The sequence below is a fragment of the Myodes glareolus genome, chromosome X (assembly GCF_982192425.1).
Source record: "Myodes glareolus chromosome X, mMyoGla1.1, whole genome shotgun sequence".
In the NCBI taxonomy this organism is placed as follows: Eukaryota; Metazoa; Chordata; class Mammalia; order Rodentia; family Cricetidae; genus Myodes; species Myodes glareolus.
The window spans coordinates 2665572-2737660 of record NC_142053.1 but is presented as its reverse complement, the minus strand read 5'-3'; the positions used below and the strand labels follow the sequence as shown (position 1 = coordinate 2737660).

The 72089-nt window shown below is 42.9% G+C and overlaps 1 protein-coding gene and 1 pseudogene across 5 annotated transcripts; one reads left to right on the top strand and one right to left on the bottom strand.

The window, feature by feature from the left end:
• The first annotated feature begins 14333 nt into the window (after positions 1-14333).
• Positions 14334-30702, top strand: Znf275 (zinc finger protein 275). Of its 5 annotated transcripts, none has more exons than XM_048457570.2 (6): positions 14334-14491; positions 16537-16613; positions 22682-22773; positions 23219-23333; positions 24393-24494; positions 24880-30702. In XM_048457570.2, exons 2-6 carry the CDS (start codon positions 16586-16588, stop codon positions 26040-26042), a joined length of 1500 nt encoding a protein of 499 aa, XP_048313527.1. In that variant the 5' UTR covers positions 14334-14491; positions 16537-16585; the 3' UTR covers positions 26043-30702. The 5 variants fall into 5 exon arrangements, with proteins under 5 accessions (XP_048313527.1, XP_048313530.1, XP_048313529.1 ...); XM_048457573.2 differs by having other exon boundaries at positions 14334-14543; XM_048457572.3 differs by having other exon boundaries at positions 14486-14612.
• LOC125415514 (U2 spliceosomal RNA) lies at positions 23745-23850 on the bottom strand (annotated as a pseudogene).
• Positions 30703-72089: the final 41387 nt, after the last annotated feature.

The following is a 72089-nucleotide window of genomic DNA, read 5'->3' as shown; positions in this document are numbered from 1 at the left end:
CTCATGGCATGTACTGTACTTTCTTGTATGGAAATCCTGTAAATTAATCTATCATACCCTTTTGATAAAGTCCAATTTTCACATTCAATGGTTTTAATCCTCTCAGCTAATGTTTCAGCATTTACAGTCACGGACTGGAGGTTACGAGTCATTTTGGTTGTCCCCTCCTTGAGAGTTCCAAACTCTGATCTAGTCTCTTCCTTGAAAACTCCAAACTCTTTTTTGAGGAGGTTGGTGTCAGTCTGAATTGTCCTTAAGGTTTTAATCTCTGCCCTCAGCATAGTAGATTCAATCTGTAATGACTGAATCATCCTTATAAAATATCCAAACACCAGAAAAGTGACAAGTCCCAGAAATAACCAAGTAAGAGGAATATCAGAAACCTCATGGAGGATATCTTCCATGGCGCAACTAAAAAGGCCATTGAATTTTTGGATAGTAATATTTTCTGGCATGTTCAATCAAAAGAAATTGTATTTATTTATTTGTTTTCAACTGAAAAGAAAAATCTTACCTGTAATGACCCTTGCCTGCCAGTAAGTGGCGGGGGCGCACCTGAATCCATGTGGCAATGACACCGACCTGGAAAGATTCTGAAATATATATAAACTCAAATCCAGAGGTTACTTTCAGCCTAGCAGCGCAAGCCAAACTCAGCCGGGGCTGCAGAAAATACACTGCCCAAGTGGGGGTAGAGCTGCCGCTTGCCCGAGTTCCGCGGCTTTTGCAGAAGCCGGAAAGTCCCCGGCCCGACTCTATTGAATGGAGCTGGGATCCAGTGCAGGCTTTACTGTAAAGGCCTCCAGATGCTGTGTGCGCTCAGGCTGCTAGGCCCGCGCCATGAGGTGAGAAAAAGGGCCCACATTCGGGCGCCAAAATGTAGCCGCAGGGCGATTGGTAATGAAAAGTCCCCAGACTATCTTGATACAAAATATACAGCTTTAATAAACAGAAGTAAGACTTACAACTGCTTACACCAGAATCCAAACGATCCATCTGGACGCAGGAGCCAGGCAAAAAAGAGAGCTAGCGGAGCACGCTTGCTAGGTTTATAGGCAGGCTTTTGCCTGAGAGCAGCACACCCCAAAAACAGAATATGATTGGCTGAACTCCCCTATCACTTTAGAGTAAGTTATGATGCTTGCCAATAGCAGAGAGTTTAGGAGTTGGGAAGAATTCAGAGAATGGATAAGTAGAAAGTAGAACCCTGACTTTGTACAGCACACTCTGTATATCTGTAGAGGTACGGCTTGGCAAAGCTTTTAGGACTGCAAACACAGGCCAGGTCTCTTTGTACACTCACCCTCACTGCCCTGAGAGTCTCACTGTTTTATGGCTAGAGCTGTAAATTGCCATATATGGTTATCTGAGTAACCTGCTCGTTCACAAGGCAAAGGACTGTGGATTCGTGCTTGTTTTAATTTTCTCAGAGCCAGACACTACCTGGCATACAACAGGAGCTCATACAAAAATGCTTGTGGATAAGCAAAAGTTGAACAGACTACACCACCCATTAGTCTTGCATGTACCACAGTGCTGAGCACCAGAATAAGTATTCAGTAAGTAAAGAGTGGAGTGGTGGAATTGAACTTGTTAACTTGCTTATATTTCAACTTGACATCAATGCAAACAATTCCAGAAGTCAAGTCTGGTAAGAAAAATATTGATTATATAACCATGCACCACTCAGCATCCTGGGAGCCCCATTGACCATTCCTGGTCACAATTCCATGCTTTCCAGAGCTTATGGGAGATTTCACAGTGCCACTCAGCCAGAGGTAGGCCATATAGGGTGGATGACAGTAGATCTTCCCACTGCTGCTTCCCATAGTGGCATTATTCACTACAGATGATAGTGTAGAGGAGAAGTGAGAATGATGCCCAGTCCCAAAGGACGTTCTTGGGCCACATGAACATCCATCCTAGCAGTTACGAAAAGGAAGGAGGGGAGGACAGGAGAACAGCCTCTGTAAACACTAGGCATTTGCTGGACTCATTTTTGTTCCCCACTGGACTCTCTCTCTCTCTCTCTCTCTCTCTCTCTCTCTCTCTCTCTCTGTGTGTGTGTGTGTGTGTGTGTGTGTGTGTGTGTGTGTTCATGTGTTTAAGTACAGGAGCTCACAGGCATGTGTGTAGAAGTGAGAACACTATCTCAAGTATCAGTCATTGCCTTCAACCCTTCAACCTTGTTTGAGACAGGGTCTCTTATCTGCCATTTTGTTCTGTCCATAAACTTCCAGAGGTTTTCCTGTCCCCTGCCTCCCATCTTGCTGTGAGGTCACTAGTGTTACAGATGCATGCGAACAAGTCTGGTTTTATACATGTTCTAGGAATCTAAACTCCCAGTTTTCGTGCTTGCACAGCAAGTGCCCTAACTGCCCCTAGGAGTACAATCTATAATCTCTATCCTCCAGCCCCTAGTAATCCTCTAGCCCCTAGGAGTACAATCTATAATCTCTATCCTCCAGAGGAAACTGAGGAAAGGAGGACAAGGGGTTCACTGAGATAAAGTGCACAATAACACAAAAGCAAGCACAGACAGTGGTAAGGGGTAACTGAGGTTCTCAATTTCATATCGATAGTTGTCTTGTGGGGATCAAAGGCAATGTTTCCTAATGTAACCGGGTGGTGGGGGGTAACACAAACATCCATGTGGAAGACAAGCCTGAGTACTTGACACACACTGCCCAACCTACCGTCCATACATACCCACCACATGTCATGGTCATTTCATAGACTGTGAAAATGAGATGTTAAAAAGGCTAACTAGAGAGCATTGGTCAGGGTTATAAGTCTATTAAGGTGGGCTAGGAAGGTTGAGCTTAGAATCAAGGCCCACCAAGTCATGTAGTCTTGGTGATCTGCAGCAACTCTAACGCTTTCCTGCATAGCAGAACAACTTGAAGAGACTCTACATTTCTGAAAGGTCAAGGGCAATCTTGAGGTTGCTGTTCCCACCTCTGTAACTCCTCTCTGGTCAGATTATCAACACCAACTCAGCAGGGCTGTGCTGTTGAAGGTCTTCCCTTTTCTGTATATTTTAGGATATCCATTTTCCTTATCTGTAATGCCCTTTTCCCTAATCACCCAAGGGACACCCTCCACATATCCTCACACAAGATAATCTCCCCATGATCTATCCTCCCTGGCAACCTTGACATTCTGTTACTACTATAGTGACAATAATCTCCATTTTTTGTGAATACTTAGTTTTGTTTTTATCTTTCTCTGTGCTGGATTCTTACATTTCCATGGGAAGTGACCTTGTTCTATTTATTGTTTTATGCCCAATAACAAATAGAAGCTTTGTAGAAATGCTTAATAAATACCATATTCCTCCACACCCATGAACTAATTACTGCTTAACTATGAGCCTTCGCCATTATGATGTCTCACACATGCTCCTCCCTGTTGTTCACAAATCAGCAGCATCACACAGGACATATAGGGTAGTGAGCATCCACAAATGTAAACTGCGCAGTTACTGCTAAGAGTTACAGGGGACAGTTCAATATGCACAAAACCTAGGGGAATGGAATAACACTGCACTTCTTAGGGGATTTGGGAGAGTCCTGCACAGCCTTGTGCCCTTTTGAGGGAGGGTCCTGAATATCAATTATCTCCTCATAGTGAGACTAAGATTGTTTGCCTTTGCTTTCTTCTTCTTTCTCAAGAGTATGAAAGAATGTTCTGAAGGTTATCCAATGTGATATCATGGTAGTCTGAAGTCAGAAATCGCAATGAAAATTCAACTATCTTCTCAGACATCGAAAGGAAACACAAGAAATATAAAAGGAGAGCTAGGGAGATGGCTCAACTGGTAAAGTGCTTGCCAGAGAGCTCTGGGTAGAGCTGAGAGAATGTGCCTCAGTAAATAAGGTGAAGAGGGATCAACGAAGACTCCAAATATCAACTATGGGCTTCAACAGGCACCTTCTACACATATGTCCATATACATGTGAACACACACATATGTACACTAAACATATATATGCATGCAAAAAATGAAAAAGAATTATACTGTGGGAGTACCCATCTTCAAAAAGTCAAAAACCTTGGAAATCCAGATGCCTAAAAAATAACTATCCAAAAGAAAACACCAACAAAAAATATGCAGGGAAAAATTTTATATATATACCTCACTATAATAAAATTTGGGACTCACTTAAAAATTAAAGCTGGCTTTGAAGTTGAACAATGGCTATCCTTTTCTAAATCCAAATATGTTGTTAAAAAATTCAAAGTTTCTGTCTCATATCAGAGACAAAAAAAATTTTTAAAAAATTTACTTCTCTCCACACATGTTTTTGTCTCTATCATACCTTTCATTAAATATATGTCTATATAAATAAACTTTAAGTTTTCCGCAATAAACAATGAATTTTCCTGCAGTAATCTTTGAAATTCCCAGGAAGAAGATGGGGGGCCCCACAACAACTCCACCTGGTTGATAAGATGCCATGATGCTGATAACACTACTATACAACCTGTTTGGGGTACCAGCTGCTCAAGATGTTTTCAGCTTGGTTAGCTGAAATGGTGCACTTTTTTACAACGTTCTGGACAGACCTCCAAATAGGAAGCTCAGAAAAAACCTACTGAATACTCAGAGACTATATGCAGTTATATCAGACAGTAATCTTAAAATTATGTAGGCTCAGAGATCTCTTTTGGGAAAAAAGAAAATTGGATGGGATAATAGAGCTCATAAAGGAAAAAGGAGAGAATTATGGGCTTTAATGGAGGAAGCTAATTTCACACTTCCATCATGAAGAACCAAGGGCGATTCCCAGAGGAAAACCTTACAAATGCATGCTGTGCTGTTTGTCAAGTAGATGCATAAGAGTATTCTGAGACCCAGGTCATGGTCTGTAACTCTTTGGTTAGCTTAAGGCTGGCTGAATAGAGTGTGCTGTGCTGAGCAGGAACTTCATGTTCTTTGAAGATAGCCCTGCTCACAGGACATGGGATACAGAGAACAATGTAGGCCTGAAAATTTTAAAACCAGTCAAACATCTTTGCCAGAGATTTAGAAATCGTATGAAAGAAGATGAAAGGGGGGTTCCAACACTTTTAAATCTTCTTTAACTCTATTTCAGTGACAAGAAATGTTGCTGTGGAAAAATGAATTTGGTTTGTAAATTTAGAAAGCAAAAACATGTAACGAAAAACAAAGCAAGACAGAAAACACTGCTAGAGTTGCATTGCTGCAACCATCCTAGAGAGTTCAGCAAGGAACCCAGATAGATTTTATAACTCATGGCCTTGGCAGTAATGGAAAAAATCACATGCATTGGAAGAGGCCTCGCTTTTAAAGGAACATTATGTCACCTACCTCATCCAGCCTTGCACAAGCAATCACTATAGACTTTGAAGGTTAGCACAGCAAGCACCTGGTTATTAATTCCCACTTGCCTCAAGTCAAGAGGGCAAGACTGGCTTAAATGGTTCCTTGAGTTCTGAGCTCACAAAGCTACAGTCAGGGTATTGCTGGCTGGACTCTGATATGAAGGCCTTGCAGGGAATCTGCGGTCCCCACTTCTTTGCCAACTGTTGCCTTCATTTCACGGAAAGTGCCACACTTTCCATGGGTCTCTTCCCATTCCCAGTCAGCAATTGGGAGCTGAGTCTTCTCCCACTATGGTGTCCTCTCCCCCCCCCCACCTACTTTGTAGCAGGAAACCCAAGATCATCTCCATACTTTAAGGATAGCTGATAACCTCCATTACATCTGCCCAATCCACTTTGCCATGCATGGCTATTACATCAGGCAATGCTGTCTCTGGAAAGTCCGTATCTGGAGACTGCATATTTCATCCAGCTTATGATTGCAGTGGTTCCCTTAGCAACAGCTGGAGCTAGTGACCTCTTTTCTGATGCAGACCACTCTAGCGTATTTTTCCACTGAATGTGCTTCCACAGTATATTTAAAGACAGCCCCTCGCCTGTCTTGGAACACCTTTCACTCTTGTTTGCCTGTGTACATTTCCAGCCCGGTGCCTCATTGCACCCCACTTCTGTTTCCTCTCCTGATCCACACTTTCAGGTTGGCTGAATCTCTGTTTTGGCCAACCTCAAAGCAGTATTCTCAATGACCCTTTGAATCCTCTAAACTGAGTTTTGTGCCATTAATGTGACTCTCGATCTGGTCCAGTGCCCCTCCCCACCTGTGATGGTTAATTTTTTTATCAACTTGAAACGAGCTAAAGTCATCTGGGAAGAAGGAACATGAATTGCAAAATGTCACCATCAAATTGACCTGTAGGCAAGTCTGTGGGGGCAATTTATTAATGTTTGATGTGGGAGGGCCCAGTCCACTGTGAGACGTGCCACACTGAGCAGATGGTCCTGGGTTGTATTTAAAAATCAAGCTGAATGAATCATAAAGAGTTAGCCAGTAAGCAGCACTCTTCCATGGCCTCTGCTTTAGTTCCTGTCTCCAGGTTCTTTCATTTAGTTTTCCTACCCTGACTTTCCTTCGTGATAGACCACAACCTATAAGCCAAATAAATCCTTTCCTCCCCAAGTGTGTTTTATCACAGCTACAGAAACCAAACTAATACACTGGCCCAGGCCTAGTCCATGCACTCTAAAGTACCTAATACCTGCCCCACCAAAGGGAAAAGGAAGCACTAATGTGCACAGAGGGAAGAGTCAGCAGGCAATGAAAGCTAAGCAAGGGTCATAGGACAGCTATTCAAATCCTAAAGCCCCTCAAGGGAGAGAGCCTGGACTGCAGAGCCTCGGTGGGAGCTATAAAGCTAGAGCTTCAGGAAAGGGAGGAGCCATAGGAGGAGCATAAGCATATGCTAGGGGCAGACACCCAAAAAAGGGTGAAGGCCTTCAGAAGCAGGGAAAGGTTGACGTTGGGCCCAGGAATCACCATCCTTGGAACACCAAGTGAAGCTGATGAAAGGGCTCCATATAGCAGAGCAGATAGTTGCTATTGGCTCAAGGTGGGTAGTGGAACACCACGGCCTGATAGGGTCACATGGGCATGAAAGTCACCTGGAGAGGATGTTCTGCTACTGTGTGGGACATTTCCCATATACGTGCCCAAAAGAGAATACTGAGAACTCTGGGTGGATATGGTCAGATCCATACTGGGCCGAGGTCGGACTCCACTGACCCTTCATGGGGCAGGAATGTTTTTGCTTTCTTGTGCAGCTTCATCTCACCTCTTCTCTCCACATCCTGGTCCCTCTTACTGACTATAAAACTGTGTGAGGCCTCCTCTGGCTTCTTCCTCAGACTCCACTGAAAAGCTGGGCTCAAAGGGAATGAGTCTCTATGATACAGAATGCAGGCTAAGGATATCATAAGGTGCCCCATGGCCAGTTATATAGAGATTAGTACCTTCTGAATTGTGGGATTTCAGGAACAGGAATCAAGACAGCTGAGCCGAACAGATTTGATCTCCACCTCTCTTTTTATCTCCATTTTCAGCAGAAGCTGGACATCTTAATTATCATTTAGTGTTAAAGGGGATCCATGAGCAGATGTAAGGTAAGAACAGTAAATAGGTTATGTGAGCTGGGCCACAGAAACACAACCTCCCATGGATGCTTAGGGCATTGCAGATATGGCAGCAAAATGATGTGGTATTTCCCTTTGTATGCTGTGATTACCATTGATAAATAAAGGAACTGGCTTGTTCTGATAGGATAGAACAGAGCTAGGCAGGGAAAACTGAACTTAATGCTTGGAGAAAGAAGGGTGGAGTTAGAGAGAAGCCATGGAGCTACTGCCAGAGACAGACACACTGAGACCTTGGTGGTAGGCCACGAGCCTTGTGGTAAAATATAAAATAATGGAGATGGGTTAATTCTAGATTTAAGAGCTAGTAAGCAATACACTTAGATAGTTGGTCAAGCAGTGATTTAATTAATACAGTTTCTGTGTGGCTATTTCTTGAGTCTGAGCAGCCAGGAAACAAAAAAGTGGCATCCTACAACACTTCTGCTTCTTTCTATCTGCTAGTACCTATTTATTCTTTTAATTTTAGTTGTTATATACTTAATAAACATATTTATTAAAAACTGAAAGTATGCTAATTGGAGATCATTCTCTAGACCACAGAAGACAGCCAGGCTAACTAGTTCACAAGCTTCCAGAAATTCTCCAGCTTCCCATCTTCCCCCTAGATATGCTGAGATTACATATGTTCATGCTACTAGGTAAGCTTTTATGTAAGTACTGAATCATGAACTCAAGTCTCACACTTGGATAGTGTATTAGTCAGAGTTCTCTAGAGGAGCAGGACTTAGAGAATAAATCTGCTAGAATGGCTTACAGGCTGTGGTCTAGCTAGCCCAACAATGGCTATCTACCAACGGAAGGTCCAAGAATCCAGCAGTTGTTCAGTTCATGAGACTGGATAAGATGATCTTCAGTGTGTGCTGGAATCCTGAATAAGTAGGTTCCAATCCAGTGAAGGAATGAATGTGCTAGCAAGGTGATGGCAAGCAGGCAAAGAGCAAAAGCTTCTTTCTTTTCTGGCCTTTATATAGGCTGCCAGCAGGTGTGTCATTAATTAAAGGTGGATATTCCCACCTCAATGATAAGGATTAGAAGTGGCTCTTTCCACTTCAAATGATTTAATTAAGAAAAAAATCACAATCAGTAGCCGTCCTATATACAAATAATAAAGGAGCAGAGAGGGAAATCAGAGAAACACCACCCTTCACGATAGCCACAAATAGCATAAAATATCTTGGGTTAACTCTAACCAAGGAAGTGAAAGACCCGTTCGACAAGAACTTTAAGTCTTTGAAGAAAGAAATTGAAGAAGATATCAAAAATGGAAAAATCTCCCATGCTATTGGATAGATAGGATCAGCATAATAAAAATGGCAATCCTACCAAAGCAATCTACATAAAAACAGACAGGTTGACCAATGGAATCAAATCCAAGACCCAGATATTAATCCACACACCTATGAACGCCTGATTTTTAACAAAAAAGCTAAAATTATACAATGGGGAAAAAAAAGAAAGCATCTTCAGCAAATGGTACTGGCATAGCTGGATATCAACCTGTAGAAAAAATGCAAATAGATCCATATCTATCCCCATTCAGAAACTCAAGTCCAAAGGGATTAAAGACTTCAAATCCGGCCACACTGAACCTGATAGAAGAGAAAGTGGGAAGTAGCCTTCAATACATGGCCGCTTCCTAAACAGTAACACAGACACTGAGAACAACAATAAATAAATGGGACCTCATGAAACTGAGAAGCTTCTGTAAAGCAAAGGATACAATCAAGAAGACAAAAAGGCAGCCTATTGAATGGGAAAAGATCTTCACCAACCCCACATCAGACAAAGGACTGATCTCCAAAATATGTAAAGAACTCAAGAAATTAGACATCAAAATAACAAATAATCCAATTAAAAAGTGGGGTACAGAACTAAACAGATAATTATCAATAGAATAATCTCAAATGGCTGAAAGACATTTAAGGAAATATTCAAAATCCTTACCCATCAGGGAAATGTCAATCAAAATGACTCTAAGATACCCTTACACCAGTCAGAATGGCTAAGATCAAAAACACCAATGACAGCTTATGCTGAAGTGGATGCAGAGTAAGGGGAAGACTCCTCTATTTCTGGTGGGAATGCAAACTTGTACAACCACTTTGGAAAACAGTATGGCGGTTTCTCAGAAAATTAGGAATCAACCTACCTCAAAACCCAGCAATACCACTCTTGGGCATATACCCAAAGGATGCTCAACCAAGGACATTTGTTCAACTATGTTCATAGCAACATTATTTGTAACAGCCAGAACTTGGAAACAATCTAGATACCCCTCCACCAAAAAAATGGATAAAGAAAATGCGGTACATTTACACAGTGGAGTACTACTCAGCTGTAAAAAAACAATGACATCTTGAAATTTGCATGCAAATGGATGGAACAATAAAAAATTATCCTGAATGAGGTAATCCAGACCCAGAAAGACAAGCATGGTATGTAACTCACTCATAAGTGGTACTAGCTGTAAAGCAAAGGGCAGTGAGCCTATAGTTCACAACCCCAGAGAAGCTAAGTAACAAGGAGAACCCTAAGAGAAACATACATAGGTCCCCCTGGGAAGGAGAAATGGACAAGATCTCTTGAGAAAATTGGGAGTGGGAGGGAGGCAGAAGCGGAGGAGGAGGGGAAAGAGAGAGGGGGAGAACTTGAGGGAATGGGGTGGTTGAGATGGGGGAGGACAGAGACAAAGAGAAAGGAGGGATCTTGATTGAGGGAGCCATTTCGGAGGTAGCAAGAAACCTGGCTCTAGAGAAATTCCCAAGAATCTACAAGAATGACCCCAGCTAAGATCCTAAGCAATAGTGGAGAGGGAGCCTGAACTGGCCTTGCCCTGTAGGTTGATGACTATCTTAAATGTCACCATAGAACCTTTGTCTAGCAACTGATGGAAGCAGATGCAGATATCCACAATGGAACACTGGGCTGAGCTCCCTAAGTCCAGACGAGCAATGAGGTAAAGACCATGATTGGGATACCCACTGAAACAGCTTACCTGAACTAATGGGAGTCCACCAACTCTGGCCTGACAGCAAGAGAACCAGAATAGGACCAAACCAGGCCCTCTGGATGTGGGTGACAGTTGTATGGCTGGGGCAGACTGTGGGGCCTGTTAAGTATTTTCTGGCTGACAAACATCTCCGCCTATGAAAATAATCCCAATCAGACCAAATTAAAAGACTCCCAGGTTTAATAAATAGCAATACTCCCGGGTGGCCCTGGGAAAACATGGAGAGGGAAAGAGAAAAAGGGGAGACCACGGAAAACTGGGAGACCATGTGTTCATTCTCGGGGGGGGGGGCAGTTTAAATAGCCTGAGGAAGTGGTCTTGACCTAACCTGGGGAGGGATTTCCGCTTGGTGGGCTTTCTCCAAGGTGGAGTTTGGACCTAAGGCAACTCCCAGGGGAGGGAGCTTGGAATGGAGTTTCCTGCCCAGCATTTTAAAAATGGATGCCAGGCGACTGGGGTGAAGCCCCCAGCTAAATATTCCAGACTTTGTGTTTAAAGGGGTGTTAGGGAGCTGAGGTGATGCTTTTGACCAAACATTTCTGACTTTTTGGATAAAGGGGTGCCAGCCAGCTGAGGTGAAGCCCCTCAACCAAACAGGACCACTGGCAGTGAGACCAGGACTTATCCCTACTACTTGTTCTGGCTTTTTGCAATTCATTCTCTTTGGAGGGATACCTTGCTCAGCCTAGATATAGGTGGGATGCCCTTGGTCCTGCCTCAAAGCAATATGCTAGACTTCATTGACTCCCCGTGGGAAGCGTTACCCTCTGAGGAGTGAATAGGGGGTAGGATGGGGAGGAAGTTGGAGGCAGCAGGAGGAGGGGTGAGAGTGGGAACGGGGATTGATATGTAAAATGAGAAAATTTATTTTTAAAAAGTAAATTAATTTTAAAAAAGAAAAGAAAACCCCTCTCCAGCACTCAAGAGGCAGAAACAGGTGAATCTCTATGAGTTCAAGGCCAGTCTGGTTCCAGGACAACCAAGGCTACATGGAGAAACCCTGTCTTGAAAAACCAAGAAGAAGAAGAAGGGGGAGGAGGAGGAGGAAAGGAAAGGAAGAGAAAGAAAGAAAGAAAGAAAGAAAGAAAGAAAGAAAGAAAGAAAGAAAGAAGAAAAGGAAAGGAAAGGAAAGGAAAGGAAAGGAAAGAAAAGAAAAGAAAAGAAAAGAAAAGAAAAGAAAAGAAAAGAAAAGAAAAGAAAAGAAAACTCCATCACAGGTGCACCCAGTCACTTGAGTTTTAGTTAATTCTAAATGTAGTTGTTTTGGAATATTATTTTAAGATGGGTTAAATTTGTTTATGCTATGGAACATTTGTTTAATGATTCAAAGATGTGTTGCATTCTTTTATATTGCATTTATTTAGCTCTGTGAAGCTATGTTGCTTTGCCTGTCTAAAACACCTGATTGGTCTAATAAAGAGCTGAATGGCCAAGAAATGAATGCCTATTCTTACACCTTCTGTTAAACATTTTATTGGAGACAATATCAAGAAAAAGTAGCAAGAAACAAACATCTTTGACTCATGTATCACTTCTTAAAGGTCTCATTTATATTTTTTATATTTATATTTATTTATTGATTTGATTTGATTTGATTTTTCAAGACAGGGTTTCTCTATGAAGCTATGGCTGTCCTGGGACTCACTCACAGAAATCCACCTGCCTCTGCCTCCCTAGTACTGAGATTAAAGGTGTGTGCCACCATGCCTGGCTAGAAGATGTCATTTTTTAATATGATCAGATTGATAATTCTTGGACTTTGAAGGTGTACATTTAAACCATAACACCTAGCCTAGATTATTTTATTGTAGAAGTACAACAGACTATGAATATCACAAATTGTTGCACCAAACAGAAATCATATACTCTTCTAGGAAATACAAACATCTTTGGGAATAGTAAGCAAATCATTGACTACCTGGCCATAAGAAAGGAGGGAAAAGAGATTACCAGGGTCTGATAGAACTTTCAAGGTGATAGATATGCTGTTGCCTTCATTTTGGTGAAGACTTCATAGTTGCTTGTATATTTATGAAACCTTATCTAAGTGTAGTGCTTAAATCAAAGTTTAATTACCACACTTTAAACATGTAATTTACTGCACGTCAAATTCTAACACATGTGGTTTTATTTTTAAAAACACATAGAAAAACACAGCTGTGTAGAGTTTTGCAATTGATTTGAGACACAATAGAAAGGAAGGTACAGAAATGAGCACTTCAAACATAAAAACATATTTAATGTAATTAGTCATCAAGGAAATGATCCCAGAAATCACTTCACACCCACTTGAATGGATAAAAATAAAGGTTGGCATAAAAATGAACGTTGATGAGATGAGAAAGAAAGTGAACTCACACTTTTCTGTAGGAGTCTCAGTTGCTTAAAAACATCCTGGCAGTTGCTAATAACACGTACAACTACCCTATGACGTGGCAAATTCCCCTCCCAGGATTTTACTCAAGAAAAATTAAAGCACATGGTCACACAAAAACATGCACAACTATTTATATAGTGAATAACAACCCAAATTGGAAGCAGCTCACATCATGAAGTGATGACTGAATCAACCAGCTGTACAATGGTATGTGACTCAGCAATGAAAGGAAGGGAAACATATTTCAACAATATAGAGGAATCTCAAAAATATCATAGTAAAGGAAAGAATTCAAACACAAAATGGTATAAAATAGTATATACGTTCTGATTCCATTCTCATGGAATAGTGGTTTCCCCTGTGGAATCATGCTAGAAATGGGCTGGAATAGGATGCATGGAAAATTTCCAAACTCCTCGTAATGTTTTTTATCGAGATAGGGGCTTAGGAAAAGAGTTTGTACTATTGCAAGACAAGCACTCTTCAGGCTGAGTTAATTCTCAGGCACCTGACTTTCCTTTCTTATGCTGGATATGCCAAGATTATCTGGATGACAGGGTGTTTACCTTTGATATTGATTTTGTCAGCAAATGCTGCAGTTTCACAAAAGCATGCACACATTTCCTTCCTGACTACTTCAAACCTCACCTGGATGGATGTTGAATGAGCTTCTCATCTCTCTTCGGAGGGTTTTATATTGATCTTTGTTTATTAGTGACTTACCCTGGAAACCACTTTTTAAAAGCAGTTACTTGTGTCACCAAAGATGCACAAAGGAAAGCAATGAAATTGACTTTCTAAGTCATCTTGAACTGGCAACTGCTTGCAGCACCTTTAAACCAAGACACTTGTTTTGGGATTCATGATATAACCTATTATTTTGAAATTCGGGTTACTGTTTATTTATTGGTCTGTGCCCCCTACTATACATCCAATACTCTCAAAGGAGCTCTGAGGTGCCTGGTGTGTGGCTTTTAAGATAGGCATAAGAGTCTAATTTTGTTCACGATTGTATTCTCGGTGTATGGCACAATGAAGGCTCATACATGACTTTATGAGGGATTCTGACTCCTGCACTCTTTTCTTGAGTGCCTTCCCCCAGCCCTCCCATCATTCTGAAAGTCCTAGCCTTGTCAGTTTCTTTATTGTCTCCACTACTAATCAATTTATTTTGATCATTTATTCATTCACCATTCGTTTTTACATTCTTTCCGTGCTTTTTATCTCATCACCCAGGATCCATGCATTTTGCTCTCCCATTCTCACCTACCCCACCTCCTTTCCTCACCCCGCCCCAGACACGCCCCCATCCGTCCCACTCCATTTCATGCCAATGGTAGCCGACAGGCCGGGCGGGACTGAGGCCGGGGCGGGGCTTCACTCTCAGTACCCCAGGCGGCCCCCCACCCTCCACCCCCCAACACCCGGGCTCCGGAAATGCGCCACCGAACTGCAAGGCTCCACCAGGCGCTGGAGGCTTCTTGGCGCTTCCTGCCACGCCGGGCCTGCTTGTACAGCGCCAGCTCCGCTTCTGCGAGGGCCCAGAGTCAGGCGCTGCGGGCCGGGTGAGCGTGCGGACCCCGAGAGGGACGTGCAACTCGAGTGATCGTGAGAGATGTGCGCGATCAAGGATGTGCGGCCCAAAAGAGCTTGCGGGGCGGCGGGAGGATGTGCTTGGGGGCCTGAGTGAGTGCGTGAACCGCGGGAGAATATGCGGGGGAGGGAGCGTCTCGCAGAGAGGGGAGGTGCTCCGCCTTGGGACAAGCCAGGGGCCAAGGGGTCTGGTGGTGTGTGAGCATGGAAAGGCCCTGAGGCCTTCTGGTGCAGAGTTGGGGGTAGCGGTCAAAGGCTGGTATTGCGGATGTGTTGAGGTCTGTGCTGCTCTTTGGAGGATGCTAAGAATTGGGAACCGGTCAGGAGCTAGGGGTGGACGCCCCCACCAACCCCCATCGACGTGGAGGCCGCAGGGATTGATGCAGTGGGGGAATGGCTGCAGAGACTTTTTCCCAGAATTGGGGAGGGGGCTGCACTTCTGGGGCCCAGAAGAACGTTCTGGCTTGGGGATACCTACCTTTCCATTTGAGTGGGGGTTGCGTGAGAATAATGGGAGCAGGTATGTTGCCTATGGCAGAGAGCTGAGGGTGCAGAAGGGACTGCTTGCTGGATGAAGAGAGCTTCTACTGTGGCCTTTCTGGGAGCCACATTTTCTGGCGCCACTCCATCGCCCCCTTCTCCTAAATTCCTTTGCTGGTTCCTACAGTCTGTATTTGGTGATTAATTACATGTCATATTACACACGCGAGTACTCCTGCTTGCCTGCTGCCCAAAGCCCATAGTCCTTTTCAGCGCCCCCCTCATTCCTGGCCCACTTCCCAGAGGGCTCACCCTGTACCAGCTGACTCTCTAGCCAGCCTTGGACTCAGAGGCAAGCAGCCCCTCCAGTCTCCTTAGTCAGTAGAACATTTCCTTCTAAACCTCAGCCTCTACACTTTGCTTTAGGAGACAATTTCTTATAGGACCAGTTAAATAGCACATCTCCCAGGTAGGACCACTTGCCTTCTCCCTTCTCCCATTGGGCCTTGTTATAGAAACAGCATTCAGTGTTTGACATCGTCTGGTCCATTGCCCCAAAGTGGTCCTGGACCTGGATTTAGAATTCCATGGCACAGTGATTTCTAGCCTTCTGTCAGAAAATCTGCTAAAAAGTGAGTTCTCTTGCCTGAGGTCTGACCACCAGCACATCTTCAGAAGGAAGCTCCTGGATGGGAAAAACAGTCTGATGAGACATGAGGGAACCTCCAAATTCTAGACAACCCCAATGTCTACATGTTGAAAGATGCCAATTCCATGACACCCACCCAGACCTACTCCTCTACCACTAGACTTTTCAAATGATCCAGCCCTTCCAAAACTGTTTGGGTTCTTTGGATGACCTGGGCAAGCTGAATAGCCGTTCACCATATCCCCAGTTTGGAATCTTTTATATCTGGACAGTGTAACATCAGTGATTCTATACTTACAATTTATTTTGATTTTTAGAAAGATGTCAGTGCGTATTCTTGGAGAAATGGGAACATAAACCTTTCCTCAATTAAACACAACAAACATTACAAAATCCCCTTATGGTCTACCTTCTGGCTTTTTATAGAATGAAATAAAGAGGGAAACCTAAACAGAAAGACAGGTGCCCAGGCAATGTGAGAGAGAAAACAGATGCCTTCCCACCCACACATACAGACAAAAGATAACACACGCACAAATAGCCCAAGAGAAACAGACTTTCCTGGTAAGACAGTTATCACTTTTGGCCTTTTAGGAATCTCTACTTTTGAGTAGCAGCCAAATTTCACAATACAAGATGGACCTATGAGCCACTTGCGTACCTCCTGGCCTGCCAGGTTCATTTGGGAACATAAGGTGCACTTGTAGCCCCGGGGCCCACTCAGTAGGACTTGCACCCTGGACTCACCGAGGCACATCCAGGCCTTGGCTGTGCCGATTCAGTTACACAGCTTGTCCTGCCCTTGAGCACTCATTACCAAAGGACAGGTTCCTGGAAGGTGCACACATGAGCCTGCTTCTGTTCACCTGAGTTCTTTCAATCCAACAGGTGAGACCGTCCTTACTGGACTAATCTCTTGGAACTGGTCTAAAACGAGATGAGTCATCCCTGTGTGTCTCTTTTGGGTAAGTCTAGATGTTTGCAGAATGTGTCTGCTGTGCTGCAGCAAGGCCCATGGGTAGCGGTACAAGACAGTGAAGACGTGTTTGGGTTCCGGAAGCTCATATATGCTAGTCTTGATGAGCTACTTAGCCAGAAACAATGCCAGGCAGAGAGGTTGCCTGGCAAGGAAAATAGGGAGCCCAGAGAATCGCTGTGTGGGAGAGGGAGCTGAAAGCACCCATTAGAACCAGATCTCTTTCGAGTGTTCACAACCTTGAAACACATTTTCCCTGGCCCTAAAGGGAACTGACCAGTTAAATTATGTGCTCTCTTGTAGCTTGGTTTTCTGGTGGTGTGATAAAACACCTGACCAAAAGCAACTAAGAGAGAAAAGGATTTATTGGGCTTGTATATCCTTGAGGGAAGCCAAGCCAGAAAGCGTGGTGGAGCGCTACTGACCTGCTCCTGGTTCACTACTTAGCTAGGCTTTTTATACAGATCGGGCTCTGCTGCCAACATCAACTATCAACCAAGAAAGTCTCTCTTTAACATGGCCACAGTACATTTTGATTGATGGGGTTTAGTTGAGTGACTTTGCTGCTTCTTTCTGCCCTGCTGCCACAGAAAGATAATGCCTGTCCAGGAAAGTATAAAAGACACCAAATTAATCACCAGTGTTTATGATATAAGTTGTTTTATCTCTGTGTTGAATTCAACTCTCAATTTCTGTTCTTTCAGGTAAAATTACAGTGATTATTTTGGGTACCTTAACATTTGTAATTCCATGCAATAAATTCAAATAATTTGCTTAGGTAAAACTTAATTTTGTGGCTGAATAACACTTTATTGTATCTTATACCATATTTTATTTATCTGTTGTTGGATACTCAGGCTAATTCTATGGATTATACTGCAGTAAACACATACGTGAAAGTATCAATGACTGTACATTATCACATTTTTTAAAAAATGTACATATTGTTCTGAAGCAAGATTTGCTCAGTACGTGAGGCCTGCTATTCTAGAATTCACTGTTGGCCAGCCCCGCAATGAACACTGACACTGTTTGCATGCGTGGTTTCTTGCAGCAGATGGTTATTAAACAGCTGCAGCAGCCATGGACTTGGCTAGACCCAACATGAAGTTTGCAGTTGACCTTGACAAAGCCTTTGTGCTCTGGCCTTTGTGTCCCATGGAAAGAAAGACAGTCTTGTTTGCCTGGAAAGTTGGTTTGTTTTCCTGCCGTGATTCCCCGAGCTTCCTTTCCCACTTACTAGTATGCCATAGAAAATTCTTTAGAATTCAGGGTATGCTTTTCTATCCTGAATAAAAGTGTCTTATGTTCAAGGTTAGCGTTGCCCTCCACGCCCATTGAGTGCGCTCCAATGACTTTCATGTTCTATATGGAATTGCTTGGACCTTGATCGCCAAAGATCCATGTCAGAAGGCAATGGACACCTGTGCTTGTCACTGTTGTCACAGCATCCAGCTCTTTTCTAGATTATATTCCACCATTTTAAAGTGGAATAGTTGTACAACACAGAGACTAAGTGATCCAGTTCTCTTCAGGATCGATGGTTGTTTTAATTTTAAACACAGTAGGGATTCATGTCTATTATCATTTTTAAGTGATTTTCCTATACCTAGGATAAGCCCTTTTTCTGCTACAGCTAGCTAATTGCATAGAGTTTTACATACCTTTGTGAAAGCAGGGCCCACCTTTTCCCTCTTATTTTCATGTGTACCTTTTAAATTATCTCTGTGTGGTCAGGGGCTCTGTTATTGTGGGTGGCAGTCACATTGCCACCAGGAGCTAACGTGCTCTCAAGCCAAATCCCTAGGGTGAACTAGTACAGGAAGGACTGCTTCTATTGCTATATAGGAAGAATAATTAACAGTTCTTTTTAGAGTTGTAGCTCCATGGCTTTAACAATTAATCATGCCAATTAAGAAAAAACACCTCAGTGGGATTTGTTCCATTAAAGGTGTGTATGTGTGTGTAACAGGAAAAGCATAATGTATTTATGCAGTGAGGCTCTGCAATGGCATATTGATAGTATGGTTTAAAGGTAACTGTGAAACATATTCCTACATCATGCCATGTCCTACATGGTGCCAGGAGCTGCTACAGACACTGGGAATTTAGGGGTAGCCAATGGAGAGAAGGTACTGTCCTGTTGGATCAGATTTTCCTTTTCTGAGAAAAACCAGCAACTTCAAAGGAGAATTTTTCATTAGTGAAAATGTTTGGAGGAAACTGCTGGGGCTGGAGAATAAAGAGGTTTTAAGGAAGTGGCATTTGCATTAAGGCCTGAATTATTAGAAGGAACCTCCTACGATAAGAGATGGTATTCTTAGCAGCTTCACAGGCTTTGAGGGCCACAACCTTGGCATTCGTATATCTGCGTGAAGGTCAGTGTGTCTGAATTGGTTGATTTTGAAGGGGGGGGGCAGGATATGCATTTGTGCTGTAGACCAAAGCTTATTACTGGCTTAAGACAAGAAAAGGTTTATAGTAGACCATCTTTTGACAGAGGTACATACATGATGTGATGTCCCATTTCATATGAAATGAGTTGTTTTAAAAACAAAATCATGTAATAAATTTATGATCAGTTCATTGTGTTTGTTTAAGAAGCCCAAATTACAAGAATCTATTAAGGCAGAGGATCACTGCTTTGGTGACACTGGGACAAAGAGAGGGTTTGTCCACTGAATATCTCGGCATGAACTCACACATTTGGATAAACACTTTTGCTAAGCAGTTAGCTAAAAATGGGTAGGAGGGCTTGCAAGGACTTTTGGGTGACATTGGATCTTCTGCCCATATCTTTCTATAAAGCTGATAGCTTAAGGAGATGGTTCCAAGAAGGCTGTGCCTAGACTTTCTGGTCACTCCCCCTTCATAGATTGCTGACAGATTTCCACTAGTTCTTCTCTTTGTTTCACTGCACATGGGTATTCTGAAAAATACTGATCTTTTTATATGACCTCAAGGGCCATTCTTCTGCTGTCTTCTTGGTCTCAGCCTTGTTCCCTAGCATGCTGAACATCTGTCTTATCCCACATTTACCTGCCAAAGGCTATCTAAAATTGGTCCTTTTTGATATCAATAAAATTCAGCTTGATGTCTAAAAAGCCACACATTAAAGAAACTGAAAAATGTGTCTTTCCAGACCTTGTCTCTTTTCCTTTGTAGCTACACAAACACTGAATCAATGTGCTTATTCTAGCTCCAGGTCAGACTCGGTGTTTTCCTTTTTTCTATGAAAATGTGACTATGTGTGATTTGTTTTCTCTGCTTTCTTTCTCCTCTTTGGGTTTTCAGTCAAATGTTATCCCTACCTGTATCTTTACATGTTTGTAATCTGCTGCATGTTATCCTGGTCTGGTCACCTGTTGATTTTTTTTTAATATTTATTTATTTACTTATTAGGTATACAATATTCTGTCTGCAGACCAGAAGAGGGCACCAGACCTCATTACAGATGATTGTAAGCCACCATGTGGTTGCTGGGAATTGAACTCAAGACGTTTGGAAGAGCAGGCAATTCTCTTAACTGCTGAGCCTTCTCTCCAACCCCCACCTGTTGATTTTTATACTGAAACCTTTCAAGTTTTCTTCTTGCCCTGAGTTCTAGGACCTTTCAGTAGAATTTTCAGAACTCTGAGCCAGCCTGGTCATTCACCTTCTCCCCACATACTTTTTTTTGGATATTGAGATTAGACTCTTCCTATTGGTTACAGTATACTATTTTCTGTGCTTTTGCTTTTTAACATGTCTGTGTCCTTAACACTTTTTTAGACAGTATGCACTCTTCTTCTTTAATACATTCTAACAATCTGTACCTTCTCATTGAAGTATGTAGTCTATCATTTAGATTAATGATTTGTGTTTAAGTTTGCTGCCCTGCTGTTTATTTCCATTAGTCCCATCTCTTCTCTTCCTTTTACTTTTCTTATATGTTTAGCAACTGCGTTTTCTTGAAATGATCAGTTAAATTTCAAAGATTTTGAAATGCAGAAGGTGAAAGTCTTGTTTCCCTATGCCTTTACATTCTTTGTGTATTTCTAAATCTGGTTCCATTGTCTTCCACCTGAATGTTTTCTTTTAGTATATTCCATGGTACAGAGCTGCTAATGACAAATTGTCTCAATGTTGGCTTTTGTATAAAATATTCATCCTTCATTTTTGATTAATATTAATATTTTTTCTGACTATAAAATTTTATAAGACTTAATTGCTTCCTTTCTTTTGCATCATTTCTTTCCTCCAGCTATTTTCAAGCGTTTTCTCTTACCATTTTTAGAAATTGAATTATGATGGTAGCTGTCTCTCTCTGACTTTATTTAGATAGCAGTTGTTGTCATGTCTTCATGTTTTCCACTGTTTCATATAGTATCAAATCTACTAATGACATCCAGTGAAATTTTTAATTTTATATACATTTATCTGCAAAAATTTCATTTGGTTCTTTTTATTTTATATCTTCTGTTTCTCCCCATGTCCTTGTTTTTCTTTCAGTGCTGGGGCATAGTTAAATTATCATTTTTTTTATCTATTAGTTCTGTTCATTTCTGGATGCTTCTATTGACTGATTATTCTCTTTACTGTTGGTGACATATTTTGTGTTTCTCGGCAGTTCAATTTTTATTGGGAATTACACGTTGTAATGATTAGTTTGTTGAGTGTCTAATTATTTGTGGGTCAGTTTGATGTCATTGGGGCCAATATTAAGTTTTTGTAAGGCAGATCTTTTGTAGTTTGGACTTTAAGGATAGACAAATCTTACCGTTACATCATGGTCCCTCCGTATTGGCCTCTGAATGTCCCTGGAATTCATAAAGACTCTGTGGGTTGGTAAGATCTTGAACACCTTTGTGTGTCTTGGGAACTGTTCACCTTATAGTCCTTGGGAGTTTCATTTAGTACTTGTAGTCAGAAAAGATTCAAGGGAAGCCTTATATATACCTTTTCACTTCTTTTTCCTACATAGCACAGTGCTTTCTGAACTCTGCTCTGCAACTTCCCTCTTCCCCTACCACCCTGAATGCTAGCCTTGAAGCTTCTGCTGAGGTTGCTAAGCTCTGTTCATTTGATTTCACCCCTCCTACACTCTCATTCTGTACATTGCCACCAGGCAGGGCACTAAACTGATGACAGGACTTGCCTTATTGGTTTCTCTGGCAGTCTTGATCCTGGGCTTCCTACTACCCTAGTATTAAAAACTGTTGTTGAACACAGGTTTGTAACTTGTTACTCTACCATGGCCATGTGTATGGCCATTTTCGTTTACCCTTTCGAAGATACCATAGTTAAGTCTTTCCGAGTACCCGGGGTTTTGTTGTCCTTCAGTTAATGCTAAAATGCTTCCTTTTCACTTAATTATGAGTTGTATTGAGTTGACATCAGAATATGGAGGAAAAGGTCACACACACACATACACACATGATGTTTTCTTTATCAATGTAGTGTTTGAAGAACTTTTCTTAGAGGTGCTTTTCTCCAGGTATTTTTTCAACTTCCCATTTTGTTGAATAACATAAAGAGGATTCTTCATGGTTTTCTCCCAATGACTTATTATACTAGGGTGCACTTTTAAAGGCCCCACTGCTCTTTGTCATCTCTCTTCTTTTCTATGGCCTCATCAGTTTCAAGTGTCCATGAAAGGACCCCTTATCTCTGAGTTAGTTCTTCTGGTACTCTCTTTCGTGTGCTTCCTCCCTTTATAGTATGAGTATTGACCTCACCCGGGCTTACTTTAGGGAAAGTCTGTAGTCAGCCAGTCTCTGGCAGCTAATCTTCCTGCCAACAGCTCTTTGTAGCTATCTCTGACTCTGCCTAGGCTAGCATGTGTTTGCCTTATCTCGCCCCCTCTTGCCTACCTATATTAATTCTTTCCCAGCCTACTTTCCTGCTGTTTCATATATGTTTTCTTTGGCATACTCATGCTCTGCCTTGTCATTTTGCCCCGCCTGAGAGAGAAGACTCTGTAAGATTTAAAACTACGAAATAGGAAGTCACTAATGCCATCCCAGGGGACCAAGTAACAGGGCTGTTGTTACTCACAGCTTTTTTCACTTTCCTTAGCTCCACCTGCTCCCCAAGGTCTTGCCCTTCCCCAAGATGGAGCCCCAGGAAACCAGGTCCTGGCAGTCCCTCTTGAGATGCCGGAGGCCCAGGTGAGCTGTGCTTCCCTCTTGCCTTGCTTGAGATTTTGTCGCTGCTCCCTGATTTTGGCCTCAGCCTTTGCTTCTTGCCCAGCATGACTTGCAGCAAAGTGTGAGCCCTGGCTACTGCCTTCTTTCCTGTCCTCTGCTTCTCTCCCACAGGTTGCCAAGGAATGGATGCCCAGTGTGCTTATGATGCCCATTGTATATGTGAGAGAGCTAAGTCTGTGTCCTTTGGGAAGACAATGGGAGTCCTAGGCTAGACGGCCCAGGTCTCATTGTGCTTGATCATGTTTTCTTTCTAGGACTCCTTGGAATTGTGGTTAGATCTCCACATTAGTAACATACACTGATGTGAATATTTCAAGCTCTATCTTCTTGCCCCCAACATCACTGGTGCCACCCTTCCTTATTCCAGATTAGGTTAAAAGACTGACTATCAATGGATTTATTTCAGGATTTGGTGTCATTTGATGTTGTACCGTGGTACCTCACAGAACAGGACTGGCTGAGTCTGAGTCTGAACCCGGAGCATCAGGCACTGGTATATTCCAGGACTGTGACCTCCATTGGTAAGGATGTTCCCAGAGCTTCTCAGACTCACCATCTACTGAAAGTGGAACTGAGGATACATGGCCACCCACACACAATTTCACTTTGCTCTTCTTTATTGAGAACACTCAACAACAGCTCCCCCAACTCCTCCTGGCATGGAAAAATCTCTCCATTCCCATCTTTCACTTGAAGGAAATTAGAACAGTAGTCACTGAAATGGCTGAGCAGGTAAAAGTTCTTGCCACAGAAGCCTGCTGACCTCAGTTCCATCCCAAGAATCCATAAAGTAGGAGGAGACAATCAATTTGTGCAAGTTGTCTTCTGACTTCCACAAGCGCACCATGGTATGAACATTCCCACATCGTCAGACACACACACACACTAAAGAAACAAATGTAAAAATAAAAATGAGACAAACCTGTCATAATTTAGAGTACTTTTAAAATGTAATACGTTGTCTTCAATTAAAAAACATATCAAACGTTAAATTGATCAGAACAATACTAGATCTTAACCATAAGGCTGAGATGACAAATTATACCATTTATACCAATATATACAAATAAATGCAATATATATTGTATATATAGTACATATGCAAAATATATATATATATATATAAATGTAGTATATTATACATACACATAAATTATACCAATCATATAGCCAGTTGATTGAAGGTCATTGTTGAGAGCTCTTGTTTATTCGTTAGGTATTTTTATGGGGTGGGGGATTTTTGAAGAAGGAACAGTTAAGAGTTTGGTTTAAGTGTTGTAGAGGTCTGGGAGGAGCATGACATTCATCGGTGGGGTATTGGGGTGGCTCAGTGGGCAAGGGACTAAGTTCATGTGGCCAAGATGCTAGCTACTGTTTTTCTGGGGCCTTTGCTGAGGGCCCAGAGCCTGCCTCCTTAAGTCCCCAGAAGGAGCTGGTACTTGGGAAGTGCATTTGAACTGCCTGTGTGACTTATATAATAAAGTCATAGACTGCCCAGGAGATTTGGAAGGGATCTCCTTTGACAGCTCTTCCTCTGTTCCTTCATGCTGATATCATCAGCTGCCTTCTTCCATTAACAGGAGTTCCCGTTGTGAGTCCTGCTTTGGTATCTCACCTGTCACAAGGACAAGTTCTGTTGGTATCAAATCTATCCCTCAACACAGATCACACTAAGCACCCTGGTGAGCATAAAGGGAACATGAAGAAGCATGAGGGAATTTGGGAGAGGGGTACAGATTTGGGCTGCACGGGGCTGCTGAGCTTTTAGGTTGAAGTTTCCAACTCAGGAAGACCAGCTAAGATTGTGGAGTCTACGATTAGTGTTAAGAGGTCCCCTGAAGCTCTGGTAATGCGGTGTGACTGTACCCTTGCTAAAAGCAAAGGCATCTTCACAGCTCCTTTGATAAGCAATGTCCACAATGAGGACTCCCCCACATTTCCCTCTGGTGCTTGCTTCTGCTAGCTTACAGGCCCTTGCTTGTTCTCAGCAGTTGGTTTTATCAACAAATGAAAGCAACCTTTTTTCTGGGCCCTCTGTAAACTGTTGTGTGTCATTTATCATTGTAGAAAGCTCCTACGTGACCTCCCACCAGAAGATGGCTGAAGAAGCCCAGGTGCAAGAGATGGCGTCCACGAGCTCCCCGAGGGCCAATGACCCCAGCGCTGAGGTCAAACAGAATGGGGACTCTGGGGGAAGGGGAGGGAGCCCACAAAGTCTGCCCATAGAACACCATTTTGCATGTAAAGAGTGCGGGGACACCTTCCGCCTTAAAGTGCTCCTTGTTCAGCACCAGAGGGTTCACAGTGAGGAGAAGGGCTGGGAGTGTGGCGATTGCGGGAAGGTCTTCAGGGGGGTATCAGAATTTAATGAGCACAGGAAGAGCCACGCAGCTGTGGCCACTCAGCCCCGGCCTGGCCCCAGTCAGGCTCTGGAAGATGCCTTGGAAAAGAGGGAGCAAATGGAGAGGGAGGCGAAGCCCTTTGAGTGTGAGGAGTGCGGGAAAAGGTTTAAGAAGAACGCAGGCCTTAGTCAGCACCTGAGGGTGCACAGCAGAGAGAAGCCCTTTGATTGTGAGGAGTGTGGGCAGTCCTTCAAAGCCAACACCAACCTCTTTCGACATCAGAAGCTCCACAGTTCGGAAAAGCCCTTTGCGTGCAAGGCGTGCAGCAGGGATTTCCTGGACCGCCAGGAACTTCTCAAGCACCAGAGGATGCACACGGGCCACCTGCCCTTCGACTGCGACGACTGCGGCAAGTCCTTCCGTGGTGTCAACGGCCTGGCAGAGCACCAGCGTATCCACAGCGGCGCCAAACCCTACGGCTGTCCTCACTGCGGCAAGCTGTTCCGGAGGAGCTCAGAGCTCACCAAGCACCGGAGGATCCACACGGGTGAGAAGCCCTATGAGTGCAGCCAGTGCGGCAAGGCCTTCCGCCAGAGCTCCAGCCTGCTGGAGCACACTCGCATCCACAGTGATGAGCGGCCTTATGCATGTGGCGAGTGCGACAAGGCATTCAGGGGGCCTTCTGACCTCATCAAGCACCGGCGCATCCACAGCGGACTGAAACCCTATGAGTGCGACAAGTGTGGCAAGGCATTCCGGAGGAGCTCAGGCCTGAGTCGCCACAGGCGGATCCACAGTGCGGCCAGGTGCTGTGAGTGCAGTGAGTGTGGTCGTGTGTTCAAGAGGCACTCAGCACTGCAGAAGCACCAGCCCTCCCATCACCAGTAGACACTGCCCTGGGACCTGTAGCAGGGGTCCACAGGGGCCGGGGTCCACAGAGGCCGGGGTCCACAGAGGCCGTAGCCCAGGCAAAGGAGATGAACAGTTTTGTAGTGCTTCTATTTTGTTGTGTGAGAGGTTGAAATGATTTGTACTGCCACCAGCAATTTATAAATGTTCATATTTCCCACTATACCTAGTGAGGGTGACGTTTACCATTTTAACATAGCTTGCCTACTTTTCCTTGCAGAAAATACCATCAAGGTATTTTAATCTTCATATCTAGAATGAGAAGAAAAAAATCTGCATATGGGGGTCAAGTAGGGAGCTGGGGGGTCCTTGCTAAGCTCTACCCCTGAGGGAAATTCAATGTCATCAGTATGATGATGCACCTTTCTTGAAAGGAAAATTGCTCCGAGGTTTTGGCCTACTTGAATTTATAAACTTTTAGGGATTGTAAATAGATCAAATACCATATTTAATTTATTAATTTAGTTATACATACAAATTTTAAATCACATTATATGGACTAATATATTAATTTAGAGAATACTCTTTTTCACCATATTCCATTTGTTTCTAACTCTTGATGTACATTTTTGATCACATCAATATGGGAACCTGTTTGAGTCATCAGCCACCTCTATTTGCGGTGTGGTAGCACTGTGACAATCCCTGCATGAGGCTCTCACCAGAAGTTTCCTCCAAGCCATAAGAACATATTTATATAACATTAGAACCATTACTTTGTGTTTTTAAATTAGTACTGTACCTACAACATAGCCACATAAAGTGGTGCTTTCCCAAACGGCCTTTTAAAGGGACTTTTTTTTGGGGCGGAGGAGTCACACTCCTAGTAAAACTTACTGAGCTAGAAATAAACCTTTTTTGGTATCTCATTTAGCTATGCCAATTTAATCCAGTGACCCCTATAACCATCAAAAACAAACATCACTTAAGGTTTATACTCACATGGTATCATCTTGTTCAACATAAAGTGAGAGAGCACCCCCAAATGAGAAGGTCATCTTCAGGACTTAAAGGTAAAGTGACATCTCCTTGGAAGAGCCTCATGTCATATCAGGCATAAATGATACTTCTTCAGCCTTCTGCTTGCAGCTGTGAAGTGGGGAGCAGTCACAGTCCCTACCTCCTAAGGTTCTCAAGGAGTGTGCCTTGCCTGCAAGAACATTGCCCGGCAAGGAGGTCTGCTCAGTGAAGGTCACTTGCTGACATCCTGCAGCTCATTAGTATCAGAGACAAGGATGGACCCCTCAGGCCTCCTGACTACTAGTCTCATCTTTCATGCAATGATTTCAACACTATTTTTGTTTTCTTGCATGCAAATTATCCGTTCATCTCCTTTGACTAGTTACCAAGTTACCTTTGGATATATTGATTTAGTACTTCTTTCTATATCAATTGGGGTGTTATTTTCCAATTTTTATTCCTTTTCTTTTTTAGTACTTTTATTACATTTTTGTTGTATAGGCTTTGGATTATTTTTACATATCCTTGAATTCTTTTTTGTCCGTTAACTCATGACTTTCATTGCTTCAGTACTTAGATGTGATGATATTTTCTTCGAGAATTTACTTACAAAAGAAAAGTTGAATCCGCTGCCCACTGAGAAAGTGAACATACGAAGTGGGCAGGCTGGATGGGAGTGGGCCAGAGAAGCATGCCCATGCCTCAGCCAAAATGTAGACTCTGTATATGTCTGTGGACAGCACTTGACCATACAACCTGGCCACTGAGGCACCCTAGAGACATGTCCATCACACATTGCTCAGAGCACTCTGTGACTGCTCCTCAGTATAGCCCCAGCCACCAGCAGCAGGGCTCAGCTTCACCTAGACCAACAAAATATGACCTGGCAGCAGCCAGCCATCCTTCCAGTTGTCAGAAGCCTTGACTATTTTGGATTTAGTGACTGAGCAGCAGCTCCACTTAAGAAATATCTGAGACAGAAGACTCACCTGACTGGTGATGTTATGTGACCTCCATCCTCCTCTCAGCAAATGACTCTGGAATAAAAGAGATCAGTTTTGTGGCTTCTGCTTTGGGCAACTAGGATGAGAAATTTGCCCATGTGTGTGGCATCACTCCCTGCAACCGCATCTAAGAGGCCTGGAGAGAAACAGCTGTGTTCCTCCAGTAGCCTGTAAGCCATGCCACAGAAGCTGAGTACCAGGTCTAGTCCAGGACTTGGAATAGCCATGCCCAAGAGGGGCAATAAAACAAAACCAGAGGGCAAGAAGCCATTCTGACAGTTTATGTAGCACAGAAATCAAAACTGATCCCCCTGCAGTTAGGCAGTTGCTGCGAGCCCCTTTCAGGAGAAACAGCAGGTGAGGAAGATAGCCACACCAAGGTTGAGCCTGAGTTTCTGGTTGTGCCCTGAGGGGTGTTGGAGGGCCAGAAAATGCACCCTTATGGCAGCCTAGTGAGGGAGATTGTGTTCTCCAAGGGGCATAGCCTGGAAGGGCTCCCAGACCCATCCTGGGAAGCAAGGTCTGACTGACAATGACCTCCATGATCTTGGCCAGGAGGGCTTCTCTAATGCCCCCAGGCCACCACAGTGGCCCTTTGAGTCTTCTCCAGACTGAAGGCTCAGTTCTGGTGGTTTCTTGTGAATTGTTCTGGACTCACTTCTTTTTCCGATTACTTTTCTCATAGTGAGCTGTTGGGAAGTGTTTTGTACAGCTATCCTTGGGTAAGGAATGTTGACATCTAGAAGAGGGCAAATCTGGCACCTTGAAGGAATGCCGTTTCTTGCTCATTCGCTGATCATTTGTCAAGGTTGGCAAAAGATCTTTTTGAAGTCTAGAGTAGCACTAACTCAGAAGGTAGCAGAGTGGTCATTGCCCAGGGCATGTCATAGGGCATGGCATCTCTTCACATCCCTTTCTGCCGTCTTATACTCTTTTCTGGTTTGGGTTCTGTGATTTTTTTTCTCAAATCCTTTTTTTTAGATTCAAAACTAAAAACCAGTGTCTTTTCTGTGACTATTATTGGATTACGTTTTAAATGATGTTGGCAGTGAGATCCTCACTCTCTCTCTCCAAACACGATCAATGTGTGGCTTTAACATGTGGCCACACACATAGTTGCATCCTTTGCCTTGGGTAATGTAGATCCTCTAGGTGTACTGTTTTGTCCCATGCAAACGTGAGCAAGCTTCTTGCATTGTGTGTTTGTCTATGCATCCATGTATCTACCTCATTGCACTTTTCTTTCTAACCACACGTATTCTTGAAAGGGGATAGAGGGCAGCTAGAATCCTGGCTCCCAATAGAGAGATGGTGCCATCTCTTTGCCATATTAAGAAAGAAACCCTCTGTGGCTTTTATTAGTTTTAAATACTTGCTGAAATTTTTTAAAAAGCAAATGTTTACCATTTTGCTGCTTATGATTAACTATATCAATTAGTTGTATCATACCCACTCTTGGATTTATAGAGTAATCCCCACCAGATCACAGTGTGGACATCTTTCTCCCATGATATTGCATTCTCTGTGCTTGATTTGTGTGCTTGAAGTGGCATGACACCTGACCTGCCTGCAGTCCTGGGCTGTGGCCCTGTTGTGGGTCACATGACTTGCCACCCCACTTAATTAAACCAACCCCAGACACCTGACCCAAAAGCAGCAACCTTAGCAGTCAGACCTAATTGGAGAAGATAGATTTCGCCTTTTAGTACTGTAAGATGCAAAAAAGGAAATTCAAGTCTCTGGTTGGTATTGGACCATGGAGGGAGGCACAAGGTACTTCAAGGAGTTGCCCCTGTGAGTAGAACTGTAGTGGAGAGCTACATGTTCCTGCTATCCTTCTCAGAGCTACTTGGGTCCCACCCTAAGGGAGGCCTAGCTCTAGGTTCTTCATTACTCCTCGCCTTCAGCCAGCTTGAGTGGGTCTGTGCTTTTTGAAATTAGACAAGAGCCAATTGCACTTGACAATTGGGCTGCTTCCTGAGAAGACTTGCATTGCTGACTTTCCTCACATTCTACCCATCCAGCATTCCTGGCCTAAATCCCAGTTGATTGACATGAACACCTGCTTAAATGTGGTACTGTTCTCTGTTTACTAAGATGGGTGGAGCACTATGCCTTTTAGTCAGTCTCTGGGTTTAACCCATGATCTTCTGTATTAGTATAGTTACTTTTCTGAACAGCATTTGGCTCATAAGATGAGCTCATTGGAGCCTGTTCTACTCTATTTTGGAAGTGTTTTACTATTTCCAGCAAACCCGCTAGATTAGGGGATTGATGACACCTCTATTCCTGGTGTACTTACATTCTGTAGTTGGTATTATGTTGATTTGGATACTTAATTTCAAAAATAGAAATGATATCTTTGAACTTGATCCTCAATGCTACTTGTGTATCTCTGAGAATAGTAGTGTGTCCCTCCAGTTTGTATTCAGTTTTTGGCATTCTTGTTCCTCCCCAGTCTTATTATCTTGTCTGTTTTATGGCACTGTCTATAATCAGCCTTGCACTAGAGCTATTTGAGGACTTAGCTTTTCATCCCCTTTTCTCAGCCTTCCCCACACTATTAGATTGTGAGCTCTTAGAAGACAGGGGTGGTCCTTCATGTCGAATCCCCTACCAAATCTAGCACAGTGCCTTTCGTCTGGTAGATTTCAATAAATCTATGTTAAATGGCATAGGTCTTCCTTGACTCACTTTGTCCAGCGGTTTCCATTGTCTTCACCATGAGATAGTTCGCATGGAGAATCACCCTCCTAGTACCCAGCTCAGCTGCCAGCTTGCTCTCTGCTGGGTTTGGTGATCTTGGCTCTTACTGAACACCTGGAGGGTACAGGCAGTACTATGGTAGGGGAGGGAGGTTTGCTTGTAGCCATGAGTTGGCTCTTGACAGAAACATCATTTTCTCCATCTCAGTGTAGACTTCCCGGCTCTGAATCTGAGATGAATGAAAGTGCCAGATAAGTCCAGACTTTGTCTTGCTCAACTGGAGACTGAGAATGAGATGGCAAATGGGTTCTGTTACTTGCAAGTATACCCGCCTCTCAAGGCTGAGAAAGGACAGTCGTGGAAGGTCAGTCGTTTTGGCTGGCTCTCTCTCTGGTGAACATGGCTTCAGAAAAGAGATCAGGCCTCCAAGCTTCCTGACTCCTTCAGATCTGCAAGCAATTGCCTGGTTTGGGGAAGACCAACTCCAGGATGGGGGATCCAGTGGAAAGCAACATTTTAGAGCAAAACCAAGGGCATCAGAGGAAACAAGGATGTGGGCTTTTTGGCTCTCTTTAGTGGAACATTCAAATATCCAAATATCATGGAAATAACATATGAAGCCTCCTAAGCAGTTCCCCCTTGCCATTCCATGGGCTGGTATAGACATTCTATTCCAGATTTCCATCACATCATCTGCCTTGGCCCACTCAGAGCTGGAGGCCTGCCAAGCAGAGACAACTGGCTCATAGACTGAGTTCTACTTTGGTGCTTACTACATTTAACTCTTCTCCCCCAATGTCTCCAGGCACATTTTCCTGAAGACTGTGGAAGTGTGTCTCTGTCTACTTCACCACCCCTCCAATAGTTAGGCATACACTGGAAATTCATTTCCTTAAAGGGTGGCCACAACGAGCCAGTAGTGGTGCACACCTATAATCCCAGCACTCAAGAGGTGGAGGCGGAAGGATGTAAAGTTCAGGCCAGCCTGATCTCTAGGACAAGACCCTGTCTAAAAAGTGAAGTGCCAACCACACAATAACATGGTTTCAGACTTTATGGACAATATATACCAGAAATATTCCTCTACTTCCTCATTTCTCATCTTTTTTCTGACCTGTATGCAATATGTGTTTATTGAGTACCTGCTGTGTGCTCAACCCCAGAAACACCAAAGCACATGGCACGGTCCTTGCAAGAGAGTAGGGGCAAGGAAAGGTGTAGACAAAATATCACAAGATGAGTGCTCACTTAAGTTCTTAGGATTTATATACTTTAGTGGGCACAATTTACACTTCAGACCCAACCCTACCCTGTCCCTCCCTGTCTCTGTCAGATTAGCTTCATTGACATCCCTGCTTCTGTCCGTGCCTGTCCCAGCCAGGACCACTGTTACTGAACCAAGGTGAAATCAGTTGTCAGATGTGGAAATCCTATCAAGCTGGTCCCCAACCAGATGTCACAGTTGCTTGCTGAGCAGCGGGCCAACGTGCTCCAAGGAGCTGGTTCTAAAAGGTCATCACTGCAACACTTCTAAAGGCTCAGCTACATCATGTGTGGGAGGGAGCTCTGTTACTGCTTCTCTGTCCATCCCTGTCCTCTGTCCCACACACTCCAGTTTCGCCCAGAAGTATAAATTCTTTCTGAATTGTCAGTTCCATAGAATCTTGAGCTCCTGCTTCCTGCTCCACAGTCTAGAGCCTTCTGGCAATGCCTACTTCTCCTGTTCTATATTGTCATCCTGACTACGGATTATCTCCTACCCAGAAGTCTCCTTAACCTTAGTCCTACCTCCCATACCACATCACTGTCCTGTACCCAACTGGGAGAGGTACCCCCTGCTCCCAGGTTCCTTTGTGTTACCAAAACAAGACCAAAGTGATTGTGAGCAGCCTGTACCCAAGAGTCACTGCCAGGCAGGGTGGAGTGGATCTACCTGACCCCTGGTGCTTGGCTATAAGGCTATATGCTTGCTTAGCAGCAGAGAAAGCAGATGTCCTCGGAAAGCACAAAAGAATACAACCCTCTTTCCTCCACTGAAGGTTAATTCCTGGCCCCTTCCTGGGGAAGACAGATGGGACAAGGCTTGTAGCCTCGGCTCTTGGGGACCCCAGCCACAGAACCCATGGCGGTGCCTATGATGCTGCTCAGCCTGGTGGAGCAGCTTGGGGAGGAAGATGAGGAACTGACCAGCAAGTACGCAGAACTAGGGGATTGGTGTGCCCACAGGATTCTGCAGCATGTCCAGGTAGGCACACAGAGAGAGGGACAGAATGAACTTCATTCTCCTACTATGCAAGGGCCCCTCCACCTGCCACCTGTTTCCCAGGCTTTCAGGCAAGTGGATCTATGGAAGCTCATTCCTTTGAGGTGAGGCTCAGAGAGGTGGAGTCCAAGTGTTTTGGTTACTTGTCTCACTGCTGTGAAAAATATCCCAATAAAAGCAATTTATGGGAGAAAGGGTTTATTTTGACTCAAAGTTCAAGGATACAATCCATTATGGCAGGGATAGTACAGAGGTGCTCAGCTAGCTTACTCCTTTTAATGCAGTCCTGCCTCCCAGTCCAGGGAATGGTGCAACCCATAGTTAGGGTGAGTTTTTCCACCTCAATTAATCCAATCTAGAAACTCCCTCACAAGCATGCCCAAATACTAACCTAAAATAAGGTAATCCCTTATAGGTATGCCCAGAAGCTTGTCTCCTAGGCAATTAATTCTGCATCCAATGAAGTTGCCAACGTAAATCATTATACCAAGTATGTCAGAGATAGAGCTGGATAAAACTCTAGCTAAACTCTAGAGTAGTATCAAGGGCTGGAGTGAGGGGCTGGGGTCTGGAAAACCAAGCCCTCCCTGATCCTTGTCCCTTCTGAGCTAGAAGCTAAGGTAGAGGCTGTCAACCTGCTTGGCATTGGCAAATGGGATAGTGTCAGATTCTTGAAGGTAAGGGGTCCAATGAGCCCTCCTCCATTGACCCAGCAGATTCCTGCTATGCTTTGAAAAGACTTTTTTTTTTACATTTGTTTACTTTTTTAGTGTGTTCACATTGGTACAAAAGTGCATATAAACATCACCACACACATTTTCAGTGTGTTCACATTGGTAAAACGTGCATATAAACATCACATACATTTTTAGTGTGTTCACATTGGTACGAAAGTGCATATAAACATCACCACACACATTTGGAGGTCACAGGTGATTTTCTCTTTCCACCAGAAATAGAACTTCGGTCAGCAGCTTGGCAGCAAGCATTTTTATCCACTGAGCCATCTCACTAGCCACTGCCATGTTTTCAATATGTTGGGAAATAAAGCTGGTATGAAATGTTTGGCCTATAGTATCAAAGCCCTCATGAATGAATTGATGTCTTGCTCCCATTATTGAATTCCTATTTTCTTGAGAATGCATCAGTTCCAAAAGGAGGCAGTAGTTATAAAGAGTTGTCTCTGTCTCTCTTTCTGTCTCTGTCTCCCTATCTCTCTCCTCTCTCTCCCTCTTTCTCTCTCTCCCCAATGTTTCCTTTTCTCTCCCCTGATCATTGGCTTTCCAGTTCCTGCCTGCTATGGGTTCAAGCATGCCAAGGCTCCCAACAGAAGTCTGATGTCCAACTTTGGACTTCTCAATCTCTAGACTTATTAACAAAAATAAACTTATTTTCTTTTTTAACTTCATGAACTAATCCCAATAATTCTGTAATAGCAATAGAAAATGGAGTTAGACCTCAAAGGCCAGGAATAGTATACAGGTTTTGTGGATGAGTAGAAGGGTCTGAATGGTAGAGGCTGGGATCTATTGATTTGAATCTTAAGAAGTCTCATAACACCAAGCCCACTTTGGAAGGGTTTGAAGATAACAATTTGTCCAAAACGAAATGGCTATCTCCAAAGCCCCAATTTCACCATCAGGGAACAAACAGCTAAAAATTAATAATCATTTTAATTCTAGTATTTATCTGTATAAGCTGAGTTTCAGAATTGCCTCAGCACTGTTAACTATGGTTGACTCCTGGGGTCCCTGAGCTGTACCCTTGCCGACTTTCCATCTGCTGCCGATGTCTTTGAAGCAGCTTACTGGATTTCAGAAGAAATGTCTTAATACGTTAGCCAGAAGGAAATTTGTGCCTGGGTTTAACAATGTAGTCTTGTGATAGCTGGTGTTTTGTCATCTTGACACAAGCTAGAGTCATCTAGGAAGAGGGAAGCTCAAATGAGAAAATGTCCCCACCTGACTGGCCTTTGGGCAATCCTATGAGGCATTTTCTTGATTAATGATTGATGTGGGAGGGCACAGCCCATTGTGGGAGATGCCACTCCTAGGCAGAAGTACTGAATGGTTTAAAAAAAAATGTGGGAGATGCCACTCCTAGGCAGAAGTACTGAATGGTTAAAAAAAAAAATGCTGACCTAGAAAGTCATGAGGACCAGGCCAGTAAGCAGCATCCCTCCATGGCCTCTGCATCAGCTCCTGCCTCCAGGTTCCTGCCCTGTGTGAGTTCCTTTCCCGACTCCTTCAGTGATGGACTATGATGTGAAACTATAAGCCAAATAAACCCTTTCCTCCCCAAGTTGTTTTGGTCATGATGTTTCATCACAGCAATAGAAACCCTAAGACAATTGCTCTTCTAAATAAATTTATGAATTAGTGTACATTAAAATTAAAATTTTGCTGAGGCAGGGCTGGTGAGGTGGTTCAGCAGGTAAAGGCACTTGTCACTGAACCTGCCTGCCTGAGTTCAATTCTTAAGACCACATATGGAAGAAGAGAATCAAATCCGTCAAGTTGTATTCTGACCTACAGACACGTGCTAACACATACATACATACATACATACATACATACACTGAATTTTGTAATCACACTGAGATGCTTATTTATTGAAGGCATAAATTAGTTTCAGGGGAATAAACACCTCTCATAGTTGTGTCTTTTCTATCCCAGAACTCAAAATAACTTATTGCTTCATTAGCTACTTTTATAACCTATAGTGATGGTTTTTAAAATTTTATATTAGCTCATAAAGTATCTGATTTCTTATGACCTTTTCACACACACTTTTGGTTGACCCTCCCCTTCCCACTTCCTGCTTTTCCCTGCATCTCCCCATTTCCACTTAAACCAGTGATTCTCAACCTGTGGGTCATGGTCCCTTTGGGAGTCACTTATCTTGAATATCAGATATTTACATTATGACTCATAACAGTAGCAAAATTCGAGTTATGAAGTAGCAATGAAAATAATTTTATGGTTGTGGTCACCATAGCATAAAAAATTATATTAAAGAGCTGTGTTTGGAAGGTTGAGAACCACTGTCTTAAACCTTTCCACTCCCAGTGTTTCCTGTCCCTTCTAGTTTCATATCACATGTGTTCTCTACCCTCCTCTCTTATACTTTTTTCACTTCATATCAGAATTTTATTGTATTTAAGGATTTATTTTTTTATTTTTATGTGTATGAGTGTTTGCTTGAATGTATATAAATGCAGTCAGTACCTGCGTGCCTAGTGTCCACAGAGTCCGGAAGAGAGAGCTGAATCCTCTGCAACATTGTAAGCCACCATGTAAATTCTGCAAATTAAACCTGAGTCCTCTGGAGGAGCAGTCATGCTCTTAACCTGTGAACTCTCTCTCCAACATCAGTATTTAAATGTATTTAATATATCCTATTGTATTATTGTTTGAATCTTAAATGTACTTGTATGGTGGTGCGGGAGAATTGTCTGTATTCTGTCAATCATATTTTAATAAAACGCTGATTGGCCAGGCAGGCAGTATAGGTGGGAAAACCAGACAGGAAGTAGAGGTGATGCAATGAAAACAGGAGTATCCTGGAAAGCAGGAAGCCATTCCTTCATTCCTGTGCAGACCACCGAAGAGGCAACATGTAAGCTGTCACACTGAGAAAGGTACTGAGCCCATGTGGCTAACATAGATAAGGATAATGGGATAATATATGTTATAAGAGTTAACAAGAAGCCTGACCTAATGGACCAATCAGTTTATAACCTGATGTAGACTCCGTGTGATTTTCCTTGGGACTTGCTGGCTTGTTGGGGTACTGGGCGGGACAGAAACCCCAACGAGCTGGCCCTCATACTACATATGGCGCCCAGACGTGGATAACTGAATCCACAGAAAGCTTGAGAAAGCTTGGGAAAGAATAGAGTAAATCATGGTTTCTTGGTAGCAGCAATTTCTCGGTTCTGCTCTGCTTGCTAAAGGCAAGCAAATGCTCTCATCTAAGAGAGGCTTCCTGACTCAGCTTCAGCTGCAAAACCTTGCAGCTCATTAAGAGGTCCTGCCACGAAACACTTAAACGGTGTTGATGAAAAGCTTAATGCATGCTTTTCAGTTTTAAGCTGTAGCAGGAAAAAAGCTGTGCTGTTTTAAAATGTCGGCTTTCTGGGCTGTCCTGCCAGGACAAACTCTGACTCTTTCAGGCAGGCAGTCCGACTGAGTATGGTCTGTGAGCAGAATGATGCAGCTTGCTTGCTAGCAAGGACCTTGAAACACGACAAGTTGTGGCAGTGAACACAGCTGTGGCTGGTATCTCAGCTATGAGTCTGGAAAGCTAAGGAATGAGCTGGATCTAGCTGTCAAAGCCACGGCTTCCCATATTGCTTTGTAAATTAAAGGCTCATGTGGTCAGAAAAAGAGAGATAAACAGTAAAGAGAGATTCAAAGATGAAGAAAACCTCTAAATGGTTTACAGTGTGTATATGCAGGCTAAAAGTTAAAGTTCTTAAAGTTAAAAGGAAAGAAAGAGAGTAGTTGGGTGTGGTGGTACACACCTTTAATCCCAATGCCTGGGAGGCAGAGGCATATTGACCTCTGTGACTTCAAGGGGCAGAGGTAGATTGACCTCTGTGACCTCAAGGTGTGGTAGTACACGCCTTTAATCCCAATGCCTGGGAGGCAGAGACAGATCTCTGTGAGTTCAAGGTGTAGTAGCATACACCTTTAATCCCAGCACTGGGGAGGCAGAGACAGGAGGATCTCTGTGAGTTCAAAGACAGCCTGGTCTACAGAGTTATTCCAGGACAAAGATATACAGAGAACCTGTCTCAAAAAGTAAAAGTAAAAATAAAAGAAATAGAAGTTAAAATAAAGATGGAAAATACACAGAGAATCTTGATACCGTATGCTATTATGCTCTCTTTGGATTGTTTGAATGCTGAGGAAGGAGCAACAGTTGCTAAAAGACTTTTGTTTATAAATGCTGCTGAACTAACCCAAGATAGGTATTTTGAAAATACCTTGGCTTCAAAACTGAAGTCAAAAGGTATGTTACTTTGGAGAAGAGATTTTGCTTTTGTTTCCACAGAAAATGAGAGGCTATGGATTTATTCAGAGTTAAGAAAAATCATCTTTGACCAAGGGAGGCCACCTGAGAAATCTCCGACAGGAACAGATGGCCCAGATGACAGAGTTCTACATCCAGAACTGATTCAAGACTGCAGCCTGCGATGATCAAGACTCCCAGGATACTTCAGTCAGGACTTGATTATAACTCTAAATTTTCTTTAGGTCCCCATAAGATCATCAGTGCCCCCAACCAGCAGGAAGTAGCCTGAAATACTACGCCCACATTCCCAACAAATGGACTATGGGTATTTTTCTTTGTTTTTTTTTAAAAAAAAGAGGGAAATGGTGCGGGAGAATTGTCTGTATTCTGTCAATCATATTTTAATAAAACGCTGATTGGCCAGGCAGGCAGTATAGGTGGGAAAACCAGACAGGAAGTAGAGGTGATGCAATGAAAACAGGAGTATCCTGGAAAGCAGGAAGCCATTCCTTCATTCCTGTGCAGACCACCGAAGAGGCAACATGTAAGCTGTCACACTGAGAAAGGTACTGAGCCCATGTGGCTAACATAGATAAGGATAATGGGATAATATATGTTATAAGAGTTAACAAGAAGCCTGACCTAATGGACCAATCAGTTTTTAACCTTATGGAGTCCTGTGTGTGATTTCCTTTGTTGCTTGCCGGCTGTTGGGGTACTGGGCTGGACAGAAACCCCAACAAGCCGGCCCTCATACTACAGTATGGGACATTTTTCTTTTGAATAATTACATTGAGAGACCTTATAGAAGGAGGAGCGGTGGGCAGCTTCCCGCCACCCAGCTAGCTTTACCCGAAATAATTACATGGAAACTGTATTCATTTAAACACTGCCTGGCCCATTGTCTCGAGCCCCTTATTGGCTAACTCTCACATATTAATTAACCCATTTCTAATAATCTGTATATCACCATGAGGTTGTGGCTTACCGGGAAGATTCTAACCCACGTCCATCTCGGAGAGGAGAGCCATGGCGTCTGCCTGCATCTGCTTTCTTTCTCCCAGCATTCTGTTCTGTCTACTCCACCCACCTATGTTCTGACCTATCAGGCCAAGCAGTTTCATTAACCAATGAAAGCAACACATAGAAAGAAGACCAACCTACATCATTTCCCCTTTTTCTGTTTAAACAAAAAAGAAAGGCTTTCACTTTAACACAGTAAAATATATATAACACAGTATGCATATAACAAATGTTATCAAACAAGAATTACAGTTACAATATTTATAACTACTTTATCTTTTATCATAACTAAGGAAAACTATAACTATCCATTCTTCAACTCCATCAAAGACTCCAGAAGGATATAATATTACCTAAGCAAACAAGAAATAAGCAACTTCCAAACTCTAGAAATGACAGAGACATCTCGTTGCCTGGACAGTTACCCAAAGTTCTTTTGTACCGTTGGGACATCCATCTTTGGCCTTCAGTCCCATAGTATCCAGCAGACCATCTCACCTTTAGGCAAATTCAGCAGTCCTTTCTCTGCAGATTCTCTGTGTTCAGTTTATGCAAAAGTCCAGGCAAGAGCAGTTTCTTGTCCAAATGGCTAACCCACTCCATAAGGAGCCTCTTCGATGCCCATCTTCCTCTTGAAGTAGCTGGTGCTGTCAGGAGCAGACGTGTCTCATTGTTATGAAAAGCCCTAAGTTATTAAAACATTTAAAATGCCATATTCTATAGTATTTGAAAGATATGAAGAATGTCTATTTAACTGAAATATATCTCTATATATCTAGAAAATCTAACTAACATGACTGCAAGCTTGACTATTATTGATGATTATCTATTAACCTACATTTCCTAATTATACATTACATTTTTAAATGAACTACACAATCACAATACCTTAATCAAGAGTAGAAATACATATACATATAACAAAATTGACCTAAAATTCCATACCAATGCAAATTATTCATATCTATATCATATCCCCCTTTAAATGTAAAATAACATTTATAAACATTATCTGGGAATATGGGCGTAGTTATTTCTCTCCAAACTTCTTCCTGCTGTATAGGGGTGCTGTTAATCAGGTCTTTCATGGTGTATCCTGTGTGAAGTAATTTTTTGAGGGTGTTCATAGCAACCTTTCAGGAGGGTGTGATCTATCATACCATATTGGGATAGAAGCAATCCACAGGGTCTCATCCTCTGTGAAAACAAAAGAAGAATCTCTTTTCCAAAGTATCATATCCTTAGATCCAAATTCTGAAGTCATAATACCCTTATAATAATATACATGGTGGTTTAGCCTAGCAGCCCATACAATGGAATGTCTCTCTGTATTTAGCTCCTTCACAGTCAAAAAATTGAAAAAAAAACACAATATACAGAATCCAAACTCTCTGTGAATTTTCCATTTTTACGTGGCTTATTTTTTTATTTCTTTTAATCTATAACTATCTGTACTCTGTCTCTTTAAAGACTTTACCCTTTTGTAAGACATTAACTTTATTCTCTATATTCTTTTTCTTCTCTCTCCCAAGCCTATGTACACTCATCCAACACTGTGACCCATTTAGAGATCTTTATGTCTGAATCTGTCCTATTGTGAATCTGTAATTTTTTACTGTCTTGAAGAGCTTTTAAAATGCTGAGTAGCTTGGTTGTGGCTGCCCTGGATGTTGGCTCCGCCTCTCTCCAATTTCAAAATGGAGGACGTACCATTTTCTGCAAGCTCTGGGGCCGCCAGGTAGGAGTCACACTCAGCAGTTTAACTCTGAGACTGAGTGTGCAGCACAGAAACTCTTTTCATCCAAGTTACAGTCAAATCTGACACGCAGAGCACTGCGCAGCCTGGAAACATCTCTCTGTATGGTGGCAGGAATCCGCCATGCTCTCCCGCCTGTCTAAGCCTGATTCCGCCATCTGCCCAGGTGCAGGCAGGGAGCGCTGAACCATTGGCATGGTCTCAGAGTACTTTCTTCCCGATCCCGAGTGGGCACACAAATATCCAGTCCCATAAAAGCTATTGAAATGCTTTATAGTTGGAGTTCATGCTGGTGGCACAGCCCAGGAAGCTGCATTTTTAAAACCGCGCAGCTTTTTTCCTGCTACGCCTGAGTCAGGGAAATTTCTCAAGACCTGGTCATAGTCTCTCTGTTTCTTGGTCCATGGTGATGTGAACAGCATCAGCCACGTGCACCTGACACCATGAGCCAACACAAATCTTTCCTGCTTTAAGTTGCTTCATTCAGGTAACTGATACATAAGTCGAAGCTTTTTAGAATTTGTGTTGCTCTTAAGAACAGAACATCTCTTTAAAATATAGAATTTGTTACTCAACCATTGTTTAGAAGACTGTAAACACCTCTCAGTAATGTTAAAGATACTTTCTTTAGATTTTTATAAGCTAGTATACCTCAGTATTAAAATTCTTCTGATATCATTTATGGGCACAGTTATGTGCAATATGCATATAGATATGGGCTTGTCAAACAACCTGAGAGAAGGATAGCATTTTCTTTCACGCTGATTATAGACATGTCTGTTTATCTTTGAGTAATTGTCCATTTTGGTGTGACATATTATAAGCCTATGTTGAAAACAAAGGTTTATGCTTGTTCTTTGAGCTTGTATCTTTTAAATATCAGGACATTTCTATTTGTCTGTGAAGATCTTGTTTGCTTTGGGTTCTATTTTCCACCATAAGAAAGTTCTGTCTGCTCTCTTTCTGTTAATGTTTTCATGGTGCTTTTGATAATTTGTTTTGACCCCTCATAATTTATTTGTAACTTTATTGCAAGATGCAAATGTACATTTCCAAGCCTCCCCTGCAAATGTGAGTAGCTAATAAAAAGGTGATGCGGGAGAATTGTCTGTATTCTGTCAATCATATTTTAATAAAACGCTGATTGGCCAGGCAGGCAGTATAGGTGGGAAAACCAGACAGGAAGTAGAGGTGATGCAATGAGAACAGGAGAATTCTGGGAAGGAAGGAGGTTCCTCTGCCATTCCTGCGCAGACCACCAAAGAGGCAACATGTAAGCTGACAGCTGAAAAAGGTACTGAGCCCGTGTGGCTAACATAGATCAGAATAATGGGTTAAGATAAGTCATAAGAACTAATAAGTAGCCTGACCAAATGGGCCAATCAGTTTATAACCTTATGGAGTCCCGTGTGTGATTTTCTTTGTTGCTTGCCGGCTGTTGGGGTACCAGGAGAGACAGAAACACCAACAAGCCGGCCCTCATGTTACAAAAAGGTAATTGAAATCATTGGTCAAGGAGATGTAGAGTTCTTTACAGTGGACTCAATTAATAAAATCTATGCTTTTCTCCTCCAACTTTCTCCTAAACTGGGACACACATTAGTTTTGTTGATACTGTGAGGAAAATGGTAGGAGAATCATGAAGATTCTTCTGTTGACAACCTTGCATGGCTAACCAAAGCCAGCAATTGCCTTTTTCCAAACAGCTAAATGTGTGAGAAAAAATAAATACACGTGCTTAAATCACCACTGCTGAGCTTCTGTTACTTCATTAAACCCAATTCCTAATGCATTGTCCTTGAGGGTAATAAGTATTATTGGTTTGTACGTGTCATTCTAGAAATAGTCCCTGTAAGTGTCACTATTCTAACTGTGCCTTGCACACTTTCATTATGGGAAGTTCCCAGCATATGCATAAAATGGCAAATAGCATGGTTCACCTCCATATACCTATCAGCCAGCTTCAGCAATTAACCATTGGTAATCAGTAGGTGAAGTTTTCCTGTCCCAACCACCTCACTCAGAGGCTTAATATAATATAAATATTATATTTATTAATATAAATTATAAATGCTCAAACAATAGCTCAAGCTTATTACTAACTAACTCTTACATTTTAAGTTAACCCATATTGCTTATTTACATTCTGCCATGTGGCTGTACCATTATTTGGATGGCATGTTCATTTCTTGTTCCTCTGCGCCTGGCTGGTGACTCCTCTGATTCAACCCTTCCTCATCCCATCATTCTCAGTTTGGCTTTCCCTGCTTAACTTTATCCAGTTTGGCTATTGACCAGTCAGTGTGTTTATTAAACCATAGGGACATATATTCACACAGAGTTAAGGAATATTCCACAGCAGTAGTCTATGGAAGTACAAGCAGGCACATACACGCATGTGCATGTGTGTGCGCACACACACACATTCTTGTTTGACACAAATGCCAATATGCTATTTATACTATAGTTTGACTTACTTTTATTAAACTGGTTTTAGATTTATCTGGTTTCTATATGCATGCATACACGTGCACATGTATATGTATCTGTGTATGGGGTACTCAAGTGCAACAGTGCACATATATAGGTAAAAGGACAACTTGAATGAGTTGGTTCTCTCTTTTACCATTTGGGTTCCGAGGACTGAACTTGGGTCATCAGGCTCAGCAGCAAGTGTAAAGACCCCATGAGCCATCCCACCGGTCTGACTTTCCTTCTTAATCTTAATGTTTGTTGGACTTGGTTTTATATCAACATTATTTTCTCATTTTCATCAATGTGCACCTATTGTTTCTTTATCTCTTCACACATATATAAATAGATCTGTAGAATTAACTCTGATGTAGGATAGCAGAGTCAACAGGTATACATGTTTGTAACTTTGTTTTAATAAAAAAAAAGTCCTCAAATTACCTCCAGAGAAGTTGTGCCCATTCCAGCTCTTATAACAATGTAAGATAGTGTCTGTTGGGCACACACTCACGCTGTTTCATCATGCTGTCAAACATTACTGCTGTAACCAAACAGATAAAATGAGTGTATCACTTCAGCCTGAATTTTGATTTCTTATTTAGAAGTCACATTTTTCTTTCTTGTGAACTATCTTTGTAGCCTTTGCTCATCTTGCTAGCATGTAAAAGGAGCGGTGGGCCACTTCCCACCGCCCGCCTCCCAGCTAGCTTTACCAGAAATAATTACACAGAAACTGTATTCTTTTAAACACTGCTTGGCCCATTAGTTTCAGCCTCTTATTGGCTAACTCTCACATCTTGATCTAACCCATTTCTAATAATCTGTGTAGCACCATGAGGTGGTGGCTTACCGGGAGGACTCTAACCTGTAGCTGTCTTGGAGAGGAGAGTCATGGTGACTGCCTCATTGCCTTCTTCCTCCCAGCATTCTGTTCTGTCTGCTCCACCTATCTAAGCTGCTGTCCTATCAAAAGTCAAGGCAGTTTCTTTATTAACCAATGAAGGCAACACATAGACAGTTAGCCCTCCTCCATCACTATCACACTGTAGCATTTTTCTTACTGTTTGGTAGGATTTCTAGTCCCCTTATCTTTAATAAAAGTTACAAGTAATTGTGCTAGTTGGCCATTTACCTTGAACTTTGGTAATGACAAGTTTTGCATTGATAAAACCTTTCTTTCTTTTGCAATGAACTGATAGAAATTGTTGTTTTGGCTTCTAAGAGCTATGCTATATTCTAAACACAATATTTTCAATTCCCCATAGTTTCTTTAAGTTTGTTTTATCTTTAAAATTGATCTGTCCAAGGTTTAGTGGGCTGTAAGTCATGAAAGAGTTGTAAAGTTGTCTTCTTCTCAGATAGCCATCACTTCTTGAATAATTTATTTTCCCCCAGGGAACTGAAGCAACATTTTATCATATAATAAATAGATTATTGTATTTTGGTATTTTTCAGATTTTCAAGTTTCTCTTACTGTTCTGTCACTATATTCGTGTACTATTATAAAATTGTTTTCATAAGTGTAAATTTATTATGTTTTAAAACCTTATAGTCCCAACAAAGAGTGGGGAAAAGTTGGGCATGAAGTCCCCCACACTAACTGAGGAATTATTAGCAATTGATACCTGCTGGGAAATGGACAGTCAGTTTTCTTTTTTTCCCCCTTTGGTTTTTCAAGACAGGGTTTCTCTGTGTAGCCCTGGCTATCCTGGAACTAGCTCTAGTAGACCAGGCTAGCCTCAAACTCACAGAGATCCACCTGTCTCTGCCTCCTGAATGCTGGGGCTAGAGGCGTGCATCACCACTGCCCGGCAAGTCAGTTTTCTTTAAGAGTGTGGCCCCTGGTAAGTTGATCATGCTCCAATGGAAGCCCATATATCAAAGAGTATATGGGCAACACAAGTTGGACTTGATAGATAAATAACAGAAAAAGGACACACAGTTGAATAGGTGGGGAAGAGTTAGGGAGGAGTGAATATGAACAAAACACATTATATATTAGAACTAACATATATACAATGAATAAAAATTACATATGTAATTTATAGATTGTTGTCAAAAATACTATATCTTTATCAAGTTAAATTTTCCTGCCTAAGAATATAATCAACTTTCTACTCATTTGGGGACTTTTATGCAAGGCCACACCTCCTAGGCCTTCCCAAGACAACACTACCAACCAGAGACCAAGTGTTCAAATGCCAGAGCCTATGAATATTGTCATTCAAACTACCGCATGGAGGTTTTCTAGCTATCCTTTTTTTTATGGCTGACACTATTCTTTTGCCAAAACCTCACAGGACCATGTCTGTTTGTGAATGCAAAATTCTTATTCTTCTTCATAGTCAGGGAGTAAATATATCATGGGACCAATGGAGCATCTCAGAAAGAATGTGTTAAGAGCTTATTAGAAGATTTGAACTTTGGATAGGTGATCTGAGGTTAAGTTCATGGAAACTAGGGCCTGATGAGTGGATATCTTAATATATCTTCTCTCTATAGCAGGCAGGCTATAGTTGCCACAGCTGTGGTTGGCAAAGTAGCAGGAGTCCCTCATATCAGGCAGGTAGACAGGCAGGAGGATGGTATTTTCCAGATTACACAACTGACCTTGCTTTTTATCTGTGCTAAGGCAAAATTACAAAGCGGCCTTTTTTTGCCTCATTTTCTCATGGTCTCATGGTAACCTTGTCTGAGGTTGGCTTCGGTGAGACCAGTGAGGTCCAATAGAAAACAACATGACCCTGCTCTGAGTGCCTGGCCAGATTCCAAATATTAGAGCCTCCCCTGTTTGTTTTACCTTTCTCATGGATTCCAAGCCATGAGACACAGAAAATGTTCTGAATGACTTTAATCCTCTGAAACATGTTAAGGCATGCTTTAGGTTGCCATATTTGGTTGGTGGGTTTTTTTTAATGTTTCATGTATGCCTTCAGAGACTTCATTATGCAATTCAGTGTGATTTTCATATATGCCCATTAGCACAGGATACCAATTGTGATTCAGATCATATCCTTACTGACGTTTTGTTTGTTAATTGTGCCAGTTCAGCTTTTTAGAAATGGCTGAGGAAAATATTTAAAATCTTTGACTAATATGAATGAAATTACTAAAGTTGATTCCAAGCCTGACAAACTCTCTGGATCCACCAATTTACAAGAAATAGGAATTTCATAGAAAATTGTTGAACTATCTAATAGGACTGGTTTTGTTCTTTTTTAAAAAGAATATGTTATGATGGCCCGGGCGGTCTGCAAGCCAGGCAGAAGCTGCCACCGGAGCAGTACAGGGTCCCTGGGCAAGCAGCAGAGTCAGGCGGCTGGATACGGTGAACGGCAGAGTAAATGGACATAAGGCTATACATAAAGCTACACATTTATTACTTAAAAAAGGGAGATATAGACAAACATAAAACAAAGACATACACACACACATACACACACACATACACACACGCGTGCACGCACCCCCCCCACACACACACACCAGAGAGAGAGAGGAGGGAAGATGGCGGCGAGAGAGGGCCGAAGTGGCTGAGGTGGGCGTGGTAAGTTCTTAAAGTGATAGCAAAGAATAACATTCCCGGATCCTTTTTATAATAAAAAGTAGAAGGTTAGACATTACAGGTTGAAGGAATTGGGGCGGTGAATTCTCAAAACTGCTTCCGGCTGATTTGTGGGTGTCATCTTTGGGGGGGTGTGGGGATGAGAAAGAGCCGAGAGAAGCTGGGTGCTGGTCACGTCTTGGCATAGCTGGTCTCTGTTTCCGACAGGACAGGTGTCTGTGGCATGGAAATGTCTGGTGTCTCTTGTACCTGGTTAGGGTGTTGGCAGAACAGAGAACAAAGTTAAATTGAGGAAAAATTTTTTAGGACCAGGGAATTGAGGGGTTTGTATCTGACCTGTTTACGGTGGGTTTTTTAATTCGGCTCCCTGGAACTTATAAGAAAAACAGAAGTTTTAGACATATATATTGTATTAAGAACTCCTTGGGTTTGTAAAAACAGAAATTATAATGAAAAGTATTTTTATTTGGTGAGACAACCTGGCAAAACCTCTCAGCTATCAGACTGTCAGAGATCTTTGAGAAGGATAAGATTTTACTTGAGTTACTGATTAAAAAATGACAGAGAACTTACTTGGTTAGCATCTAGAGCTACTCTTTGGTCCTCCCTGGTCGCTGAAGGTTGCATTTGACCTTTGTTGTTTAATGTAGAGCTGCCAGGCTTTTGAAGACTCTGCGGACCAAGAAATCTTTAGGAAGACAGGTCTACCTTACCTGTGCAGCTAGACTGTCGATTCCAGTGATCCTGTCCACGTTTGGAGGTCTCCAGTTTAGGTGATAGGCAGTTTTTGCCCAATGGTCAGCGCTTGGCAGTTGAAGCGAACTGCAGATGGACGTTGGTCAGTGACGTGACCGTCTGTCTTTTGTCTTCTTGGAGGAAACAGAGTGCTTGCTAGGAGCCAACCTGTCTCTTTTGGTTATGAAAAGTTTTTTAAATAATTAAACATTTAAATATCGCATTCCCCAGATCTCTGAGCAGTTGAGGGCTGATTATTAGGTGTAGCTGCAGTATAGAATCTATCTGGAAGATTGGGTTTGAGTTTGACTGTAATAGGTAAGAACCACATTTGTAAAAAGACAGACAGAAAGAAAAAAAACTGTTTGTAAAAGTACATACCAGTTTATGATTTTGTAGTCTGAAACAAGATGAAATGAACAATCATTATACATAGAGAACAGGAATTAGGCAAAGTGTATGTTTCTGATGGGCCCTATCAGAAAGCATGTCACTATGCAAAACACCTGTAATTATAGCTAAGGAGAGATTTCAGTGAACACTGAGGAAGGGGAGGGGAAAGCGGGACATACATAACAGTGGGAGGGCCTGGTCGCGTGATCTGGCTTTCAGTGAATCTAGTGATAAAGTCACCTGACCCCAATGAACATGGCGGCGGCCACGTGTTGCAAGGGAAAAGTTACAGTTTGTTGTTGAGCTGCCATGCCGAACCATAAGCCGCAGAGGGGAGCAAAAGTCTGGAACCGAAAAAAAAGAAACTGCACCAGGTCACGGCTGGGATGGAAAAGCCCGCGACTGTCTGTCATGGACGATTTTATCCAGAGTCTGAATCGTGAAAACCCACGCAACGAAAGCACCCAAGACCATGTGAACAAGCGTCCTTGATTCACGGGTGGGGAGCTATGGGCCTAGCTGGATAAACTAGAGGCCGGGGCTGCTCCGAAGCGGCGGTACGATGAGAGGAGAGAAAAAGTAAAGAAAAGAAGTGAAAATGAAAAAAGATAAAGAAACTGAGGACCCGGTCCCCAGACGAATGTCGAATGCACAGCACGGGAATGCAATGCTAACGCAGGCGGACCAACCCCCGGGGTCGTCCAAACACTATTCCAGCAAAGGAAAGCAACCTTCTGTAGCAGAACGAGGAGCGACTCACCAAGTGAAGACGGTGTTGGTTGTAATAGGTAGGTGGGTGTTGAGACCTTGGTTTCGATTCAGTCCTGGAAGTTGGTGGTCAGGGTCCCGTGAACTCTGGCCTTTAGCGGGCGAATCTCTCGAGTCCGCGGCACCAATTTTGTTCTTTTAAAAAGAATATGTTATGATGGCCCCGGGCGGCCTGCAAGCCAGGCAGAAGCTGCCACCGGAGCAGTACAGGGTCCCTGGGCAAGCAGCAGAGTCAGGCGGCTGGATACGGTGAACGGCAGAGTAAATGGACATAAGGCTATACATAAAGCTACACATTTATTACTTAAAAAAGGGAGATATAGACAAACATAAAACAAAGACATACACACACACATAAATACACGCGCGCACGCACCCACACACACACACACACCAGAGAGAAAGAGGAGGGAAGATGGCGGCGAGGGAGGGCCGAAGTGGCTGAAGTGGGCGTGGTAAGTTCTTAAAGTGATAGCAAAGAATAACAACTGGGACCATCAACTTCCCAACATTCACAATATAAATCACATTTTTGACAAATAAATTGCAAAGGAGGAAAACAGAGAGAGAGTGGAAACCCATAAATTAGGATACTTACAAACATCAGTGGCTTCTGATCCTAACAAACTATAAAGAATGTAAACAACAGATAATTTAAATACTGACTGGCTATTTGACCATATTAAATAATTATTGCTGAGCCAGCAAAAAAATAGCTTAGTAGGTAAAGGCACTTGCTCCTGAACCTGACTACCTGAGATCAATTCCCCAGGACCCACAAAGTGAAAGAAAACCAATTCACAAAAATTGCCCTCTGACTTCTGCATTTGCTTTTGCTTGTACACGTATGTGCACACGAGAATGAGAGAGAGAGAGAGAGAGAGAGAGAGAGAGAGAGAGAGAGAGAGAGAGAGAAGAGAAAAATAAAAAAAAAATTTATGGCTTCTAGTTTAGTGGGGTTTTTTGGTTTTTTTTTTTTTTGAGACAGGGTTTCTGTGTAGCTTTGGAGCCTGTCCTGGAACAAAGTCTTGTAGACCAGGTTGGCCTCAAACTCACAGAGATCTGCCTGCCTCTGCCTCCCGAGTGCTGGGTTAAAGGCGTGCGCCACCACCACCTGGCCTGTAGTTTAGTGTTTTATGGGATTCCTGAGTATGGGAATGAGTGAGTCTCTTGGGCTCTTTTCCTTCTGTTTTATTATTATCTCTAAGAAGCCTGATTGTTTTCTAATGAGAGGCAGAAAGGGAGTGGATCTGGATGGGAGGTGTGGTAAGGAGTAACTGGGAGGAATAGAGAGAGGGGAATTATGGTCAGGCAGGATATATTATATGAGAAAAATCTATTTTCAATAAAAGGAAAAAATAAAATATTTTAAAAGATAATTATAAATTCTTAATGTTTTGATGGGGTTGTAACTATATTATAAGAAAAAAAGTATTTAGGGGGTTGCAGAGAAGACCCAGTGTTTGAATGATTCCTGTTCTTCCAGAGGATCTAAGTTTAGTTCCCAGCACCTACATTAGGCAGTTCACAGTTTGTAACCACCAGTAACCACAATTCCAGGAGATCTGATGCCCTCTTTTAACCTCCACAAGCATATGCCTACACGCACCCACACATACATAGGGAAATAGAGATAGATTACTTTAAAAATAATTATTGTTCCATGGTACTACAGCAGCCAGCATCTGAGTTGATGTCTGTGGCTCCTATTACCACTGAAGGCCATGTGGATGACTGGGGTCTGGTCAGCCTGGGTCCATGGTACTGCTGCAGCTGGGGTCTGTGTTGATGTCCAGGGCCCCTGTTACCACAAGGGGTCATAGGAACCATGTGTTTTGAGATCAGAGAACCACATTGAGCTGGCCCCACCCCTCGCTGGCCCTGGGATAGCTGGCCCTGTCCCTAGCAGGATACTGCAGCAGGAGAGCTGGCTCCCATGAAAAATGGCCCTACCCCCGCACCACGGGTGTGCACCTCATCTGGGTAGCACACTAGAGTTGACCTGTTGGCAGTAACATAGGTGGGCCAGCCCCGAGTGCATGTATACCAGGCTTTTTCTTTTGTACCACCAACCAGCTCGCAAATCATGACACAGAAACTTTTTAGGTTTGAATGCTTGGTCTAGCTTAGGCACATTTGTGGCTAGCTCTTTTAACTTAAATTAACCTGTTTCTCTTTATCTACCTTTTGCCTCATGGCTTATTTATTACCTTTCTTACTTCTCTATATCTTACTTTCACTTCTTCATATCTGACTGGTGTCTTGTAGCACAAATTCTAATTGCTCTTAATAATAAAAACTCAGAGTCAGCTATCAGAGGGTGAAAGCTAAAGGATCAGAGAGGCAGAGCGGCACCTACTAGAGAGTTCTTATTCTACCAATGCGCAGACCAAAGAGGTGATCCTGCCTTTACAAGTCCTCAGAGTGCATGCACTGGACTCCTGTCTCGTCCGGCCTTATATTCCTCTCTCCAACCAGCCATATCCCTTTCTGTCTCCACCTCCCTGGTGTTGAGATTAAAGGAGTGTGACTTCCATGTACTGGGATTAAAGGTGTGAGCCACCACTGCCCAACTCTGTTTTGTGTAGCCCAGAGTGGCCTTGAACTCACAGAGATCCCTCTACCTCTGTCTCCCAAGTGCCGAATTAAAGGTGTGTGTCACCACTGCCTGGTCTCTATGACTAACTAGTGGCTTAGTTCTGCACTCTGATCTTCAAGCAAGCTTTATTGCTGTGAGACAATGGTTTTACCCTGTAAAGATTTGTCTCTTGTAGTTATTTAATAAAATGCTGATTGGTCAGTAGCCAGGCAGGAAGTAGAGGCCGGACAACGAGAATTCCTGGAAGAGGGAACTTTGAGTCTGGAGTCATCATCCAGACACAGAGCAAGCAAGATGTGATTGCCTTGCTGAAAAAGATACCAAGCCATGTAGCTAACACAGACAAGAATAATGGACTAATATAAGAGTTAATAAGAAGTCTGAGCTAATAGGCCAATCAGTTTATAATTAATGTAGACCTCTGTGTATTTCCTTGGGAATGAATGATTGTGCGACCTTGTAGGACAGAAACCCTAGACAACACTTTATGTGTTAGGTCACAAAATATCACTACAGTGTCTACCTGGCTACTTGCCCCAGGTATGTCCCTTCTTCTCTCCTCTTTCTATTGTTCCTCTCAAGCTTAGTTTTCTCCTCCTATTTATTCTCTCTCTCTGCCAGTCCTGCCTATCCTTTTCCTGCCTAGCTATTGGATGTTTAGCTTTTCGTTAGACCAATCAGGTGCCTTAGGCAGGCAATGTGAAATAAATACAACACATCTTTACATAATTAAAGACATCCTTACATCATTAAACAAATGCAGCATAAACAAAAGTAATACACCTTTATACAGTTTAAATAATATTCTGCAGCATAAACAAATGTAACACATTTTTACCTAGTTAAAATACTATTCCACAACATTTCTCCTTTTTATCTAAGTAAGAGAGGTTTTAACTTTAACATAGTAAGACTATATACAATAAGAACAGTTATCAAGTAAGATTGCATTTAAGTATCTAGTCTATTTGTATATGGAAAATTCAGAGAAATAACTCTATTATCTATTATATCTTGTTGAGTACAAAGCTCTGTACCTAAATACCTTCCATCATAACTAAGGAAAACTGCAACTATATCTGTCTAGTCTTTAATTCCATCAAAAGACCCCAGAAGGGTAGAATTATTACCTGAATAAACAGAAAATGCAGTGCAAGCCACTTTCAAAGCTATAGAAATGACAGAGACATCTGACTGCCTGGACAGTCCCCCAACATTACTCTGCAATGTTGGGGCATTAAATCTTTGGCCTAAAGACCTAGAATATCTGACAGAATCTTCTATGAAGCAGAAAATTTGAAGGTCTGTCTCTTCTTGTCTTGGCAAAGTTTGGCAGTTACATCCTATGCCTGTTTGTCCAGTTTGACAGCATACTGTCAGCAATCAAGGCAAGGGCAGTTTCTTAGCCAAAATGGCTAAGTTTTCTACAATGAAAGTGAACTCCATATGGAGTTTCTTCAATGCCCAGCATCCTTTTATGAAGTAGATTGGTGCTGCTGGGAGCAGACATGTCTCACTGTCATGAAAAGTGCTATGTTAACAAAACAATTAAATGCCATATTCTGCATAGCTTTGAAGTGTTTAAAGATCATCTAGTTATCTAAAATATATCTGCTTAACCTTGAAAGCATATCCAATATGACTACAAGTTTGATTATTATAGATCACTTACTAACCTGCATTTATTACATATACATTGCATTTTTAAATGAGCTGCATAAGCACAATACCCCAAACAATAGTAGAAACTTACATACAGTATAACAAAAATAATTTTAAATTTATATCAATATACTAAAATCCACACCAATGCAAAATATCTGAAGCTAATAGTTGTCTTTTTACCCTATATTCCTATATCCCCATTAAATGATGAAAATATTCTTAAAACATCAAATAACCAAAAAACATCCACTCCACCTCTTGGGAATGTGGATGTTCTGTTCTATAGACTGCTTCCTATTGTCTATGTGCTATGACATCTTTAGGAATTATGAGAAAATTAAGATAATGGTCAAGTTCTGGGAAAACTAGCTTTATTTGTTATCCGGTTTCTGTATAATGGGAAAGCTCAAGGTTTGTTCCAAGTCCTGGGTAGAATAATCTCTGAGTCTGAATCATGTCACCCAGCTGCTTTGAAGTTGCTCTGGATGTAGAACTTTTGAAAAGGAAAAGAGATACCACCCTGGACAACCCCCACCTTGGTATCCAGGTGGGTCTCCAGCTAGGAAGGCAGGAAGAGATAAGGGAAACCCTGGACAACCCCCACCTTCGTATCCAGGTGGTTCTCCAGCTAGGAAGGCAGGAAGAGATAAGGGAAACAGGAAGCTCCTGGACAACCCCCTCCTTGGTATTTAGGTGAAAGGTCAAGAATGTGCCACTCAGCTTAGCCTTATTTGAATTGACCAATGGAATGAATCCCTGTAACCACGCTTTTTTTTTTTTTGCTTCTGTACCCGCGCTTTTGCTCTCCTATAAGAACCCCTCACCCCCAACCTGGGGGCGCGCAAGTCTTCCGAGAGACCTTGTTGCCCCAGGTACCTGTGTATTCGAATAAACCTCTTGCTGTTTGCATCCGTAAGTGTGGCTTCGTCGGGTTTGTGGGTTCGGGGCCTCTCTTGCTAGGAAGACATCCCTCAGGGGTCTTTCATTTGGTGCGTTGGCCGGGAAATTGAGGCCCCCACCCAGGGACCACCGATCCACCTTCGGGAGGTAAGCTGGCCAGCCTTCTATATGTTCTATGTCCTGTAAATGTCTTACGTCTTTTGCGTCTGAGTGTTGCGCTGCGAATTTGAATTCTGTTCGATTCAGCTGAGTCGGTCGGTACCTGGCGGGCCTCGGGAGGGACTGACGAGTCTGGACTCCTCCCCCCCCCCCCCCCCGCGACCCTGGGAGACGTCCCAGGATGTCTGGAGCCCGACTTTTCGGGGCTCATCTGTCTGGAGCCCGATTTTTCGGGGCTCATCTGTCTGGAGCCCGATTTTTCGGGGCTCATCTGTCGGAACCCATGACCAGAGCCGAACTTTTTGGGTCGTCACCCTTGTCCGTGGGTCACGTGGTTTTTCTGGGAGGCATATGGTCTGGACCTTCTCTGAAGCCTCCGTCTGAATCCGCGCGGCGCGTCTGATTGTCAGTCTGTTCGTTTTATTGTTCATTTTTATGGTCTGTCTGTTCGTTTATTGAAATACTAACATGGGACAGTGTCTAACTACCCCTTTAAGCCTTACTATAGATCGGCACCTGGGAGAGTTTGGCTTATGATCCACCCCCAGCGCGGCGGCGTGCACGGGGGCTAGGGAAGCGGGCCCCGGGGCCCGGGTGCCGGCCTCTCGCCGGCCGCTAGCGCCGCTGCCCACCGCGGACCCGGTTCCCGGGTGCCCAGGCCTGAGCGAATGGCCGGGGGCCGCTGAGGGCCGGCAGCTTGCCTGGCCTCCCGCCGCGCTCGCCACGGAGAGAGAGGTTTGCCGGTGGCCGACGTTGTAGCCCGGCCGGGAAGCCCAGGGCAAGCGGCAGAGTCCCCGCCCACGACCGCCCACCCTCGGCCTGCGAGCCGTCATGGGCGGGACTCCAGTGGGAGCGGCCTTGTGGCGGCCCGGCCCGGCGAAGGGCTCTTCGGGGACCGCGCCGCCCCGCCTTTGAGTCGCCCTCACAGGCCGCGGGGCTCGCTGCTGCCCCTGCCGGTGCCCAGGGTGCGGCCCGGGCCCGGCTCCCTCACGGCTCCCCCGCCGGCGGCTGCGCCCACAACCCGGGTCCCGATGAGTAACTCCCACAACAACCAGGTGATGATGGAGGGGGTCGGCGTCCACGTAATGCGTGGCCCAGACTGGAAATGGGGCTGGTCACACCCGTGAAGCAGCTTGAAGTCTTTGGTTTGTTTGGTGCCTTTGTCCTGTGTGTCTTTGTCCTGACTTAGACTGATGCTGACTACTCAAATAACGACTTAATGACTTCTTTGACTTTGATATTGTGATCACTTACAAGACTTTAGAGATATGGCCATAAGCATAGGGGTATATTTCAAAAAAAAAAAAAAAAGAGTCAGCCTCGGCCCCAAGCACGTGGATGGCTGGGCTGGGTAATGGCTATGACCTAAAGAGGTTAACAATATTTTTTTCCTCAGTGCCCCCCCATGCTGATGGATGAGTTCCCTCTGTCTGCCCTGGGAGCTGTGCGCCTCAAACCTTTGGTCAAAGCTGACCAAGGCTTAACTCCACCTATGAAGAACTCTTTCAGATCCTATGGGTTATAAATATTATAAATATCTGTCATCATTTATAGAGGCTGGTTACAAATTATTGTCGGTTAATGTTAAAAAAAAATTGCTGGTCTCAAATGTTTCTCACTGGTACAGGATTTTATGTACTGTTCTTGTTTAAAAATTATCATTGGTTAATGTTTTATTTTTTTTAAAAAAAGAGCCTATTGTTGATCTCAAATGTTTCACACTGGTATAGGATTTTATATGCTGTTCTTGTTTAAAATATAGCCATATATCCCCACTGAGAAAAAACACAAGAAAGACTTTGGTAAGAATTTTTATGTTGTCTACTATGTTGTCTAAAAAGCAAGGGAGATTTTGGTTTAAAAAAAAAAAGAAAAAAATATGTAAACAGATGGGCCTTATCTAGTTCCCCCGTGTATGTTTTTAAGGTCAAACTTAAAGCAGGTAGGGAGTAGCTGACAGTCTATCACCACAGGGCTCTGCCATCTGTGTTTCTTGAGCATTTAAAGGAGGCTTACAGGCATTATACTCCCCTTGACCCAACCTCTGAGGGTCAATGGTACCTATGGCCTTTATAGGACAGTCAGCATCAGATATTAACAAAAGTTACAATGGTTAAAAGGGTTGCAGGATTTGGTTAAGGAGGCAGAGAAAGTGTTTCATAAGCGAGAGACGGAGGAAGAGAAGAGAGAGAGAGAGAGAGAGAGAGAGAGAGAGAGAGAGAGAGAGAGAGAGATGGAGGCAGAAGAAAGAGGACTGGAGGGATCATAGACAAAAGGGAAATTTGATAGAATTTTGGCCGCAGTGATAGGAGAGAAAGAAAAGATAGAACCTAGACAGATAGGGAACCTGGGCAACAGAAGACCAAAGATGAACATGGACAGGCACCCCTTGGACAAAGGACGATGTGCTTATTGCAAAGAAAAAGAACATTGGGCAAGAAAATGCCCAAAGAAGAAAGGAAGGGACTCTAAGGTACTGGCCCTAGCAGAAGATGATTAGAGGGGAGAGAATAAAAGACTATAGTAATTGGAGCAACTGGACAGAAACAATATCTGTGGACCACCTCACGAACTATAGATTTGGGGAGAGGACAAGTGACTCATTCCTTCCTGGTTATCCCCGAGCGTCCTATCTTTATTAGAAAGAGACTTGCTAACGAAGCTGAAGGCCCAGATAGGGTTTACTCGAACCAGGCTGGAGGTGATTAAAGCCTTTCGTTGACTGAACCAGTGACCTTCGCTCCCCCTGCTGTCCTCCATCCCGCTACCCTACTGCCTGAGACTGATGACACCTCATCTACTCATCAATGCGCTGAGAAGCTGGTACCCGAAATGATCTGAAGGATCAGCCTTGGCCTGAAAGTCCGAGCTGGTGTACGGATGGCAACTGTTTCGTGATCGAAGGTAAGCGGAAGGCGGGGACAGCAGTGGTGGATGGGAAGCAAGTAGTCTGGGCATAGCCTCCCTGAAGGACGTTGGCACAAAAAGCCGGACTTGCGGCTTTGATACCAGCTCTACGAGTGGCAGAGGAAAAAGTCTCAGCATCTACACTGACAACAGGTATGCTTTTGCCACTGCCCATATTCATGGAGCAATATACAGATGAAGAGGACTGTTAACATCTGCAGGAAAAGACATATACTTGTCCAAGACACCAAAAAGCTTGAGATGCTGTGGCTGAAGGAAATCAGATGACAGACTCTCTGTCTTGGCAGAAGAAGTAGTCAAAAACTGCAAGGCCTGTGCTATGATTAATGCAGGACACTCCATATATGCTCCTGGGAAGAGGCTCAGGGGCGATTGGCCTGGAGCCTACTGGGAAGTATATTTTACAGAAATTAAGCCAGCCAGATATGGCAACAAGTACTTATTAGTTTTTATAGATACCTTTTCAGGCTGGGTAGAAGCTTTTCCTACCAGGACTGAGACAGCCAATGTGGTGGCTAAGAAGATCAAAGAAGAAATCTTCCCAAGGTTTGGGATACCCAAGGTAATTGGATCTGATAATGGACCTGCCTTAGTTGCCCAGGTAAGTCAGGGACTGGCCGCCCAATTGGGGATCAATTGGAAATTACATTGTGCTTACCGACCCCAGAGTCAGGACAGGTAGAAAGGATGAATAGAATTCTAAAAGAGACCTGCGGAAATGACTGGACAGCCCTCCTTCCCTTTGCCCTGTTCCAGGTTTGGAATACCCCAGGGCGATTTAAACTCATCCCTTATGAGATCCTATGTGGAGAACCACCACTGCTCACTGAGTCGGATGAAATGTATAATCCTGATGTTATTCTTTCTAGACCTTTATTTTCCCCGTCTAAAGGCTCTTGAAGTGGAGAGACACCAGATCTGAAAACAACTGAAAGAAGTATGCATCTCTGCCTGGATCCACGCCTCCCACATGAAGCGAGCTCCTGAACTACCCAAATTATAGTATCCGAGGCTTTTGACAACACTACCAGTCAAGAGGCTTGTGTTTGGAGGACTAATCGTAGACGGACTCTTACTGAGGTTATGTAATGAGACTCTAAAGAGCCCTAAGACTCCTGACACCTGGTACTTGGTTCCTGGTTTAGGTAGATGATGGGTTTTTAGTACTGTGTGCTTGCACAACTGGTATGAGTTTGACAGACACCCAACTCGCTTTCAACGAGAACCTATTTCTCTGACACTAGCAGTAATCCTGGGCCTTAGAGAAGCTGCCGGTGTTGGGACAGGTACTGCTGTCCTAATACAGGCCCCTCAGTACTTCAATGTATTAAGATTTGAGGGCTTTAGAACAATCTGTTTCCAAACTCGAAGAGTCATTGACTTCCCTCTCAGAAATGGTCTTACAGAATAGAAGGGGATTAGATTTGTTATTCTTAAAGGATGGAGGATTATGCGAATAGATCTCCCTGGATGACTACTTTGATATCCTCCCTTATGGGCCCACTCCTAATTTTGCTTCTGCTACTGATATTACCTTTATTAGAAAAAGAACAAGTGCTATTCAGATTTTGATGTTACACCTCCAATACAGTGCTTTATAAGGTCAAGAAGATACTGAAATCTAGTTCTATGATTAGAACTAGGCACTAGAAAAAATGGGGGAATGAAAAGGAAAAGAGATACCACCCTGGACAACCCCCACCTTGGTATCCAGGTGGGTCTCCAGCTAGGAAGGCAGGAAGAGATAAGGGAAACCCTGGACAACCCCCACCTTGGTATCCAGGTGGGTCTCCAGCTAGGAAGGCAGGAAGAGATAAGGGAAACAGGAAGCTCCTGGACAACCCCCTCCTTGACGTTTAGGTGAAAGGTCAAGAATGTGCCACTCAGCTTAGCCTTATTTGATTTGACCAATGGAATGAATCCCTGTAACCACGCTTTTTTTTTTTTTTGCTTCTGTACCCGCGCTTTTGCTCTCCTATAAGAACCCCTCACCCCCAACCTGGGGGCGCGCAAGTCTTCCGAGAGACCTTGTTGCCCCAGGTACCTGTGTATTCGAATAAACCTCTTGCTGTTTGCATCCGTAAGTGTGGCTTCGTCGGGTTTGTGGGTTCGGGGCCTCTCTCGCTAGGAAGACATCCCTCAGGGGTCTTTCACTTTGAGGAAACTGCAGCAAAGGCACTCTGAGAGGCTGGATCACCTGGGTCACCCGTTTTCATTGGTGTCTGGTCCCCTTGCTCTGAAAACACATAAACTTTCAAAGGTAGCATATGTATCTGCATTAACACAAGTATGGACTGTGTTGTACACAAGCCAGCCAAAGATGATTCATGTTTGAGCAGCTAAAATGTATGTCACGTATCTTGTCGTTTTTCTAGATTTAATTCTTTATTTCTGTTGACAGTATTTTTAGGGGTTTTCCTCATTGATCTCTATTAACTTTAAACAAATCCACAGCCCTTCATTTTCTGTTGAAATAAAAGTATAACCACTTTCCCAAAGTAATACATTTTTGACGTTCATTTTAAAGTTAAGGCATTCTTAAAGTATCAAGGCTGGTTTGTTTCTGCAGTCCCTCTTATAATCCCTTGCCTCCTAGTAGCTGTCAATTGCTCGTCAGCACTCAAAACTTCAAAGACAACACAACACCATGCAGGATCCAGACTCCCTATGTATTTTTCATCTTTACATGGCTTATTCTTTTTTATATTACTTCACTCTTTCTTTAAAAACTTTATTTTTTTAAACTGTTTATTTCTTTTTATGACTTTCTATATCCATTTTCTTTTCTTTCTTAAGCCTATGTGTATTTTTAAACACACTGGAAACTGTTTAGAGGATTTTTTTTTCTGTCTAAACCTGCTTTAAAGCGTATCTCTAGTCTGTTCTGTCTGCATAAGTAAAATAAACTCTAAGCTACCACTGGGTATTACACTATGGCTTTGGTGGCTGGCTCCACCCCACCACGTCTGTGGTAAGCTCCTTACATCTGTGAAATCTGAGCCTTAAGATCACAGCTGAGTCTGAAAGTGCATTTGACCATGAACTTCATCCAACCACACTAGCTCTAGGAAGTTTATACCCTGCAGTGTGGCAGACGTTTTTACTTAGCCTTTTGTTCCTACTTAGTGATAAAAAGACTGTTTAAGCACTTTGTTGTACAGCAGAATTTCTTAAAGGAGCTGTATCTTTTTTTCCCCTCCTTTTTTCAGCTTTCTCAGGCCTTACATGGAAATACAGGCCCCACACTGGAATGCCAAAATGTGCCAGGCTTTTTCTTTTGGGTCACCAACCAGCTCCCAAATTATGACAGAGAAACCTATCATTAGTTTTCAATGGTCAGCCTAGCTTAGGCACAATTCTAGCCAACTCTTTTAACTTAAATTAACCTGTTTCTCTTTATATACCCTTTGCCTCAGGGTGTTGATTCCCAGGCTTTTCCCCTGCTCCCTGAGGCACAAAACGCTAGATGCAAGGACTATTTTCGCCTACCAGCCAAGCTTCCTGCTAGCTCCTGTGCCCACCTACTAGCCCGGTTGATTTAGCCCTGAGCCTCATTTTATCTTTGATATGGTAATTTCCCACCTGCAAAGAAGGGTTCCCATGGCGCCTAAACCTATCCTAACTGTTTGTCACCGGGCTCCTGCTAGCACCCCCTGCCTGCGGAGGAATTCCTCAGGGGCGCCAGGCTGGTCTTGCTGTTTTCTCACACCTGGCTGGGAGGGAGTTTGCTCCTCTGGGAAAAAGAGTATTTAACCTGGTGAAAACTAAATAAATGTGGCATTTACCTTTTGGCAAATGACTCAGATCTCTCTCTCTCTCTCTCTCTCTCTCTCTCTCTCTCTCTCTCTCTCTGTGTGTGTGTGTGTGTGTGTGTGTGTGTGTGTGTGTGTGTGTGTGTCTGTTTAACCCCTAGACCCTTGCCCCAAGCTCGTGGCGAGGTACGGAAGGCACACAACCCGTGCTGGGAGGAGGGAAGCGCAGATTCGGGTGGAACCCACATCAGGGCTTATTACCTTTCTTACTTCTGTATATCTTACTTTCACTGCTTTTCTGTGTCTGGCTGTCTGGTGTCTGTCTGGCTTCTTGCCCCAAGCATGTCCCTCATTCTCTCCTCCTTCTCTCGTTCCTCCCAGGCCTAGATTTATCCTCCTATTAATTCTCATTTCCTGCCATGGTGTAGGAGTTCCTTCTGTTTGTGTGTTGCTTTCATTGGTTAATGAATAAAGAAAGTGTCTTGGCTAGTTGATAGAGCAGAACTTAGGTAGACGGGGAAGACAGAACTGAATGTTGGGAGGAAGAAAGGCGGAGGAGAGAGACACCATGGAGCCGCAAGAATCAGACATGCCAAATCTTTCCCAGTAAAGTACTGCCACATGGCAATACACAGATTACTAGAAATGGGTTAAACTAAGATATAAGAGTTAGCCAATAAGAAGTTAGAGCTAATGGGACAAGCAGTGTTTTAATTAATATAGTTTCTGTGTGGTTATTTTGAGGCTAAGCTAGCCAGGCAGCTAGAACAAACAAGCAGCCCCTCCCTACAAGACTGCCAGTCCCATCTGTCCTTTTCTTGTCTATTTATTGGCCATTTAGCTTTTTATTAGACCAATCATGTGTCTTAGGTAGGCAAGGTGAAACAAATACAAAACATCTTTACATAATTAAACACACATCTTTACACTGTTAAACAAGCACAGCATAAACAAAAGTAACATACCTTTACACAGTTAAAGTAACATTCCAGAGCATAAATAAATGTAACATATCTTTGCCTAGTCCTATAGGTAAAAGCAAAGAGTCTTTATTCTATACAAGTTTGCAAACTCGGTCTCTCCTCATGTCCAACGTATTGGAATAATGGGAGAGCCCCAAGCTAAGTTAGAGTTGGGTTTTTATAGTAGTAAAGATGGGGGTGAGGGATTTCTAAGGTTCAGGACCCCTGATTGGCTGACATTTGTCTAGGGGTGTCCTGGTGAGTGCACTGGCAGGTGATCCTATCTACAGCGGTTGGAACGTTAGGAATTTTCTTTGGATGGTCTGGTGCCTGGGTAATCTTAGTTTGTGGTCCTTCCTGCAACCCGATATTGCCTTAGGACAAACTACTGAGACTCAGGCCTCCATTAAGCTTATTCATTAAGCTAGGCCCAACACTGGCAGGTGATAATAGTTGGAAGTTAAGAACTTCCTTTGGGTGCTCTGTTCCTATTGAGCTTCTCATGACTGGATCCTACAATGCCTTCCCACCTCTGCCCCTTGCTATCTGCAGCAGGTGAGAGAGCTGGTCCTGGGGTCACAATAGAGTTAGAATAGTCACAATAGAGTTCTCTAACAATAGTTAGAGAACTAGGCCACCCCTCACCAGCTGCAGCACACAGGGAGTAGACTCTGCACCCCACCAAGGTGGCACACTAGAGCTAACTTTGTTGTGGGGAAGGCAGGTGAGCCAGCCCTGATAGCATAAGAGTGAGAAATCTGACATCCCTTTTGTAGAATACTATTTTAAGGTGTGTTAGGACCTAGCAACAGGCACTGTTAGAGGTCCTGATTGTTCTTAGCCAATGAGGGGCAACCATGTGATGACAACAGATTGGAATGCCTGGGTGCTGGGAGGTATATAAGTTTTCCCCCCATTGTTAAATAAATGAGTCTGCCCTATCCCTTTCACAGATTCCTGGTGTCTGTATTTGTTGATGTCATGCCTTCTCACCCCCTCCCCCCCAAAAAAAAACATTAGGTCCCAGCAACAACCCGCCCCCCATATTCCCACTATAGCAATCAGGAGAGAGGGCTCTGCATCTCACTTGAATGGGACCTGAAAAGAGGAGAACTGGCCTAGCTCCTTGTTGTAGGCTATATTGGGTGAGCTAACCGAGGCAGTGTTGGAGAGCAGGCTGCCCAGGTCACAGTGACAATAGGGAAAACCTAGACTGACTGGCCCAGCTACTAACCCAGTCCAGAACCAGGGCTATGAGTTATCCCGTCCCAGTATCCACTGAATCTGTGATCTTCTGGAGCACATGAGGGGCTGATTGTGCAGTTCTAAAGCTGCATGATCTCCATGACATAGAACAAAAACGGGATATCCAAGAGGAGCCCCATTGAGAGCCCAAAGATAATAAACTGTGATTAATGGGAAAATAAACATAAAGGATTCATTTCTAATTCTCAAGTTGGATTATCTAATTTCTGAGTTTTTCAAATTCTGATTTATGGTTTTGTTCTAGTTTGCTTTCTATTGCTGTAATAAGGAGTTTATTTGGCTTACATTTCCATGCCACAGCTGATCATTGAGGGAATAGGCAAGAACTCAAGCAGGAACAGAGGCAGGAACTCAAGCAGGAACAGAGGCAGGAACTCAAGCAGCGGAACACTGCTTACTGGCTCGCTCCTTATGGCTTCTTTAGCTTGCTTTCTTATACTTGTATATAAGAAAACAGGACCACCTGCCCAGAGGTGACAACAACCACTGTAGGCTAGACTTGCCCACATCAATCACCAATCAAGAAAATGCCCCACAGGCTTGCTTACAGGTTAATCTGTTGAAGGCATTTTCTCAGTTGAGATTTCCTCTTTCCAGGTGACTTCAGTTTGTACTAAGTTGAATCCTACCCCACCCAAAATATAACCAGTACAGATTTTCCTTCATATAGTATTGTCTTAATTTACTTTGGATTTTTAATTCATTATTATTCTGGGCTGTGTGTTTACACCTATGTGCAAAAATATATGTATAGCCATCAGAGGCCAACTTTCAATAGTTGATACTCTCCAGCTACTGTGGTTTCAAGGCATTATACTCAAAAACTTCACCTTGCATGTCAAGCACTATTATCTGCTGAACCGCCTTGCTGACCCCTTTTACCTCATTTTTCAATATTAATTGCTGTTTTGCTCAGTTTTAAAGACTTGTCTCTTTGCTGTCCTTTTACTGTTTTAATAGCTGTAATAATAATAATTACAAATAAATTAAAAGTTATCAAATATGTTGTGTGTGATGGTACATGTCTATAATCTCAGCATTTAGGATAAGAAGCAGCCTTTGAGTTCATGGAAATCTGTTCTACAGAGTGATTACCAGGCCAGCTAAATCTACACAGTGACACTTGATCTCAAAACAAACCATCAAATATGTTTAAACATAATAAAAATCTCTGTAATTATTTTTTAAATGTCTGCTGCATCCATTGTGACTGTCTTCCCACACAACTCAGCTGGCCTATATATAGGCTGTCCTCTCCCAGCCTTCCTCCCAGCCAGCAGCACAGGGGCCTTGACAAATGTAGCCCTGTATTAGTCAGGGTTCCCTAAGAGTAACAGGAGAGTTTCTGGAGAGACTTAAAAAAAAGCAAAGTTCTGTGGCAGGAGGGATTCTTTGATTGAATCTCAACTTCCAGTGGAAAGCTTGTTAGGATGTTTGTTTCTTTTGACGATGTTGACCAACTTTAAGGACCTTTGAGCAGCAAATGGTCTCTGCTTTTTTGATTTTTGGCTGTATACTTAGTGACAAACATAGTGGAGCCATTCTTCTTAAGATTATTCTTCTGGCAATGCCCCCACAAGGCCCTACCACCTACTGTCACCTGAAAGGTAGATGTAAAACTAACCTTCACATCTTTTTCTCGTATGGGTCAACAACAGGAGCTTCTCACTCTGATGGGGAACTGGAGATCCACAGAGGAGGTGGTACAAGGTGATGGTCACCTTCATGAAGCCCTTACCCTGCAGGCTTCTTATCTCCTTTCTCCTAAGCAGCCTGCTTAGGCTGTTTGGAATCAGACTCACAAACAGTTTGTGAATACTGTTTGGAAATCTCTTGATGTTCCTCCACATATACCTCATCTCAGGGAACCAAAGAGGCATGAGCTAAAGTAACCACAATTTGCTCGAGGCCATGAAATTAGAAAGAAGATTACGTATTAAACTACAGTTTTGTTCTAGATCCCCTGTTAGTCAGAATTATTGAGTTGAGCCCCAGGAAAGGAAGGTGGCTGAGTTGGTCACATGGAGAGGACAGCAGTTGATGAGCTAACATTGATTCAGAGTTTGTGCATGACTTGTTTACACCAAGAACTGCTCCAGTATGGATTTATGAAATTAATTAAAGCCCTGAAGATGGTTCTTTATGTGACATGTTTGCTTACCAATGGCACCATCTGCACATCTGTCTCTGTCTGGTAAATACCATATATTGAACTACAAGGCATTCTGCCTTTTATAAACACAAATTTCCAGTTTTATATCAAACCTATTTCATGGTGCAAAATCTCTGGACAGCCAGCAGTCTGCATGTGGTTTTCATTGCAATTTCATCTCCCATGTCAGATGAGTAGTCTGCTGTTGCCATGGTGAATTGGTATTATCCTGTGACCTTGATTCTGAACAGAAATGTACGTTGCCTTGACCATGATTACACAAAATTCGTTGTCTAGGAAACAGCACAGTTCCAGGAACAGAAAGGGCCAGATAATTCTTAGCTATAACTGGAAGCCACACAGGGTTACTTTGTACCCAGCAGTGTCTCTGTTTTCCTCAAGAGGCTTCTGGACTTCTTGTTTGCCTGTGTGATACAAACTGAGCGAAGGAGGGATGGAAGAAAAATGAGGGCAAGAATTGGGGGAACCTCTCTCTATGATGGAAAATTCTGAAGCAGAGCAAGCTCTTGCCGCTGTTGAAAGTGGCTAGGGCTTAGCACACCGTCACATAGTTTACTGGGAGCTACTAAAGAAGGAGTGGACAATACCTCTGCCCTCCTGGATGTTCCCTGTCATCCTGGTTTTATCTATAAGGAAGGTATACATGTGCATGAATACATAAAAACAGTGAGACACAAACACACATGTATGAATCTAGCCCCCACACATACACATCACATGAGCCAAGGGCAGATTGCTAGGACTGGAGTCTGTCACTTTCCTTATATACACACCATACATATCCTCTGGCTTCTTCCCAGTCATCTGTGCAAGTCACCTGAAGCAATCATAGAAGAAGCTAAAATGGCAGACAGCCCTAGTCCATCCAGGCAGACATAAGATAGAGGCAAAGAAACACTAAAAATGGCTGCCCACAGGAGAAACAGCCCACGCTTGTATGCATTTGGCTTCCAGTCCAATGACTTCCTCTCTTCCAACCCCATGTCCTTTCTTCTCAAAGAATCCCAATTGCTCAAGATGTTAGTCTCATCCACAACACCCACCTTTTCCTAAAGCTTAGGTTCCAACTTGGCCCTGGCAAGTCTGTCAGAAGCACCCATTATCTTCACCCCTCAGCAGTTCCTAACCACCCACCATTCCTCCATACTCCTTTGACCCTGGCCTAGGCCTACCACCTCCAGTGTCTGGCCCTGCATACAAGGGCACAGCAACTACTTCATGAGTCAATAGTTGAGGTAGAGAAAGAAGCCACAATGAGACAAGTAGCAAGAAAAGGAGAGAGAGCTGGTATCCACTGAAAGCAGTTGTGTATTACAAAAATATCCAGAGATAGTAGAATCCACTCCAAAATCTTGCACCCAGCAAGCAATACCTGCCACTAACATAAGCCCCAAACCCAGAATGTCCAAGGCAGAAAATAGCTAGATACAGGAATCGGCAGGTGAAACTACTCCCTACAGGGTTATACAATGCACCAAATGAGTGCAGTCAAATACAAGAGTATAGGATTCCATTTCTATAAAATTTTAGAATAGATAAATTCTAAAGTCAGAGAGTAGATGGGTGACTGCCAGTGGCTGAGGTCGACAGAGACATGGGCAAGAACTACTAAAGGAGGAGGATTTCTTTCTTTTGGGGGTGGGAGGTTCAAGACAGGGTTTCTCTGTAGCTCTGGAGCCTGTCCTGGAACTAGCTCTTGTAGACCAGGCTGGCCTCAAACTCACAGAGATCCTCACAGAGATGCCTCTGCCTCCCAAGTGCTGGGATTAAAGGCATGCGCCACCACTGCCCGGCTGAGGATTTCTTTTTGGGAGGTAAAAATGCATGTACATTAATGGTGGTGCTCTTAGAATTTTGTAAATATACTAATGGCCATGAAATAGTACAAACTAAAATGGTGATGCTTATGGTTCTTTGAATTACAGCCCATAAATTCTGATCATTGTGTGTGAGTGCATAGAGATGGGGGGGCGACATGTACTGTGTCTAATTGAAAATTTTATACTCATTCATTTGTAAACAGAAAGAAACTTAAATACAACTGAAAGAATTGTTGACCTACAAGAAGTATTTGTTCCTAAAAGGTAAGGAATAAAACTATGTAAATGTTAAACAGCTTGGAATATTATACTTACTTGCATGTTCTGGAATAATGAATAAAAACATCTTGAATGGCATGTGAAAAAAAATCCTACATACACTTCTTTTCCATAGCATCAATCCTCGACCTATGATTTTTGTTACATTATATTTCCATGGAATTTGACACTTACACTCTGCCCTATAGTACCAGTCAGCATATGATTACCCTGTTGTTAAATATTAGTTCAGTAGGCAAACATTGTGTCTGTGACTTTCCCATTTCTGAGTTCTTTACTCTGATATTTCTTGCACTTGATTAAAATTTGTTCCTTTGCTAATTTGTACTGCTGTTTTTAAACATGAATGACAAACTAGATAGATGCACAGAGTACTCTGGGATGCCACACTCTTCTTTGCTTCCTGGCTACCGTGAGCAGCTTGCTCCACCATGCATTTGTCTCCAGCATGATGTGGTGCCTCACCATGGGCCCAAAAGCAACAAGGCCAATCAATCATGACTGAAAAGTCTCCAATAATGTAAGAAGAAATAAGCCTGTCCTCATTTTAAGTTGATTATATCCAATATTTTGTTATAAAAATATAAGGCTGGCTATCACATCATTAATCTATCCATGTGTACTTCAGTTTATTCTGTATCTTTGCTATTGTGAATGAATAATGTTGCATTAAACATGTGAGTGCAGGTACCTTTTGGAAATACTTATTCCTTTTCTTTGGATATCTTCCCAGTAGTGGAATGAGTGTATCACATAATCGTTCCATGTGTAGATGTTTAAGGAGCCTCCCTGCTGCTTTCTCTACCAGCTATATGATTTACATTCCTACAAACATAGATTGAGAGTTTCCCTTGCTCCCCATCCTCATCAGATTTTATATTTTTTTTGTAAATTTTATTAAATTATAAAAGTTTCCATTTCCGCCCCCCCCCTCCCAACACCCTCCCACTCCCCCCACTCCCCCCCTCCTTCCCCTCCGTCCCCCAGGGCAGTCAGGGTTTCCTGACCTGTGGGAAGCTCCAGCTCCCTCCCCCTCCCTCCAGGTTCAGGAAGGCGAGCGTCCAAACAGACTGGATCCCCAAAATCCAACATATGCAGAGGAAACAGGTCCCAGTGTCATAGTCAATGGCTTTTCAGAAAGACCCCGGGCCAGCCACAGTCAGAGAATCCGGCCAAATTCCGAGAATCTAGCTAGATCACGTCCTCGTTCAGTCCCAGTCCGACTGGCCCTGGTAAACTCTCATCAGATCCGTTCCCTTGTATCAGTGGGTGATAGCATCCCTCGCAGTACTGATTTCGTCTTTCATGTTCCTCCTCCTTCCGCTCCCCCTCCGGACCTCGGGGGGCTCAATCCGTTGCTCCAATGTGGGCCTCCGACTGCATAGCCGTCCTTCGCCAGACGAAGGATCTATGGTGATAAGCAAAATATACATCAGTATGGTCATGGGCCACGGCCGATTCAGGCACCCTCTCCTCTGTCCAGAGAGCAATCTGGGGGATTTCTCCTTGGACCTGGGATCCCATATATAATCAAGTCTCCTGTAAACCCTAAAATGGCTCCCTTAGTTGAAATATATTGTTCCCTGATCCCATATTCATCCTACCTCCCTCCCCCCTCCATCCCCGGCCACCAAGCTTTCCCCGTTCCTCCCCTACTCCCTTCTCTCTAGCCCTCTCCCCCTCCATCGACCCTCCCACCCCCCCATGCACCCGAGGTTACCTGGGACTCTTGTCTATTTCCTACCTCCTGGTGGATAGCTAAATAATCTTCATCAGGTTCATCTTCTTATTTAGCTTCTCTAGGATCACGAATAATAGGCTCAAAGACCTTTAATTATGGTTAGAATCCACTTATGAGTGAATACATACCGTGTTCCTCTTTTTGGGTCTGGCTTACCTCACTCAGTAAAGCGTTTTCTATTTCCATCCATTTGCATGCAAAATTCAAGATGTCATTGTTTTTAACCGCCGAGTAAAACTCTAATGTATATATGTTCCACACCTTTTTTAACCATTCTTCTATTGAGGGGCACCTAGGTTGTTTCCATGTTCTGGCTATTACAAATAGTGCAGCTATGAACATAGTTGAACAAATGCTTTTGTAGTATGTTAGGGAATCTTTAGGGTATATTCCCAAGAGTGGTATTGCTGGGTCCTGAGGGAGGTTGACTCCCAGTTTCCTGAGAAACCGCCACACTGATTTCCACAGTGGCTGCACGAGTTTGCATTCCCACCAACAATGGATGAGTGTTCCCCTCACCCCACATCCTCTCCAGCATAGGCTATCATTGGTGTTTTTGACTTTAGCTATTCTGACAGGTGTAAGATGGTATCTCAAAGTGGTTTTGATTTGCATTTCCCTGATCGCTAAGGAGGTTGAGCATGACCTTAAGTGTCTTCTGGCCATTCGAAGTTCATCTGTTGTGAATTCTCTGTTAAGTTCAGTACCCCATTTTTTAATTGGGTTAATTAAAGTTTTAGTGCCTAGTTTCTTGAGTTCTTTGTATATTTTGGAGATCAGACCTTTGTCTGATGAGGGGTTGGTGAAGATCTTCTCCCAGTCAGAAAGCAGCCTTTTTGTCTTACTGACAGTGTCCTTTGCTTTACAGAAGCTTCCCAGTTTCAGTAGATCCCATTTATTTATTGTTTCTCTTATTGTCTGTGCTGCTGGGGTCCTACTTAGGAAGAGGCCTCCTGTGCCTAAATCTTGTAGACTACTTCCCACTTTCTCTTCTATCAGGTTCAAAGTGGACGGATTAATGTTGATGTCTTTAATCCATTTGGACTTGATTTTTGTGCATGGTGATAGATATGGATCTACTTTCATTTTTTTACAGGTTGACATCCAGTTATGCCAGCACCATTTGTTAAAGATGCTTTCCTTCTTCCATTGTATACCTTTAGCTCCCTTGTCGAAAATTAGGTGTTCATAAGTTTGTGGGTTAATATCTGGGTCTTCTATTCGATTCCATAGGTCGACTTCTCTGTTCTTATGCCAATACCAAGCTGTTTTCAATACTGTAGCTCTATAATAGAGTTTGAAGTCAGGGATGGTAATGCCTCCAGAAGTTCTTTTATTGTATAAGATTGTTTTGGCTATCCTGGGTTTTTTGTTTTGCCATATAAACTTGATTATTGTTCTCTCAAGGTCTGTGAAGAAGTTTGATGGGATTTTGATGGGGATTGCATTGAATCTATAGATTGCTTTTGGTAGAATTGCCATTTTTACTATGTTGATTCTCCCAATCCAAGAGCAGGGGAGGTCTTTCCATTTTCTGGTATCCTCCTCAATTTCTTTCTTCAAAGACTTAAAGTTTTTGTCAAATAGGTCTTTCACTTCCTTGGTTAGAGTAACCCCAAGATATTTTATGCTATTTGTGGCTATCATGAAAGGTGATGCTTCCTGATTTCCCTCTCTGCTTCTTTATCCTTTGTGTATAGGAGGGCCACTGATTTTTTGGAGTTGATCTTGTATCCTGCCACGTTACTAAAGGTGTTTATCAGCTGTAGGAGTTCTTTGGTAGAGTTTTTGGGGTCGCTTATGTACACTATCACATCGTCAGCAAATAACGAAAGTTTAACTTCATCCTTTCCAATTCGAATCCCCGTGATCCCCTTATGTTGTCTTATTGCTATTGCTAGAACTTCAAGCACTATATTGAAGAGGTATGGAGAAAGTGGACAGCCTTGTCGCGTTCCTGATTTTAGTGGAATGGCTTTGAGTTTCTCTCCATTCAGTTTGATGTTAGCTGTCGGCTTGGTGTATATTGCTTTTATTATATTTAGGTATGATCCTTGTATCCCCAGTCTCTCCAACACCTTTATCATAAATGGGTGTTGAATTTTGTCAAATGCTTTTTCAGCATCTAGTGAGATGATCATATGGTTTTTTTCTTTCAGTTTATTTATATGATGGATTACATTGATAGATTTGCGTATGTTGAACCAGCCCTGCATCTCTGGAATGAAGCCGACTTGATCATAATGGATAATTTTTCTAATGTGCTCTTGGATTCGGTTTGCCAGTATTTTATTGAGAATTTTCGCGTCGATGTTCATGAGTGAGATTGGCCTGTAATTCTCTTTCTTGGTTGTGTCTTTGTGTGGTTTTGGTATTAGGGTAACTGTAGCTTCATAAAAGGAGTTAGGCAGTGACTCTTCTGTTTCTATATTGTGGAATACGTTAAGGAGTATAGGTATTAGCTCTTCCTGGAAGTTCTGGTAGAATTCTGCATTGAAACCATCTGGTCCTGGGCTTTTTTTGGTAGGGAGATTTTTGATAACAGCTTCTAACTCTTTGCGACTAACAGGTCTATTTAGATTGTTCACCTGTTCTTGGTTCAACTTTGGTATATGGTATTTATCTAAAAAAATGTCCATTTCTTTTACATTTTCCAACTTTGTGGCATATAAACTTTCATAGTAAGATCTAATGATTCTCTGAATTTCCTCTGTGTCTGTGGTTATGTCCCCCTTTTCATTTCTGATCTTATTAATTTGCATGTTCTCTCTCTGCCGTTTGATTAACTTGGATAGGGGTTTGTCAATCTTGTTGATTTTCTCCAAGAACCAGCTTTTTGATTCATTGATTCTTTGGATTGTTTTCTCTGTTTCTATTTTGTTGATTTCAGCCCTCAGTTTGATTATTTCCAGTCTTCTAGACCTCCTGGGTGAATCAGCTTCTTTTTTTTCTAGATCTTTCAAGTATGCTGTTAAGTCTCCAATGTGTGCTTTCTCCGCTTTCTTTAATTGGGCACTTAGTGCTATGAACTTTCCTCTTAGCACTGCTTTCATAGTGTCCCATAGGTTTGAGTATGTTGTGTCTTTGTTTTCATTAAATTCAAGGAAGAGATTAATTT

Coding starts and splice junctions, on each gene's coding strand:
- Znf275 (XM_048457570.2), top strand. CDS start 16,586: ATGAGTCATCCCTGTGTGTCTCTTTTGG. Junction 16,614..22,681: donor TCCCTGTGTGTCTCTTTTGG/GTAAGTCTAGAT, acceptor CACTTTCCTTAG/CTCCACCTGCTCCCCAAGGT. Junction 24,495..24,879: donor AGATCACACTAAGCACCCTG/GTGAGCATAAAG, acceptor TTATCATTGTAG/AAAGCTCCTACGTGACCTCC.